The sequence below is a fragment of the Camellia sinensis genome, chromosome 12, assembly GCF_055761805.1.
Source record: "Camellia sinensis isolate YWXY chromosome 12, ASM5576180v1, whole genome shotgun sequence".
NCBI lineage: Eukaryota > Viridiplantae > Streptophyta > Magnoliopsida > Ericales > Theaceae > Camellia > Camellia sinensis.
In genome coordinates this window covers 163,402,735-163,474,823 of record NC_138972.1, presented here as the reverse complement: position 1 = coordinate 163,474,823, position 72,089 = coordinate 163,402,735, and the positions used below count along the sequence as shown (strand labels likewise).

At 40.7% G+C, this 72,089-nt stretch overlaps 1 protein-coding gene, 2 long non-coding RNA genes and 1 pseudogene across 7 annotated transcripts; all 4 read right to left on the bottom strand.

Annotated features, from left to right (window-relative positions):
* Positions 1-24,649: 24,649 nt before the first annotated feature.
* On the bottom strand, positions 24,650-28,832 carry LOC145804319 (calcium-transporting ATPase 1, endoplasmic reticulum-type-like). Of its 3 annotated transcripts, none has more exons than XR_014345958.1 (6): positions 28,745-28,819; positions 28,474-28,546; positions 28,261-28,382; positions 27,186-27,333; positions 26,792-26,878; positions 24,650-24,775 (listed from the first exon to the last, which is right to left on the bottom strand). XR_014345958.1 is itself a non-coding variant. In XM_082898005.1 (6 exons), the coding sequence occupies exons 1-4, from the start codon at positions 28,722-28,724 to the stop codon at positions 27,286-27,288; spliced, it is 300 nt and encodes a 99-aa protein (XP_082754131.1). In that variant the 5' UTR covers positions 28,725-28,832; the 3' UTR covers positions 24,650-24,775; positions 26,792-26,885; positions 27,186-27,285. The 3 variants fall into 3 exon arrangements, 2 of the variants coding, with proteins under 2 accessions (XP_082754131.1, XP_082754130.1); XM_082898005.1 differs by having other exon boundaries at positions 26,792-26,885; positions 28,668-28,832; XM_082898004.1 differs by having other exon boundaries at positions 28,668-28,828.
* A 2,518-nt stretch (positions 28,833-31,350) lies between these two features.
* Positions 31,351-34,542, bottom strand: LOC145804318 (uncharacterized). 3 transcript variants are annotated; one of them, XR_014345955.1, is made up of 5 exons: positions 34,078-34,541; positions 33,732-33,849; positions 33,366-33,505; positions 32,880-32,980; positions 31,351-31,587 (listed from the first exon to the last, which is right to left on the bottom strand). It is a non-coding gene; the product is annotated as an uncharacterized LOC145804318 (long non-coding RNA). The 3 variants fall into 3 exon arrangements; XR_014345956.1 differs by having other exon boundaries at positions 31,351-31,509; positions 34,078-34,540; XR_014345957.1 differs by lacking the exon at positions 31,351-31,587 and adding an exon at positions 32,275-32,323 and having other exon boundaries at positions 34,078-34,542.
* Positions 34,543-39,888: 5,346 nt separating this feature from the next.
* Positions 39,889-41,842, bottom strand: LOC145804317 (uncharacterized). The gene is made up of 3 exons (XR_014345954.1): positions 41,452-41,842; positions 40,871-40,944; positions 39,889-40,000 (listed from the first exon to the last, which is right to left on the bottom strand). It is a non-coding gene; the product is annotated as an uncharacterized LOC145804317 (long non-coding RNA).
* Positions 41,843-42,559: 717 nt separating this feature from the next.
* Positions 42,560-44,072, bottom strand: LOC145804027 (mediator of RNA polymerase II transcription subunit 14 pseudogene; annotated as a pseudogene).
* Positions 44,073-72,089: the final 28,017 nt, after the last annotated feature.

The window sequence follows — 72,089 nt, the reverse complement described above, 5'->3', positions numbered from 1 at the left end:
ATACACTACATTCTGCACTGATACACTGCTCACAGCATTCTGATGTGTTTACCTTTTTATGCTTTTCAGTCTCCCTTCCAGATTCCTCCGGTGGGCGGTGCTCCAGCTGGGCCTTCTATTCCTGCTCGAGGAGGGCGTGGAGACACTGCACGTCCCAGTACCAGGGGAGGGCGTACTCACGTCAGGAGTAGCTCTCGGGCGCCGACCCCTGATGATGACGATGATGATGATGACGAGTCTGAGGTAGAGGTAGAGGGCGGGTCATCTGAGGAGGCTGGAGACGACTCAGACTCAGGCTCAGATGGCGACGCTGATGACGATGCCCCTGGACCTTCGTTTAGGAAGAGGGTGAGGACAGATCCCCGGGCCCGAGACTACTGATGATGATCCAGATTGTTGCTTTTCTTCCTTTTGTACTTTTTTTCTTTCGTTTTCTTTTCTTTTCTTTCTCTTTTTTGGTAGTCAGATTACCTTGTACAGCCGCAGGCAGATTTTTGTTTTCAAAGCTATGTACATAAAAAAAGGTAATGAAATGAACAAACTTTTTGCTTAAAAAGTGTTACATTTACATATCTCATGTATTGCATCGCATCACATCATGTTACACCTCAATGTAAATGGAATTGACCTATTGTTTGAAAAAAATTGAGCATTTGTACTGTAATGATCAGATAACCAAACGACTTCATAGCAAAACAGCCCAAGCAACACACTGCTTGATTCTGGACACACAGCCCTTACTCTGTCGGGGATTAGTCTGCATACAGCTCGTAATACCACACTTGGTCCATTCTGCACACAGCAAATCCTGAACAAATGGCCCAATCTGACAAGACGGAACACAAATATGGAACCAGTTGAAGTCAAGGCACGCTCAGATGCCCCAAATTTTTTTCTTCTTCTTTTGCTTCACACAGTAGTAGAGAATGGCACAGCACTCTAAACATAAACGATTTTTGAAATAAAAAAAGGATTTTCAACCGGGGTATCGAGCCTACAACTGAACACAGTGGGGAGGACTCAAACAAAAGGGTACACGACCTAAACACAACGAGACACGCTCGGAAAAGACCTAAAACAAAAGTTGAGGTAAACAAAACAAAAGACACGACATATAGACGCGTTAACGAAGACGGGGGACCTCGGATCACGAGGAGCTAGTTTCTCTGGGTATCATTTCCCACCCTTTCCGATTTGTGATTCTCACATCACTCGGCCCTCAGGCTCAGTTTTTTTTCTCAAAACCCTTTTCTCACTTTTCTCTCGACTTACACCTTTCTATTCTTTATTCTCTCATTTTTCATCCCTCCCCAGGGTAATTGATGGGTGAATAGGAAGTCGTGGGTTCACGCCCAACACTGTTAGCTCGCGACTATTTCTTCTGGTGACATTCAGTCGAGGTTTTCGGTAGGGAAAGCTTCTCCCGGCGAACAGGGTGCCCTTCTGGCAAGTACGTCGACGACGGGGGAAAGACAGAACACCTGACTCAACTGCACCCCTAGTTTATCGCTTTGACCATTTTTTTGTTTCTACTTTCTACTAAAACAGTCTTGATCAAAATGAGAGTTAGATCAACACACTTGTTCGATTTTGATTTGAAGACCACGCAAGTCAGTCTGTGGGTACTGAAAATTTTCCTTTTTTGGGTCCAAGAAAATGGTCCAGTTTTGGAAAATGGAATAGTTTTCGAGAAAATAGTCAACCTCAGTAAAAATTTTCAAAAACTATTTTGCAAACAGTCAATGCTCAACGAGCATGGAACTTACTCTTTGAGATGTGCAACCTCGGATCGGAGGCAATGGAAAATTACCCCTGGTTTGAAGGGGGGGATGGCAACGGAAAGTTGCCCCTGGTTTGAATGGCGGCTCACGACGACTCGTGGCAACGGAAAGTTGCCCCTTGTTTGGATGGTGCCGCAGCAGTCCGCAAACAGTCTTCATTGGTGGTGGTCGAATTCTTGGACACAGAGATGACGAAGACGGTCATAACAAATATATGGACACAGTCACCTTGGAAGGTGTTGGCGACTGGACTTTGGGATGAAGTCGAAACCACTGTATGGACTGAGACGCTATGAAAGCGTTGGGGGTTGGACTTCATGATGAAGTTGCCTACGTATCCCAAACATGGGAATCAAGCCTTGCGTAGTTCCGGTTAAGGTACACTCGGGTATTTTAACCTTCACTTTTCAGGCTCTAACTTTTGCCAAGGTGCCCAATCTGGGTTTTCGACCTTGCGAGCTTCTTTTAATTTCTTTTTTTTTCATTTCTTTTTCTTTTCTTTTTCGCATTTTTTTGTTCATTTTTTTTTCTTTTTCTTTTTTTTGTACTTTTTGCTTTTTTGTATTTTTCTCTTGCTCTAACTTTTGCCTGGGTCACCCTTCCAGATTTTCGACCCAGCGAGCCTCTCAAAGGGTAAAAGTGTAACAAGTCCATGCCAAATGGTTTTTGAAGTTGAAGCCTCTCTGTATCAAGGAGGATGGCTGTTGTAATGATTTGTAGGAGAATCCATCATGGCTGCTCCACAAGCTTCTTCTGGTGAGATCTAATCTTTTTTATTCGGCTTTGGTGCCTCTTGTTCGAGGGCTGCTTCTGATCTGGCCATACAGACCTTGCATGACGTTTAACCGTTTGAACTTTCTGAACGGGTTCAAGGTTCGAAATGGACGGGTTGAATCTTGAGGCTGAGAGCGATCCTAGGCTGCACAATCTCAAGAGCGGTTCCACACAGGTCTTCACAGGGCCGTGTAAAACATTTGTTTTTGAAAGTTTTTTAGAAAGCAACAAATCGCTCGCGCCGAAGATAGTGTGGAACCAATCTGGATCAAGCCAGGGTCCTTCCCAGTACTCATGCTGACAAGCATGGTTTCATTCATTAAAAGGTTTAGCATGCCTCTCTTTCTCTCAAAATGATCAAAGTTTTGCAAAACCAGAGGAATTCCTTCCTCTTTATTTATTTATCACCGCAGTGTTCAAAAGGGGTTTTGGAAAAACTTAGGTTAATGCAATGAGTTTGGCGCGCAGGAGAGCAGGCGAGATGTACTGTCAGCGCATTCAAATCCTCTGGCACAACTAACTCACACTGAAAGCAAGCATGAAAATGAGGTAGTCACAGCTGTTTCATTCAGATGTGTTGGCATAACTGGCCCCTTGGCAGAAACAGACTCAAAAACAAAAACGGGTAATTACAAGACAAAACGGTATTTCGAGGCAACAACCCCGGAATCACCTGGTATTCTATACAAAGGGGATTGACTCGCTACAACAAGGCAGACCCTTAAGCAAAAAAAGACTGACTTAAGACAAAGAGAAAGACTCAAAACAAAAGGCTGACTCGATACCTGTAGACGCGCCCGCGTGGGCCTCATGCTACAGTTCGAACTCAATTTGTGTCACGGTTCTTAATCTTGAACCAAAGAGTCCAAATCTGGCAAATCGTTTTGAGAAACAGATTTTTCGAAAAGAAGTGCCAAACATGGACTGCTTTGCCAGATACAGAGTCGCAACCTAAAAATTTTAAAATGGGAGAATTTAGGAAACCCTGACTCGGTGCCGAAGGTCACATGTCCGTCATCACCGGAGTTGTCTCGGCTCGGGAGCTAGGGTACGATTGGGGAAGGTCAGCTATGAGCACCCCCTCTCGCCCGATCCAAAGATCGGCCTCAACTAACCGTGATATCCGTTTTTGAAAGCGTCATGTGCTCTTATTCCGGTTATTAGCCTAGAATTACTATGTTATGCGCGCACCAAAGAAGTATAGACTAGATTGCCTAATTTGGAAACAAGCATTGCATATCCGTTTGTCTTTGAAAAATGCTTTAGAATTTGCTACTCGCAGGTAGGCTAAAATACGGATTTCAACGAGTTTTTCCAACTCAGACAATCCAACCTTCACCCACAGGCATTCAAACAGTTTATGACATAAGCATCTAGTCACATGGTAAACATGCTGTTATGATAGCATTCACACGCATGCGAGGATGCTAAAGCATAAAAATACTTACATTGTACTCCGTGCCAAAACAAAGAACTTGTTAGCAATCAGTGCATGATCCAAGTCCATGTTTAAATGTCTAATGCAACGCATACGGGGTGTCACTAGAGTAGGCTCGGCTATTCTATGAATGACATGTGAAAATGCAATCAATTGATGCACGTATTCAATTTGGAATTGAAATACAAATGCAGTTAGCATGATGTACCAAGCCCGATGCATACAAGACAAATGCATGAATGCATGCATGCACAACATAAGGTATGCTAACTTTAAAAAATTCCCTAGTCTACCATCATAAGCAGGTAAATAAAAGGGAAGAAAGAAGTGGGGGTTGGAAGACATGCACACACACGCACCCACACTTATTACAGATTTGCCCTCGCCCGGAGGGACCAAATAAATAATATAAATTAATTAACTACGCAAGCTAATTAAACATTACAAATTGCCTAATCAGCTAAGCAAATTAACTAATCTAGGGAAAATAGATAAACTGCCGCGGGAGAAGAGCTTGATGCAATGCATGCTCGGTCCTGCTCGGAAATGCACCGCCATACATAGTCTGCCTCTGTTTTCCTTTCTCTGCCTCTCTAAAGACTGCCAAAGTCTCAAGGTGCAGTTCAGGGTCCAACCCACCCTTGTTGATGCAGCCCCGATGACCCCGGAGAACGTGGAGAGGTACGCACGCGGCTTCCTCATGTTCTTGTTCGGGACAACCACCTTCGCCGACCAGGCGAACACCGTGCCTCTCTGCCTACTCAGCGCACTGGTGGACGTCAGGGACATCTTGCATTACGACTGGGGTGGCACCGCTCTGGCCACCCTCTATGGATATATGAGCTCAGCTTCCCGCGGCAGCGGACAGTTGCTCGGAGGCTATTGGCGTGTCTGGGAGGTACGTCTTCTTCCCTTTTTACATTTCTGCTTTCGGCTTTCTGTATTCTGTACACTGCACACTCTGTAGTCTACTTCATACTTGCTGTATACTGTACACACGGCACACACATACTCTGCTTTACACTGGCTGCACACTGCTCACACTGCATATTCTGCACAATACACTGCACAACACACGACTCTGCCATTTCTGCTTTATTCGGTATTTTGCTTTATCTGATAAATGCACTGGTATTCACCTTGCAGTTGTGGGTTTATGCCTACTTTCCTAGGCTTGCTCTCGTACCAGTCACGGAGACTCCTCTGGTCGTCCCGTTCTCGCGACGCTTCGACGGGAGATGCACCCGGCGGCCACGAGAGACATTCGGCTTTTTCCGCCGCTATTTCGACACCATCACCCCTGCCAAGGTATGTTTTACTTGCCGTTCATTTAAGCTTCGCCTTTCCACTGCATATTTCAATAACAGTAGATAACAGACCGTATGTCACTTTCAGATCACTTGGCAGCCGTGGGCTCCATTGCCGGTGACGATGTGGGACCGGTTTGCCGGTGCTGAGGAGACCTCGTAGTTCCGGATCTTATTGGAGGGCCCGGTCTGTTGGGCTTGGTACCTGGGTGAGCGTTTCCTATGCCAGACCCTAGGGTTACCGGAGCAGATAGTCCCGGCTCACCCTCCTGAGGATATGAGGGAGTCCGAGGGGCTCACCACCGAGCAGATGGCCGATTACACTATCGGCTGGGAGGCGGCCCGCTTCAGAGGCATCGGCGACTACCGAGAGTACGTGTAGACGTACCTTATGCGGTCTCTGAGTGGTGGCCGTCGAGCGGAGGGAGCCAGGCCTGTGGCGCCAGCAGCTGGGACGGGAGCGAGAGCTGGGGCAGGAGCTTCGAGGAGGGCTCGAGTCCGTGGCCGGGGCGGAGTTCAGGGAGGACGGGGGACCGGTTGTCCTATTCTGCCTGCTTTATTGACTTTCCGAGGGCAGGGTGGGGCGACCTATCAAATCCCCTTCGCCCCTCGGCCGGCTAATCACGAGTTTGTCGGTGTCCGCGACTTACCTCCGGTATGTATTACTGCACTTTTGTTCAGTCATTTCATTTCTGTTTATTTGATATTCCATAGAATATTGATGCATCTGATACTTTTGTGGGCCTCTTCTGAGTATACCCGGCAGTCATTGGAGATGAATGCCTCCATGATGGGGATGCTTCAGTGGACCTTTGATCTCCTGGCTCTCTACAGCATTTCGGTATGTTCTTCTGATCACGGCCTCAAACCATTCATACACTGCTTCACGTAATCTGATGCACGGCACGACACCTGATACACTGATCTCATAGCATCTGATACACCGCATACACTGCATTCTATACTGTACTCTGCGATGATAAACTGCTCACGACGTTCACACATTGTACTCATACACTGCATTCTACATTGATAAACTGTCCACAGCATTCTCACACTGTACTCATACACTACATTCTGCACTGATAAACTGCCCACGGCATTCTCACACTGTAGTCATACACTGCATTCTGCACTGATAAACTGTCCACAGTATACTGATGCATTTCCGTTTTATGTACTTTTTCAGCCTCCTTTCCAGATTCCCATGGCAGGAGGTTGCTCCAGCTGGACCTTCCGTCCCCGCCCGAGGGAGAGATGAGGAGGACAGAGCATTTCCCCGCACCAAGGCGGGGCACACTCATATCGGGAGTAGCTCGCGAGCTCCAGTCCCTGACGATGATGATGACGAGGAGTCAGAGGCGGAGGCAGAGGCGGAGGCGGAGTCATCGGAGGAGGAGACCGGAGGCAGCACTAGCTCGGGCTCTGACGACGATGCTGATGACGCTCCTGGACCTTCGTCCAGGAGGAGGACTAGGACAGACTGATAGCCCTCAGAGCCGCTTGACATGGGCATAGATTTTTGTTTTTTTTTTCTCTTTCTTGTACTTTTCCTTTTTGTTGGTAGTTAGGATACTCTGTACTGCCGCAGGCATATTTTTGTTTTCCAAAACTTGTGTACTTAAAAGATTATGAAATGAACAAACTTTTTATCTTAAAAAGTGTTACATCCGTATATCTTTACATTTCATACTTTGCATCGCATCAGACCATATTACACCTCAATGTAAATGAAATTGATTGGTTGTCTGAAAATTAAACACTTGCACTGTAATAATCAGATAACTAAACAACCAATAGCAAAATAACCCAAGCAACCCACTGCCTGATTCTGGACAAACAGCCCTTACTCTGCCAGGGATTAATCTGCATACAGCCCGTAACACAGCATTTGGTTCATTTTGCACACAGCAAATCCTGAGCAAACAGCCCAATCTGACAAGACGGATTACGGAGGTGAAACCAGCTGGAGTTGAAGTACGCTCAGATGCCCCAATTTTTTGTTCTTTTGCTTTGCGCAGATGTAGAGAATGGCACAGCATTCTAAGCATAAACGATTTTTGAACTTAAATAAGGGTTTTTCAAACCGGGGTATCGAGCCTACAACCGAACACAGTAGAAAAGGACTCAACAAAGGTACACGACCTAAACACAACGACACACGCTCGGGCAAGACTAAAACAAAGGTTGAGGTAAACGAAACAAAAGACACGACATACAGACGCGTCAACGAAGACGGGGGACCTCAGATCACGAGGAGCCAGTTTCTCTGGGTATTATTTCCCACCCTTTTCTCATTTGTGATTCTCACATCACTCTGGCACTCAAGCTCGGTTTTTCTCTCAAAACCCTCTGGCTCGCTTTTTCTCTCAACATACACCTCTCTATTCTTTATTCTCTAATTTTTCGTCCCTCCCTAAGGTGATTAATGAATGAATAGGAAGTGGCGGGTTCATGCTCAACATCGTTAGCTCACGGCTATTTCTTATGGCGGGTAGAGTGCCCTCCTGGCGAGTATGTTGGCGACGGGGGAAAGACAAAACACCTGACTCAACTGTGCCCCTAGTTCATCATTTTGACCATTTTTTGTTTTTGCTTTCCACTAAAACAGTTTTGATCAAGATGAGAGTCGGATTAACGTACTCGTTCGATTTTCGATTTGAAAACCACGCAAGTCAGCCTGTAAGAACTGAAAATTCCCTTTTTTGGGGTCCAAGAAAATGGTCCAGTTTTGGAAAACGAAACAGCTTTCGAGAAAATTGTCAACCTCAATAAAAATTTTCAAAAACTATTTTCGCAAACGGCTGATGCTCAACGAGCATGAAACTTACTCTTTAAAATGCGCAACCTCGGATCGGAGGCAATGGAAAATTGCCCCTGGCTTAAAGGAGGTGGATGGCAACGGAAAGTTGCCCCTGGTTTGAACGGCGGCTCACGACGACTTGTGGCAACGGAAAGTTGCCCCTTGTTTGGATGGTGCCGCAGCAGTCCGCAGACAGTCTTCATTGGTGGTGGTCGAACTCTTGGACACAGAGATGACGAAGACGGTCATAACAGATATATGGACACAATCACCTTAGAAGGTGTTGGCGACTAGACTTTAGGATGAAGTCGAAGCCATTGCGTGGACTGAGCTGCTATGAAAGCGTTGGGGGCTGGACTTCAGGATGAAGTTGCCTACGTATCTCAAACATGGGAATCAAGCCATACGTAGTTCCGGTTAAGGTACACTCGGGTATTTTAACCTTCACTTTTCTGGCTCTAACTTTTGCCAAGGCGCCCGATGCGGGTTTTCGACCTTGCGAGCTTCTTCTCGTTTTCTTTTGTTCATTTCTTTTTCTTTTCTTTTTCGCATTTTTTCTTTTCTTTTCTTTTCTTTTCTTGTATTTTTTTTTTTTTTTTTTTTTGTGTTTTTCTCTTGCTCTAACTTTTGCCTGGGTCGCCCTTCCGGGTTTTCGGCCCAGCGAGCCTCTCAAAGGATAAAAGTGTAACAAGTCCATGCCAAATGGTTTTTGAAGTTGAAGCCTCTCTATGTCTAGGAGAACGGCTGTTGCAATGATTTGTAGGAGACTCCGTCCCGGTTGCTCCACAAGCTCCTTCAGGTGAGATCTACTCTTTTGATTCGACTTCGGCGCCTCTTGTTCGAGGGCTGTTTCTATACTGGCCATACAGACCATACATGACGTTTGGCCGTTGAACTTTCTGAACGGGTTCAAGGTTCGAAACTGACGAGTTGAATCTTGAGGCTGAGAGCGATCCCAGGCTGCACAATCTCAAGAGCGGTTCCACACAGGTCTTCACAGGGCCGTGTAAAACATTTGTTTTTGAAAGTTTTTAAGAAAGCGACGAATCGCTCGTGTCGAAGATAGTGTGGAACCAATCTGGATCAGGCCAGGGTCCTTCCCAGTACTCACGCTGACAAGCATGGTCTCATTCATTAAAAAAAACTTAGCATGCCTCTCTTTCTCTCAAAATGATCAAAGTTTCGCAAAATCAGAGGAATTCCTTCCTCTTCGTTTTTATCACCGCAGTGTTCAAAAGGGGTTTTTGAAAAACTTAGGTTAATGCAATGAGCTTGGCGCGCAGGAGAGCAGGCGAGATGTACTGTCAGCCCATTCAAATTCTCTGGCACAACTAACTCACACTGAAAGCAAGCATGAAAATGAGATAGCCACCACTGTTTCATTCAAATTTGTTGGTATAACTGGCCCCTCGGCAGAAACAGACTAAAAAACAAAAACAGGTAATTACAAAACAAAACGGTGTTCGAGGCAACAACCCCGGAATCACCTGGTATTCTATACAAAGGGGACTGACTCGATGCAACAAGACGGACCCTTAAACAAAAAGACTGACTCAAAGCAAAGAGACAGACTCAAAACAAAAGACTGACTCGATACCCAAGCCAGAATTTACAAAACTCGGTTTCACCGATGCTCAAAAATGCGTGCCAGACGCCACATCCAAAAATATACCGAGTGCCGCCCGCAGGTGATTCACTTTCTGACTACATACTTGCAGTATCTGTGTCCTCAAAATCCAACAACTGGGTGGTAACGGACTTGGCTGAGGTGGGCGGGAGGATAACCTCGTTGTCGATCAAATCTTGCACCTCATGACGGAGGCGGAAACAATTGTCAGTAGGATGGCCTGTCTGCTGGTGGTACGCGCAGTACTGAGTAGCATCATGCGTGGCAGGGAGATTCTTCGGGAGTGGCCGAGGCTCCAAGGGTTTAAGGTGTCCCCTCTCGGCAAGGATCTGAAGTGCCTTTGACAGAGGCATGTAGAGAGCATGAAAGGCCCTGCGCCCTCGGGGCAGGTATTTTGGAGTCTGAGCACTCTTACTAGCCGCACAAGCGAAAGGGTCGGCAGGCGCCACCTTAGCTTTCTGATCTTTCCCAGGTGCAAGGGCGGGAATAGGAGGAACTGTTCTGGCATGACGGGGCCTATCCCGATTTTCTGACTGACTTGAACTCCCCTCAGGTGGAGTGGAGAAAGCATCCTCCACAGTTTTCACCACAACTGCGGATATCTGTTGCTTGTTCATCCCTTCGGCTTTCAAAGCCTCGACTGCCCGCAGCAGTTGTTCGATGGGATCGGCGTCTACCTTTGCTTTGTCTTTTCCTCTAGCCTCAGCCTGATCGAGGGTCTGGGTTGGTGTTGACATGTCATTGCCATAGCTGGAGGCCATCTCCGGTTGGCTAAGTTCAATCACAATGCGTCCCAACAGCGGGGGCTCCTGGGGTACAAAACTCCCGGCATATGGTGCGGCTGGAGGTGAAGCTGACATCCCGTAGGCGAGATCCACCACAGACCTCTGGAGATCACCTATCATCCCCATTAGTTCAAAGGTGGTGGGCTCACGAGCCTGGTACAACTGGGGGGGCCAGACCGGGTGCACAACAGGCGACCTGGGTGGATATGGCATATCAATGTTGGTCTCACTTTGCAAGGTGATCCCTTGATCTAATGCAGTTGTCATAACTACGAACTCTTCTGAATTCTGCGTCGTCATAAGTCCTGCCTCAGCAAGGGGGAACACTGGCTATTCTGTATCAACTCTCTGACCCCCTGAACTGAAAGGAAAAACAAACAGCATTTCAGCCGAAACAGATCAAACACGAGCGTTGCCGAACAACTGCACTCTACTACTGATCACTGTTCCCAGAAATCACTGTCCCAAAAACTGAACCCTGATACCCGCAGATAACTGATTCTCAATAATACTGATACTGGTGCCCTCGGGCTTGATACTCAAACTTGTAAACTGATATGTACATTCCTGTAGAGATACATTCTAAAAGCACATAGCAAGTAAAGAGAGCTAAAACACCCCTATGCTGGGGTAGGGTTTCCCTGTCCCATTTTGTCAGGAGCTAGGGTTTCACTATGCACGCAGTAGTTTCAAACAACCTATAATCGGGTAAGCAGCCTGTCCTAACTTGGAATGGTCACTATAGATCCGAATATGTACTAGGTCGAATGGTCGAAAAGGGTGCCCCGGTAAAACCGGGGTTTGTGTTCCCATACTGTCAGAGCCCATAACCGATCAGCCTTATGGTCATGCCTTGACAAGGCAAGCCTCCGGCAAACCGTTCAGGAATGGCAGATGGCAAACACTGTGTCCTAGGTGCACCGATGCACATGCAATGCAAAGAGACACATAACTGAAATCAAAACAGGATATCACGAGTTCGAGTCAAGCTCTCTAAATCCCCAACAGAGTCTCCAGAAACTGTAGACGCGCCCGCGTGGGCCTCATGCTACAGTTCAGACTCAATTTGTGTCACGGTTCTTAATCTTGAACCAAAGAGTCCAAATCTTGGCAAATCGTTTTGAGAAACAGATTTTTCGAGAAGAAGTGCCAAACATGGACTGCTTTGCCAGATACAGAGTCGCCAACTAAATATTTTAAAATGGGAGAATTTAGGAAACCCTGACTCGGTGCCGAAGGTCACATGTCCGTCATCACCGGAGTTGTCTCGGCTCGGGAGCTAGGGTACGATTGGGGAAGGTCAGCTATGAGCACCCCCTCTCGCCCAATCCAAAGATCGGCCTCTACTAACCGTGATATCCGTTTTTGAAAGCGTTATTTGCTCTTATTCCGGTTATTAGCCTAGAATTACTATGTTATGCACGCAGCAAACAAGTATAGACTAGATTGCCTAATTTGGAAACAAGCATTGCATATCCGTTTGTCTTTGAAAAATACTTTAGAATTTGCTACTCGCAAGTAGGCTAAAATACGGATTTCAACGAGTTTTTTCAACTCAGACAATCCAACCTTCACCCACAGGCATTCAAACAGTTTATCACATAAGCATCTAGTCACATGGTAACACATGCTGTTATGATAGCATTCACACGCATGCGAGGATGCTAAAGCATAAAAATACTTACATCGTACTCCGTGCCAAAACAAAGAACTCGTTAGCAATCAATGCATGATCCAAGTCCATGTTTAAATGTCTAATGCAACGCATACGGGATGTCACTAGAGTAGGCTCGGCTATTCTATGAATGACATGTGAAAATGCAATCAATTGATGCACGTATTCAATTTGGAATTGAAATACAAATGCAGTTAGCATGATGTACCAAGCCCGATGCATGCAAGACAAATGCATGAATGCGCGCATGCACAGCATAAGGTATGCTAACTTCAAAAAATGCCCTAGTCTACCATCATAAGCAGGTAAATAAAAGGGAAGAAAGAAGTGTGGGTTGGAAGACATGCACACACACACACCTACACTTCTTACAGATTTGCCCTCGCCCGGAGAGACCAAATAAATAATACAAATTAATTAACTACGCAAGCTAATTAAACATTACAAATTGCCTAATCAGCTAAGCAAATTAACTAATCTAGGGAAAACAGATAAACTGCCTCGGGAGAAGAGCTTGATGCAATGCATGCTTGGTCCTGCTCGGAAATGCACCGCCATACATAGTCTGCCTCTGTTTTCCTTTCTCTGCTTCTCTGAAGACTGCCAAAGTCTCAAGGATGCCTTTCTGGATACTGGAAATCACCACCGGCTGAGTGGAATTGCCACCGGCAATAGATTGTGGTCGCTGGCCCAAAATGAATCCATCGGCTGGTGATTTACTGCCGGTCGGCAACGTATACTGCCGGTCGGCAAAGAATGCCTGCAGAACCTGCAACTCACAGCAGCAAAGGACAGAACTTGCATGGAAATACAATTCAAGCAATGTATGCACTAATCATGTCCCCTATCATGTTTGTGACTCAAAAGGGCATGTGTCTCGATTCTCGGACCACCAATCACGCATTTCCATGCATGATGGCCCAAAGAATCAAGTGTGCAACTTTCATGTCAAATGAAATGCAAACCAAACAAACAAACCAAGGCCCAATTCCCATCACCAAGTGAAGGAACAAGGCACGCATGCAAGATGCAATGCAACCTAGGCATACAAGCTAAGGATGCAACATGGCATGGCAAAACACTTATGCAAGCATACAAGCAAACATGAGGCAATGCCAACTAATGAAAAGGTGGACTTAGACATGATTTAGGCAACTCTAAAAAGACCCAAAACAGTGGCCAAAGTGACCAAAATAAATGACCAAGCACACATACACGCATGCACATGTTAAAGGGCCAACACTTAGGCACAAATGAAGCAACTCTCAAGCACATTTGAATGAGGCAATCATGGACATATGGCATGCAAGATAAGCATTGAAAATCATGTTAGGATGGTGTCAAACCAAGCAAATAAGATAGACCAAGCATGCAATAATGGCTCAAGTACTTGAAGCAAGTCAAAGGGACTTGAACCATGACTAAGCCAACCAAGCCTCACAAGGCTAAGAGGGCTTAAGATAGGTTCAAGATAGACCTAGACTATGCAAAGGGGCCCCCTAGATGGCATCTAAGTGGCTCAATTCAAAGGCATGTACAATGGCCAAAACATGGAACATGCTATACGAGCTTTCAAAGCATTAAGGAGACATCCAAGGCAAACATATGGGCATGCCAAAGGGACTGAAATGACATGGTGAATGGTTCCAAATCACCAAATCAGTGCAAAAATGTCATGCTATACATTCACATACTTAAGGCCAACAAGCCGGAATGCAAAGGGACTATACCAAGCATGCCAAATCCGACCCAAACAACCTAGGACAGACCTTAAACATGGCACAATAGGCACAAAAGCTTCACAAGACTAAGCCTAAAACATGCTTGAACAAGGGCTAACAACCTAAGGCATATTAAGGCAATAACAAGGCATTACATGGTAGGTATGCTAAGCATGCATGGTGTACCAAAACCAACACACAACAAGGTTATATCATTGCATAATAAGCATGGAAAACAGCCAAGACATGATCAATACACACTCTAACATGATGCTCCCTCAAGAGGCCAAAAAGGGTCCCTTTCAAGGACAACAAAGGGAGGGGGTGGCCCTCCCCTTTTGGAGACTTCAAGGCACGATCTTTGCCACTGAAATCCCTCAAGATTTCAGTGGTGAAGAGGCCCAAAAACCAAAGTCTCGAAACTCACTCAAAATGGCTCAAAATGGGGCCTTTCAAGGCCTAAGAGGGGTCAAACACCCTCAAACCACAAAACACTCTTAATAAACAATCAAGAGGGCTAAAAAATAGAACTTTTTGTATTATACACTAAGCACAAAAAAAGTTCAAAGATGGGTAGAAAAGCAATGCAAAAATGGGGAATAAAAGGGAAGTTTCTCACCCTTGTAGACCACCTTCTCAAATGATGCTCCAATGGCCCTCCTTGGCTTGAAACCAGTACCAAAACACCAAAACCAGCCCCTTAGAACCTCAGTAGCCAAAGGAAGGTGAAACACTAGGTGTTTGTGTGCAATAGTATGGACTAAAACACCTAGAACACAAAGAGAGAAAAAGAGAGATAGGATATGTATGGATCCTAACCCTAAAAACCAGAGCTTCTCTCTGTGTTTTTTGTCTCTAAAATGTCTAAAATCTCTCTCACCTAAACAAAGGAGAGAAGGGCTCCTCTTATAGAGCCCCTTGTCTTGTAAAGCTTACAAGACAAGCTTCTAAAGAGGGAGATCCCTCCATACACGTGTATGGAGGGGAGCCAAATGCAAGACAGCTGTGACAAAATATCTGCAAAAGCAGATGCACAGTAGTCGGCCGGCCAAAGATGCCATTTTGGCAAAATGGAGTGCCGACCGGCACTAAATAGTGTCGACATATTGCCGATGGCAGTAAAAACCAGCCGGTGGCCTCTAGCCATGGCCGGTGGTGTGTGGGGATACCTCACAAGGCATTCCCTGCCCCTCCAAGGCAAAATGCAAGTGTTTGGTGCAAAACCAAACACTAAACGGTCGAGTTCGGAGATCTTGAGGCAAGGCACGTAGCCGAGACCTCCGGGAACTCCAAACAAACACAAACATGGATGATCACCGAGTGTTCCAACGGTGACGTCCAAGTCTTGAGGACGGTCAAAAATGGGGTGTCTACAATACCCGAGCCAGAATTTACAAAGCTAGCATTCGCAGGTGCTCAAAAATGCGTGCCAGACGCCACATCAAAATATACGAAATGCCGCTTGCAGGTGGTCCACTTTCTGATTACATACTTGCAGTATCTGTGTCCTCAAAATCCAATAACTGGGTGGTAACGGACTTGGCTGAGGTGGGCAGGAGGATAACCTCGTTGTCAATCAAATCTTGCACCTCATGACGGAGGCGGAAACAATTGTCGGTACCATGGCCTGTCTGCTGGTGGTACGCGCAGTACTGAGCAGCATCATGCGTAGCAGGGAGATTCTTCGGGAGAGGCCGAGGCTCCAAGGGTTTAAGCTGTCCCCTCTCGGCAAGGATCTGAAGTGCCTTAGACAGAGGCATGTAGAGAGCATGAAAGACCCTGTGCCCTCGGGGCAGGTACTTTATAGTCTGAGCGTTCTTACTAGACGCGCAAGCGAAAGGGTCGGCAGGCGCCACGTTGGCTTTCTGATCTTTCCCAGGTGCAGGGGCGGGAATAGGAGAAACTGTTCTGGCATGACGGGGCCTATCCCGATTTTCCGACTGACTTGAACTCCCCTCAGGTGGAGTGGGGAAAGCATCCTACACAGTTTTTGCCACAACTGCGGATATCTATTGCTTATTCATCCCCCCGGCTTTCAAAGCCTCGACTGCCCGCAGCAGTTGTTCACTAGGATCGGCATCTGCCTTCACTTTGTCTTTTCCTCTGGCCTCAGCCTGGTCGAGGGTTTGGTTTGATGTTGATATGTCATTACCATAGCTGGAGGCCATCTCCAGTTGGCTAAGTTCAATCACAATTCGCCCCAACAATGGGGGCTCCTGGGGTACAAAACTCCCGGTATATGGTGCGGCTGGAGGTGAAGCTGACATTCCGTAGGCGAGATCCGCCACAGACCTCTGGAGATCACCTATTATCCCCATTAGTTCAAATGTAGTAGGCTCGCGAGCCTGGTATAGCTGGGGGGCCCAGACCGGGTGCGCAACAGGCGACCTGCGTGGATGTGGCATATCAATATTGGTCTCACTTTGCTGAGTGATCCCTTGATCTAATGTAGCCGTCATAACAATGATCTCTTCTGAATTCTACGTCATCATAAGTCCTGCCTCAGCAAGGGGGAACACTAGCTATTCTGTACCAATTCTTTGGGCACTCTGAACTGAAAGGAAAAACAAACAGCATTTCAGCCCAAACAGATCGAACACGGGCGTAGCCGAACAACTGCACTCTACTACTGATCACTGTTCCCCAGAAATCACTGTCCCAAAAACTGAACCTAATACCCGTAGATAACTGATTTCTCGACAACTCTGATACGGGTGCCCTCGGGCCTGATACTTGAACTTACAAACTGATACGTACGTTCCCTGTAGAGATACACTCTAAAAGCACATAGCAAGTAAAGAGAGCCAAAACACCCCTATGCTGGGGTAGGGTTTCCCTGTCCTATTTTGTCAGGAGCTAAGATTCCACTATGCACGCAGCAGTTTTCAAACAACCTAACATCGGGTAAGCAACCTGTCCTAACTTGGAATGGTCACTATGGATCCGAATATGCACCAGGCTGAATGGTCGAAAAGGGTGCCCCGGTAAAACCGGGGTTTGTGTTGCCATACTGTCAGAGCCCATAACCGGTCAGCCTTATGGTCATGCCTTGACAAGACAAGCCTCCGGCAAACCGTTCAAGAATGGCAGATGGCAAACACGGTGTCCTAGGCGCACCAATGCACATGCAAATGCAAAGAGACACATAAATGGAATCAAAATAGGATATCACGAGTTCGAGTCAAGCTCTCTAAGTCCCTAGCAGAGTTGCCAGAAACTGTAGACACGCCCGCGTGGGGCCCTCGCTACAGTTCGGACTCGATTTGTGTCACGGTTCTTAATCTGAACCAAAGAGTCCAAATCCGGCAAATCGTTTTGAGAAACAGATTTTTGAAAAGAAGTGCCAAGCATGGACTGCTTTGCCAGATACAGAGTCGCCACCTAAATATTTTTTATAGGGGAATTTAGGAAACCCTGAATCGGTGCCGAAGGCCACATGTCCGTCATCACCAAAGTTGCCTCGGCTCGGGAACTTGGGTACGATTGGGGAAGGTCAGCTATGAGCAGCCCTCTCGCCTGATCCTATGATCGGCCTCTACTAACCATGATATCCGTTTTTGAAAACGTTATGTGTTCTTAAACCAATTATTAGCCTAGAATTACTATGTTATGCGCACAGCAAACAAGTATAGACTAGATTGCCTAATTTGGGAATAAGCATTGCATATCCGTTTGTTTTGGAAAATGTTTTGGAATTTGCTACTCGCAAGTAGGCTAAAAGCATGGATTTCAATGAGCTATTCCAACTCAGGCAACCCAACCTTCACCCACAGGCATTCAAACAGTTTATCACATAAACATCTAGCCGCATGGTAAGCATGCTGTCATGATAGCATTCACACGCATGCGATATGCTAAAGCATGAAAATACTTACATCGTACTCCGTGCCAAAACAATAAACTAGTTAGCCAACATGCATGGTCCTAGTTCATGTCAAATTGACTAATGCAACACATACAGGATGCAATTAGAGTAGGCTCGGCTAACCTAAACATGGCATGTGAAATGCAATCAATTGATGCACGTATTCAATTTGGAATTGGAGTACAAATGCAGTTAGCATGATATACCGAGCCCGGTGCATGCAAGACAAATGTATGGATGCACGCATGCATAGCATAAGGTATGCTAAATTAAACATGACCTATTACTAACCATCAAAGCAGGTAAGTAAAAGGGAGAAAAGAAGCGGGGGTTGGAAGACATGCACACACTCACCCACACTTATTACAGATTCTCCCTCACCCGGAGGGACCAAATAAATATTACAGATAATTAACCTACAAGCTAATTAAATATTACAAGCCATCTGATTGGCTAAGCAAATTAACTAATCTAGGAAAAACGGATAAACCACCTCGAGAAAAGGGCCCAATGCGATGCATGCTCGGTCCTGCTCGGAAGTACACTGCCATACATAAGCTGCCTCTGTTTTCCCTGCTCTACTCCTCTGAAGACTGCCAAAATCTCAGAATTGCTTCCCTGGACATTGGGAGACACCACCGGCTGAGTAGAATATCCACCGGCAGTGGTATGTGATCATCGGCTGTTGATGAAGCTATCGGCCACCAATGAATTGCCGGTCGGTACTGAACACTGCCGGTCGGCAGAGAATACCTGCAGAACCTGCAATCGACTGCAGCAGAGGACAAGACAGAGTATGGCAATGCAATTCAGGCCATGTATGCACCAATCCTATCCCTTATCATCTGTATGACTCAAAGGGACATGGTTCTTGGTTCTCGGACCATCAATCGCGCATTTCCATGCGTGATGGCCCAAAGAATCAAATGTGCATTTTGATATGGAATGCAATGCACATAAACAAACCAGTGGGACTCGACCCCTATCACAAGCATTTCAAGAGGCCAAGCATGCATGCAAATGGAATGCAATCCTAGGCATGTGAGCTAAGGATGCGATATGGCAATGCAATGCATTCACGCAATTATGCAAGCAAATGTGCGAGGCAAACATGCCAACAAGCAAAGGGTGGACTTAAGTATGGTTTAGGCAGCCCTCACTAAGCCCAAAAACAGTGGCCAAAATTCCCAAAATGAAGAACTAAACACACATACACACATGCACATGTTAAATGGCTAACACTCAAGCACAAAAGGGCAACTCTCAAGCACACTTGAAAGAGGCATAACATGGACTAATGGCATGCAAAGTAAGCATTGAAAATCATGCAAGAACATAGTGCCAAACCAAGCAAACAAGATAGGCTAAACATGCAACAAATGGCCCAAGCATTCAAGGCAAGCTAATGAAGTATTGAACTACACTTGATATGACCACACATGGCAAGGTTTGAATGACCAAAAACAGAGTTTTATCACATAAAACAAAGCCCAAAAGACCACTTAGACGGCATCTAAATGGCTTGAATTCAAAGGCATGCACAAATGCACTTTCAAGGAACATACTACATAAGTTCATAAGTCATCAAAGAGGCATCCAAGGCAAGCATACAAGCATGCTAAGGGGACTGAAATGATGCTATAAACGGTGCCAAATCATTAAAACAAAGCAAGTAATGCATGCTACATACTCGCACACTTGAGGCCAACAAGTCGGAATGCAAAGGGGCTATACCAAACACATCATGGCCGACCAAAATGACTAAGGGTAGACCTCAAACATGGAAAAATAAGCACAAAAGCTTCACAAAGCTAAGCCTAAAACATGCTTGAACAATGGTTTACAACCTAAGGCATATTAAGGCCTAAACATGGCATTACAAGGTAGGTATGCTAAGCATGCATGGTGTACCAAAACCAACTAAAAACAGAAGCATATTATGACATAATAAGCATGAAAATCAGCTAAGGCATGGTAAACATGAAGCTTAGCTAGGTGCTCCCTCAAGAGGCCAAAAATGGTCCATTTCAAGGACAACAAGGAGAGGGGGTGGCCCTCTCCTCCCTAGGACCTCAAGGCACCATCCTTACTTCTAAAATCCCTCAAGATTTCAGTGGTGAGGAGGCCCAAACACAAAGGTCCCGGAGCACACTCAAAATAGCACAAAATGGAGCCTCTCAAGGCTTAAGAGGGGTCAAACACCTCCAAACCACAAAACACTCTAAACAAACTATTTAGAGGGCCTAAAAACAGAACTTTTTTATATTATACACTAAGCTAAAAAATAGTTCTAAGATAGGCAAAAATAGTATGCAAAAATGGGGAATAGAGGAGTAAGATTGTTACCCTTGAAGACCCTCTTCACAAATGAAGCTCTAGTAGCTTCTTTGAGCTCAAAACAGCTCCAAAACTTCAAGAACAAACCTCTGGCCCTTCAAGAATCAAGAAAAGGTGAAACACTATGTGTTTGTGTGCAATAGTAAGACACAAACACACTTATATACACACAAAGGCCAAATGGGAGAGAGGTATAGAGATAGAATATATATATGCTCTAACCCTAGAACCAGAGCCTCTAACAATGTTTTTCTCTCTAAAGTGTCTAACCCTAAAGCCAAAAGGAGAGGGCTCCTCTTATAGAGGAGCCAATCTTGTAAAGCTTACAAGGTAAGCTAACAAGAAGGCCATCCCTCCATACACGTGTATGGAGGGGAACAAAATGCCATACAGCTGTATTAAAATATCTGCAAAAGCAGATAAACAGTAGTCGGCTACTCAAAATTGCCATTTTGACAAAATAGACTGCCGACCGGCACCAAAGAATGTCGACCGGCAATATACATTGTCGATGGCAACAAAACACCAGCCAGTGGCCTCTAGCCATGGCCGGTGATGTGTGGGGATGCCTCACAAGGCATTCCCTGCCCCTCCAAGGTGAAACACAAGTGTTTGGTGCAAAAACCAGACACTAAACAGCCGAGTCGAGAGATCCGGAGGCAAGGCGCGCAAGCCGAGGCCTCCGGGAACTCAAGACGAACACAAACATGGATGATCACCGAGTGTTCAAACGGTGACGTCCAAGTCTTGAGGACGGTCAAAAATGGGGTGTCTACAGGGGCGCAGCAGTCAACTGGTTTGACTATGAGGAATCAGCAGAGGCCACTGGGTGGTTAGATGATCAACCAGATATAGTGGAAGAGTTCCAACCAGGACAGAGTCCGACAGGGGCACGAATGTCGGCGATAGTCGAAAGAGTCAGAGATTAGAATACATCGCCGGAGAGCGCCGGTGTTAAGAATTCCGCTAGAGATTGGAGCATTCTGAATGCAGGAATTATTGAGCAGCCAGCAGTGTTGATACGGTCGGAACAAGAAAGAATTGAAGATCCCGCGAGAATCAGAAAGGCAAAGGCCCATGTAGAGGCTGAAATTGCTATGTGCGCAGGAACAGAGAATGCTGCGAGCATAGGGGTGGAAGATACCGCGAGTGCGAGAACAATCATGCCAGAACCAGACAGGTGTCTGCCGGCTACTGATGGAATGTGGTGGGAAGATGAAGATTTATGTCTTGCCCATACGGACGAATATTGGGGTAACAGCCAACCCGATGACACCTGGTACCTTGGAGAAGTCGACCACATGACAAGAAACGGACGGTATTTCAAGCTCGCGCACCTAGACCAGCCGGAGACATCTGGGAAAGATAAGGAAGCTGAGAGACAGAAAGAGAAGCAAGTCAAAGAAGAGGCTATACTAAAGCAGTTAAAAAAGATACAGGCAGACATCTCCATCTCGGGACTGCTTATGGCATCACGAGTACACAGACTGGCTGTCCTATCAGCCATGGACAAGGCAAAGCTTTCGATAGAAACTACGCCAGAACAGCTAGTAGGCTTAGTTTTTCTAGGAGGAGCTACCCCAATGTTGACCTTTTCTGACAAAAAACTGCCACCTGAGGGTGCGAACCACAACAAGCCACTCTACATCTCCGTGGAGTGCAGAAACAAGTGGATACCCATGGAACTTGTCGACACAGGCTCCGCCATCAATGTATGTCCAGCAAGGACTGCCTATGCAATTAGCTTGAAGACCGCGGACTTCGTACCAACAGCCCAGGTGATTTAGGCATACGACAATACAAGCCGAGAAGTCATGGGAACAGTGAAGATCCAGACCAAGGTTGGGCCAAGGCAGCATGAAATTGACTTTCACATCCTAGAGGTTCCCGCCACTTTCAATCTACTCTTGGGGCGGCCGTGGCTGCATCAAGTCAAGGCAGTCTCTTCTACCTTGCATCAAATGGTGAAATACCCCTATGGAAAGGGAATAGCCATTGTTTTTGGGAATTCATCGATCCATCCACCTCCGAAAGTATCTACACCAGTTTTGGAAATTGAGCACGACATGGAGGACGTGTTTATGTCGGGTTTCACCCTTGCTGAGGCTCGGGTTGTACAGGACATCATGGCCGCTAACGAGGGGGTATATGTTAGTGCCCAAGTGGTATACCTCATGAACAAGCTTCAACATATCCCCGGGATGGGATTGGGAAAGAGCGGCCGGAAGGGCACCGCAGCATTGGCCGAGGTGCCACATAACCCACATACCTTTGGCTTGGGTTATCTTCCCACCAAGGAGGATTGGGAAAGGAAAGGAAAGGCAATGGCTGGAAGAGCCAGAGCGAAACAGATGGGGAAACCTTTTGACTTAATGCACTGGCCCATTCAGGGTACCCTAAACGGAAGCTTCGTCCGAGAGGGGAAGGACTTTCCGTTCTGTGGCTTCCCAGAGCCGTGGCTGAACGTGGAGAGGAAGCGCGTGCCGGGGTTTGAGATTTTCTTTGACCTGCAGTTACCTGGGGATGACGTTGCCGAAGAGCAGACAGACCCATTAGTTGAGGCTGAGCAGAGTAAGGAAGTGCATTTTGAGGACGCTGAAAATGAAATGGGGGTAGCGCTGGCATGTCTACTTTCAGATCCTCCGATCGACCAGAAGTGCTTGGGGGATAACTTCTCAGTATGCATGATCGGGAATGAAACGGCTGTGGGCCTACCATTAACTATTTTGGATGCATCCATCGCACCCTCTCTCATTTGGCAATATGAAGAGGGATTTTTGTCCAGCAGCACCGGGTCAGGTAGTGAGCCGGAATCTGATTCCACCGAGTCTTGTGAGTCAGAATCAGGTTCCAGCTCGACTGGGTCTGAGTCCGGTATTCCTGGGGGTGATAACCCAGATGCCGCAGTCCTGTCCAGGTCGTCTTTTTCTTTCTCCTTTGAGTCTGTTATAATAGAGGAATCGGACGGTTTGGAAGTATTTAATGAGAATAATGTGAATGTGGTTTCCGAGTACTTTTCTGTGCCTTTGATATATTGCTTAAATCAGGACTTTCAAAAATTTGACGAAAATGACGAGGAAGAAATTCCTCCGGTTTTGCAACGATTAATTGATCAAGAGCAGGAAAGATTTGTTAAACCTTTAGTTGATGAAATCACTACTATGAATATTGGTACTGAGAAGGACCCACGGCTGGTCCGGATCGGGTCCACGTTGTCTTCAGAGGAACGCGAGCGCTTAGTCGCTTTATTAAAAGATTTCAAAGATGTTTTCGCGTGGTCCTACGAAGACATGCCTGGAATCGATCCTAAGATTGTACAGCACCGGATCCCTCTGGACCCCGAGGCCCGACCTGTCAAACAGAAACTCAGAAGGATTCGTCCAGACTGGGCCATCAAGATTAAGGAAGAGGTCACCAAGCAAATCGATGCAGGCTTCCTGCTGGTATCCGAATACCCGACTTGGTTGGCCAACATTGTTCCAGTACCAAAGAAGGATGGCAAGATCCGAGTATGTGTGGATTTCAGGGATTTGAACAGAGCTAGTCCAAAGGACGACTTCCCCTTGCCACATATTGATGAATTTGTGGATTTTACAGCGGGGCATGCTTTACTTTCGTTTATAGATGGCTTCTCAGGTTACAATCAGATAGTGATGGCACTTGAAGACCGGGAGAAGACTGCTTTCACCACCCCGTGGGGAACATACTGCTACAGAGTGATGCCGTTTGGGTTGAAGAATGCGGGAGCTACATATCAACGGGCCGCGACCACGATATTGCATGACATGATCCACAAAAACAGATAAAGATCACACTTTTTTTGTGTGATGTTTGTTATTTAATCACACCTTTTAAGTTTTATTAAAGTGTGATCTTTGGGAGTGTGATTAAAAGGGGTCATTTTTAATCACACCTTTTAAGTGTGATTAATAACATTTAGATCACACCTTTTAAGTGTGATTAAAAACATTTAGATCATATTTTTTAAGTGTGATTAAAAACTAATAAAACCTGTGATAATAAACTTTAGATCACACCTTTTAAGTGTGATTAAAAACATTTAGATCACATCTTTTAAGTGTGATTAAAAACTAATAAAACCTGTGATAATAAACTTTAGATCAGACCTTTTAAGTGTGATTAATAACATTTAGATCACACCTTTTAAGTGTGATTAAAAACATTTAGATCACATCTTTTAAGTGTGATTAAAAACTAATAAAACCTGTGATAATAAACTTTAGATCACATCTTTTAAGTGTGATTAAAAACTAATAAAACCCGTGATAATAAACTTTAGATCACATCTTTCAAGTGTGATTAATAACATTTAGATTATATCTTTTAAGTGTGATTAATTACTAAAAAGATTTGACATATTTGAAGAATAATCAATATTATTTTTGTACGCGCATTTCAGGAATGTAATACACACTATATACTATACTTTGAATCATAACCACATATTCAACGGAAAGGAATTTAGACTGTGCTTACATATATTAAATGAAAATTAAATATGTTCAAAAGTATATACAAAGGAATTAAATAAAAAATTTTAGACTCTGCTTACATATATTAAAAAATAAAAATAAAAAACTTGAAAAATTAAATCCTTCAATTCTTTGACCATATTTTGCATCTCTCCAAAAAATTTCTAACCTGAAAAATAAAAACACAAATTAATTCAGACACCACTAGAAGCATATGAATAAACTAACTATTTGCAGAGATTGTTCTAGTCTTACAAAAGATAAAGTCCCGACCAATCACAACCCTTCAAATGTCTTAACATTAAATACCTTTGCCAGGACATGAAACATGCAAAAACAAAATGTCACTTTATCCATAGAAGTTGCAAGTTCAATAGAAATTTTACTATAACCAACAACTTAATTTAAGAGGCTATATCCATCTCAAATATTTAATGTTCTAGAAAAGAAATGTAATTCAATGTTGATTGTGCAAATACTTTGACTACATTTCAGATATCTGTGGTGTGTTGAATGTCCATGTCCCATACAAAAACACTTAAGAATTAGGCAACCCTAGCCTACAGCCCTTCATAAATATGCCAAAATTTTGAAAATGCATTCCTTCACTAAAATTTATCATTCAATGAACATGAGTTACCTGCACTGGTAAGAAGAATAAAAAGCAGTACAAGGTTTAGGTTTTCTTCCTAGAACAACACTAAATTCCCTTGTTACAAACAAATATCACCATTAGCCAATTAAATCGACGAATCAAAAACTGAGAACAACACAGACCAAATAAGGGTATAGTTTCAAAATTCAAACAAGTTATTTTGATAAACCAAAGTCATCAATGAGTCTCTTTTTAGGCTTTAGAACAAACAATTGGAGTGCTATAAATTTTCCAACTTTCTTCTACACCCAAGAAAATGGGAAAAAAAATATAAAAATAAAAATTATTAAACAACACACAATAAAATCATCAAAACTGAAGAGCTTGAACTGCTAATCTATAAGAAAGTTACAATTTTCATGCATTTGAATCACATTTTGTGCAGATCAAGCATTCATGAGCAATAAAGATTCTACAAAAATGAAGAAATTACAGAGACAAAGCATCTCTATTGAAAAATCAAAGAAGCTCCATGAAATTTTTATATATTCAACAATCGCAACATTTAGTTCAAAAACAAAAACAAAAGGAAATGAAAAAAATAAAAATAAAACATTTGAAAGCAAACAATCAAACATATGCAACCTGTATAGCTAATATCTCGAAGTTAAAAAGGAAAAGTGAAACTGGGCACTTTCAATATATATACAGTGATGAAGAAGAAGATTGGAGGTTGTGTGGTGAGACTAAGGTCGAACAGAACACTACAGTCATCAATTGCTCTAATAATTTTAACAGAAAACTAAACAACCCAAACACATAATTAAAACTGCCCATAGTTCAACCCAGAAAAGCAAAGTAACATCATCTCTGCTAGTTGTCCACAAGAAATAGCTCTTGAACTACCCAAAAAGCTTCCTAGTATGAAACACTAACACCAACAATCTCCCAATCTCAATTAACAAATCATATCAATTCAACTAGACATGCTGCCAAGAGTGAAAGTATGTTCCATTTCGTAAAAAGAAGGATGACCTATAATTGTCAATTAAATCTATCACATTCTATTTTCTAACTGAGCAATCTATGCCAACCCCTACCGTAACATTGCTGAGTAATATATGTATCTCATGCTCATTCTTTGTATATGTGCTACAGTGATCAAAGCTCAATCTATATTCAATTTGACATGAATTCCGGAAGTTCTGGGATAGACCTACCATTTCATTCATGTATGCTTTTACACTGCTTATATACAGGTACGTATGCTTTTACACTGTTTGTATACACATACGTAGATACCATATATCTGGAAAATTGCTTTGTGGAATGGTAAATGCTTGGACTATAGATTATAATCTGAGGGCAGCCACTTCATGCAAACAATGCCAAAGGTTGGGTTTGTAGCAGCCACTAATCAACCAACCAACAAAAACATCCAAGGGTCTATTTTTTGATTTCATATTAGAGTTTGATGTTGATATTAAAATTTGTAATGGTGACTTACCTGAAACATGAAAATGACATTAAAAAAGAGAAAAATATTGATTTTTCAATTCCATAAAATATATATATAAGTGAAATACTTACCCCGATTAAAAGGTTGCATTTCATGACTTCCAAAAGAGGATCTCTGATGTGTTTGTGGAGAAGCCTGGTGAATGCCACTAGATCCATCTGTCACCTCATTTATACAATAAAATTCACATGAGTATGATAAATTTAGAAATGGATAACATATGATAAATTAATACATCATTTAGATACAAGTATTTGTTTTTTCATGTTATGAACATTCTTAGAATTATCAATACAATAATATAAACATAATTTGTGCATTTCTTTGCCTAATTCTCATATACGTATATGTATATATATGTATAGATGTAATTAATCAAAAGCTAACCTATTAATCAAATTAAATGAGCATTTTTTTTTTTTAAATCAACAAAAGAAAATGATCTTTATTGATGAACAGGCTTACCTGGCATATGGAGTCCCAAGAAGTGACTTGAAGCTCTTTTCTTTGATGCAAACGGTTTGATTTCTGGCATTAAATGCTCCCTTTACTTTGATGCAAAAGCTCATTTTCCTAAAAGTGTGTCAAATCTTGACAGAATATGGTGTAGGGCCTATAGATAAAAATTCTAGTTAGGTTATGCAAATTCTAAAATTAGGAATGAAAGTAAACCTATTATTCCATATTTCTGTTCATTTTCAGAACCTAAAAAGGTCCAAAAGTATTTTTACTGACCCAATTCTTTGGCTCCTACTAATCTAAAATCTGCTAAAAATGTGTTACTAATCTAAAATCTGCTGAATGAATTAATTAAAACTAGATAGTCCCTTCACTGAAATATTTCTCTGCTTTACTCAGTCATTCTTGTGTTCAATAATTGAATATTGATTTAATACATTAATTTATATACTAGACTAAAAGGAAGTAATAACAGTGATCCCACAAGCTAGTGGTGTTTGAGGTATAAGATAGATATCAACAATCTACTACAACTCCCAAAAGAATCAAAATCAATGTTCACTTTAATGCGTTAGATATGAATTTTTCAACCAAAATCATCTACATGTCATACACGTTTACTTTCCCACGCAGGGCCAATATTCACCTTCTTCTAGTTTTCATTTTGTACATTTTACAAATTAGATATGAACTTTTCAACCAAAAAATATTTTCTCTAGATCTAACATAGTGCTTCCAAATCAGTGTTAGAAGTGTAGAAATTGTAGCAAGATCCCATGGTCCATCAACCCTTTTTCTATTTGTTCATTGAGCACCCATTCATCATACTCTTCCCCATTAAAGTTCCAAGTAAATTTGTTCACAATCTATCTCGCACGCAAATTGAAGTTGCAAAAAATACTAGCAAAGAGACAAAAAAAATTGAAACAAAGATTAAAATGGTGGAACCACATTTTATAGTTTTGCAATTCTTATCAGAAAATCAGTTTCTCCTATGTGACAATACATCGAATTAAAAACTATAAAACTCCACATGGCTAAATGAAAAAAGAGTGAGGGAGGGAAAAGGTGGTGTATGCACCTTTACAAGCAATGACTTTCTTCTTGAGCTGGAACTCACTATAACTCCCATCGATTTCCTATCACGGTCAAACTCAAGAGTGGCAATCTGTCTTTCAATCTTACTCCACGTCCGACAACAACCTTCAATTACATAAAATTAAATGGTACACATTAGCAGCCACGTACACATGTTTAGTAAACAACAAAAACATAAGTTATAATTGTAACTTACGTAGAACATCACCATAACCTTTAGATGTACCAGAATCCAATCCATCAGGAAGTCCCATTTTCTCAACCATAACCTAAAAAAACATAAACACTCACGATGAGAAAATTGCTTCAGCTCAATATTTATTGCTTTGCAGCAACTTCAAAGGATTGGAGCTTCATGAGGAGCTTCAATAGGATAAAAATGGAAGTAACCACTTGAAAGGATTGGAGCTTCGTGAGGAGCTTCAGTGTGGGGTATATGCTAATCATATCAATGATTCGAATATGACCTCAGCAACTCTTGTTACTCTCCTGGTTCAACAATGGATACCTTGCAATGAATTAGCTCATCATACATGTATCTGGAGGAAGCAACAATATTAGTAAAGATAAGAATACAACTACTCTGTTTTTTATTCCAAGCATAGGAAAAAAAATGCAAAACAATTTTTGAGCATTGATAGAAATTGAATAAATGAGGTCCAATTGCAAATAAAAATAGATTGAATATCTTCCAATGAAGCAGAAACAATATTGCAAAGATTAAAAAAAAAAACTAAAGAACGAAAGCAACCTCAGATAAACACCACCACAAATTTGAACATAATGGGCATGCTAGGGGACAGAAACAAAAGAAGATATTGCTTCTGTGAACATCCTGCAGAAAACGAGGACACAAAATTCTGTCCATGATTGATTAAAAGCATAGCTTCTAAGAAACATTCCGAATTCTGTCCTTATCACCACGAGAAGTTAAAATTAAATCATACAACTAGCACCAATATTCTCTCTAACTCTTGCTTTATAGTACCTTTAAATTTGAAAGTTTATTGTTTATACTTCTTCCCCTTCTGCGCATTTAAGCATGGTTTCAGTTGATTGTAGTCTTGAAGCCGAGAACTGTCAAATGAAGTGAAGCATTGAAGAAGTTAAGAGTTGAGAAGTTAACAAAATGATCATTTATTTACATTTCAGTTTGAATTTCTGTTGTAGCTATTCTTCATAATGGAAAGTAAAGCTGATTTTATCTTTTTCTTTCCACTATTGAAAATCTTTTTAAAAATAAATTGAAAACTTAAAGTTTGGGAACATAGGGAAATAGAACTCCACCACTGTTAAAAAGGAGAACTATTATTTTAAAGAGAAACAGAACTCCACTACTCTTTAGTTTATAACTAGTACAAAAGCAACATCAAGTGTAGAAAGAACTGGAACATAGACCCTCCTTATAGAAGATGAGCCAACCCTCAATTTTAATTTTTTTAAGTCCAGTGCTTCATGTGGAGAAATTATGGTATTAGGATATTTTATTTTTCTCCTTTTTGACATTGTAATTGTAACTCTAATTGAGACCCTTCAGATTTCAATATAATAATATTCTCCCTTACATACAAGGACACCTAGCTTTATTACCTAAAGAAGAATGTCAGGGTAGTATAACACATGACCCCCGTGGGTAGTATAACGCATGACCCCTGTGAAAGAAGCTCCTATTTTCTACAAAAATAGGGCACATCAATGAACATGGTTAAAAATTATCAATGTGCACTTTAGGTTGAAGATTTGGGAAAAAAATAAGAAAGCAAGATGCAAAAATGTTCTTGGTTGACTTTAAAATAGAGGAAATAAAAATAAAGGTCACTTTTTTTTTATATCGATCAAGATGTATCTGGTAGAAATGTTGCACTTAGAGGAGTCAAAAACAATTAGAAAAAGTAATCCACAAAGAAAAGCTAAGTCGTTATACAGGATCTAGGCCCCCAAAAAAAAAAGAAAAAAGAAAAAGATTCATCATAAAGAAAAAGCAAAAGCCCAGTTGTTCATTTGTTCTGCAAAAGGAAGGCATTCGAGGCTAGAAAGTGGTCCGTTAGCATTCTCAAGAACTCTCTGTCACTAACTCGCACCAAACCTCGCATCAATCATCATGTTTATAGCCTAGACTGTGGATCATGTGCCAAGAATTATGCCCCAAGAATAAATAAAGATAAGATTAGACAACTAACTACTAAGAATATCAACCAAAAATTGGGTTACATTAGATGCTCATTGCAAACAGCCTATAACACTCGTGCTATGAGGGGTTGTGTATTTTTTAATGCTCAGATTTACTGCAGGGATGTTTTACGGAGGCTGGAGGACCAAGGCGTTAGGCAGAATCACGTATTTCTGTGTTCTCTGTGTTTGATTTATTTTATTTATTGTTTTGTGGATTTGGAACATTTAATTATCACATAAGAACTCAAAAGACACACAAATGGCATGATATTTGTAGACAGGCGGCACCACACATGTGAGAAGGTATTCATTTTCAACTTTTTTCTTTTTCATACATTTAATGGATGTATTTTCTATGTTTTTCATCCTTAACAGAAATTTTTGAATACCATGAGTTGCTTGGATTATCAATTGTCACCTTCGAAAAAAAAAAAAAAATCAACATCTTGAGCAGATTAGAATGCCATCTTTATCCCTCAAAAAAATAATTGAACACCTTAGTTGTCGATGTGAGCTCATAACACCAAATATTGAATGCCCTTTTTATTTTTATGTCCAGTTAACCCTACTCAAAGTTTAGAATAAATTAGAATGGGTACTTAAAAAATTGGCAAAGCAATGATGATAGTATCATCTCAAATACAAATCCCATTTAACAAATTGCTCATTTTTAGATTTTGGATCATCTTATTTAAGATTTTTGGAATAAAAGATCCTATAAAATAAAAAATTTGAAGGAAAGTTCAAAAAAAAATGTTTGTAGACAATACAGAGAACGCATTTTGGTTCCATTAACAGAAGATATCACAATTTATATAACTCAAAAATTGGAAAAAAAAAAAACTAGAATAGAGAGAGAGAGAGAGAGAGCCATTTTGGTTCCATTAACAGAAGATATCACAATTTATATAACTCAAAAATTGCAAAAAAAAAAAAATAATAAAATAAAGTAGAGAGAGAGAGAGAGGCTCAGAAGAAAGGAAACTAGTAGAAAGTCTCCACTCCAAGGCATTCAATCAGAGACGACCGCACAGACCCGAAGTAAAGCAATATGGTGAGCCTGCACAAGCTTCACCACTAACATGAAACAAGTAGGCCTTATTGATTGAGCCAAAATCTACAAATGGGGTCCCTGCACCTAGTGAAACATAAGTGACATGAACTACACATTATATCACCAAAGGGCCAAAATAGACCTAAGAAAAGTATTCAAAATAATCTCCATTATAAAACAAACATATGCGAACCCTATGTTGAGATTAAAATGCATTAGAAAGCACCAAAATGTATGGTTGATAGCTAAAACAAAATCAAGTTATTAATGAATGTCAATAAACTAAATTTTATTGATAAAAGGGGCCTTAAAATCATGTGGCGTGATTTATAATAAGAAAAAGGCTCATACTTTCATCAAATTCATGTCAATGCAAACACCTCCATGAGGAGATAATGTATGACCCTCGAGTGATATGGCTCCACCATAGGGACCTGCTCATCAAATTAAACCAAAAAATAAATTATAAAAAAAATAAAAGAAAAGTTCAAATAAATAAGCCAGTTGTCAAAATTATTTATAGTGAATATGTATATGTTAAATAAAAACAACAATTATATTTGGTTCTTTTCTGCATTTCAAATTTGGATTTTCATGCCTAATGAATGGATACAAATAATTATCAATTTGAACAATCCAATAGCCCAAAACTCAAATGCGTAAAGGAAGAGTTACCCATTCACATTATATATTAGCAACTGAAAAACAATAAAAAACAATTAAAAGAAAAAGAGAAAAATCAGACAACCCTCAAAAGCAAGGAGCTCAGACCTTATACATGTTACAAGATTTGACTATCTTGGACGCTTCCTCTGCATTCCTGCACGCACAAACTACAGTTAAGGTGCATTTTGGAGAGAAAACTAGGATACACTACACAATGTACTACTGAGCAGACCACAAAAAAATGGAGAAAAGGACTACTAAAAAATAGCTTGATGAACCATCTTTACAATAGACAGTCTTATCCCGTATTTCATATTTGTGATAACAACCAAACTAGCACCAAGGACTGCATGTGTTAGTTCAATTTAGATGAAAATTCTATGTATATCATGAAATGTTGAAATAATAGCCTATGAATCAATAATGAACAAATTCAAGACACAAGTCAAATCTATGTCCACTATCAATAGCTAAAATAGGAACTGCATCATACATAGATTTTCTCAAGAGTAGATGAAAACAGAAGCGACATATCAATTATGAGCATTTAGTGAACAAATAAAATGTCGCGTTTCTTTTGAATGCACGAGCTCATGGTGTAAACTGGGACCAACACAACAAAAATGGAAAATAACGAAAATAAATACAAGTGCCAAATTATAAAAATTAACAAAATTATAGTTTCCAAGTTAAAAAAAGCCCAATCTCACCTTGGAAAAACTGCCACATCAGGGATATTCACTGCTTTGTGGAAGCTATTTTGTGGTTTCCCATGGAAGTACCTCTCATCAAAATCCATTGTCATGTTATCCTGCACAATGAAATGTGTCCATTCCCAATAGAATATTAAACATCTACTAAAGCACTTTATATTTCAATTCAAAAGTAATAATAATAATAATAATAATAATAATAATAATAATAATAATAATAATAATCAATGCTATTTTGATTGCTGAGGATTGTAGAAAATTACGAGAATAATCATTTGTGAAGTAAATATGGAAAATTCTCAATAGAATATGACAAAGTAAACAGACAATTCATCATTAGATTTACAAATTATCCACGAAAATCAAAACCTTTGTAACTAGCTCCCCTTAACACATAATTCATCATTAGATTACAGATTCTCAGCCACAAAATTGAAAAAGAAAATTCAGAAAAATCAAAACCCTTGTAACTAGCTTTCTTACATTTCATCAATTGAGATGAAGAATGAAGCTGAGAACAAATCACGGTTGTGCAACCAAGTATTTCAACACTAGGAAATTTCCTAACAGGGGCATTCTTCTGAGCCATCTTCCTTAGGAGGACTGGGATCAACTTAACAAATCTGACCAAATTTGTCAAAAGTAATTCATACCACAATGTTACATTAAAAAACAAAACTAGAAAAATAGAGAAAGATAAGTGAAATTCATCAACAACACATGCTTGAACTCAATAATGACAATAATAAATAAATAAATAATGAAAACCGAACTTTGTAGCAGTATTTTCAAATTACAAGAAGAAGAAGAAGAAGAAGAAGAAGAAGAAGAAGACACGTCGAAACTAACCTGTTAGGGCTGCAAGTCGAAGCTATGTTGAAGAAGAAGAAGAATCGAAGCTCTGTTCAAGAATAAAAGTCGCAACTTCTATTTACCCTAAACCGATTGATGTTGAACAACTTTAGGGCTATGAGAGAAAAACATAGATGGATATTAGATAGCTTCAAAGATTCATTTACCCAAAAAAAAAAAAGCTTCAAAGATTCAGAAAATAGTTTCAAAGATTCAGAAAATAGCTTCAAAGTGTTGAGGCATTGGCTTCAATTTCCTTATGCCTCATCACGAATTACCTCAAATTTGGACAAAGAGGACTTAGAAGAGGCATTGTGATACAAAGAATGATGTAATTACATACCTGACAATGGAAAAAAAGGAGGCCGATGGAAGTAATAGTAGCCGACGGAAGCACTGGTCGCTGACGAACTTCAGTCGATGATGGAGAAAATGGTTATGCTATTCTCCATATGTGTCTCTTCATTTTTATTTCTTTTAATTTTGATGGTGCTAGTGTTGTTTTGGATTTTTTTATTTTTTTTGGGGGTTAATTTGCCGCTAAATTTTTCATTTTAGCGCTCGAAATTTTTATTTTGGCATTATGGGCATTGATTTAGACCCCTGTAGAACACTCACCCCACAATCCCTCACACACATGGAGGTTGGGGATTGGGTGAGAAGAAAAAAAAAAGAAAAGGAAAAGTTAACCAATCAAAACTAAAGGGGTCAAGGGGGTTGACCCCCAAAGAGGGTCTCAACCTTTATTCTATTATTATTATGAGCCATGATAGAGACCTCCTCCAATCACCACCTCTATCACTCCATACACACGTGGCGGATGGTGATTGGAGGAGCAGGGAAAAAAAATGTAACCAATGAGAGAGAGAGAGGGGGTCAAAGGGGGTGGGGGAAAATGGGGCCTAAAACATTTTTGTATTATTATTATTATTTTCCTGATCATACCTTTCACGACAGCAATTGCGTGTCGTGGAAAGCATAATATTTTAAACGGCTGGCTTTTGTACGTCGTGGAAAGTGTAATTTTTAACGACAGACTTTTTGTGCGTCGTGAAATGTTCAATATTTTTATAGTTAATTTATTAACGGCATGCCATATGCATGTTATAAAAAGTTTTATTATTTACAACTAACATTGCATGCCTTAAAAAAGTCATTATTATTAGCATTCACGACCTACATAATAGACATGTCGTGGTTGAAAAATTATTTACGACATGCAAAAAAAACAAGCCGTAAAAGTGAGAAACCACGGCTTACATTTACTGTATGTCGTTGATGTGAAGCCGTAAAAACTCAGTTTTGTTGTAGTGGGTTAAAATATATATATATCTATATATAATCACACTTAATTAAAAAGTGACATAAAAAATAAATATTATCGCACTCAATTAAATTAAGTGTGATTAAAATATCAATATAATTTTTTTTATCACACTTCTAACAAAAGTGAGATATTTTCATTTATCAAAGTGTGATCTTTAACTATTTTTGTAATAGTGATATAATCACACTTTAATTAGAAGGTGTGATGAAAAAATATATAAATAATCACACTTTAATTAAAATGTGTGATTAAAAAAAATATATATAATCACACTTACTTAAAAAGTGTGATTAAAAAGTAGTAGTGTATATATAATCACACTTTAATTAAAAAGTGTGATTAAAAAATATATAAATAATCACACTTTAATTAGAATGTGTGATTCAAAAATATATATATAATCACACTTGTTTAAAAAGTTTGATTAAAAAGTAGTAGTGTATATATAATCACACTTTAATTAGAAGGTGTGATTAAAAAATATATATATAATCACACTTAATTGAAAAGTGACGTAAAAAATAAATATTATCACACTCAATCAAATTAAGTGTGATTAAAGTATCAATCTATTTTTTTTTTATCACACTTTCAATAAAAGTGAGATCTTTTTTTTTGTCAAAGTGTGATCTTTAACTATTTTTGTAGTAGTGAGGTGTATGTGGACGACATGATTGTCAAGTCCAAAGAAATAGAAGGCCACTACACCGCCTTGCAAAAGTTCTTTCAAAGGATCAGAGAATTTCGGTTGCGGCTAACTCCTCAGAAGTGTACGTTCGGTGTTACAGCGGGAAAAATGCTGGGATTTCTGATTACACAAAGGGGCATCGAAGTCGACCCTTCCAAAATCAAGGCCATCCTGGAAATGCCACCACCAAGGACTGAAAATGAGGTGTGAGGCTTTCTGGGTAAAGTGCAATTCATAAGACGGTTTATCTCAAAATTAACCTTGACTTGTGACCCACTTTTGGGTCTCCTGAGGAAAGGAAGGAAATTCCAATGGGACGGCCGATGCCAAGCTACTTTTGAATAGATCAAGGAATACTTACAGAACCCGCCTGCGTTGTCAACACCAGAGCCGGGGAGACCGTTGATATTGTATCTTTCGGTAACCCAAACCACAATGGGCTGCATGCTCGCGCAATAATCAGAGGATAAGGTGGAAAGCGCTGTCTACTATCTGAGCAAGAAGATGCTAGAGTATGAGACTCGCTACACACCGTTTGAAAAGGCTTGCTTACCTTGGTATGGGCTACCAGGAAGCTACGGCACTACCTGTTAGCTCACTCCGTAATGTTGGTTTCACGACTCGATCCCATCAAATATCTTCTCGAGAAACCGGCACTTACGGGTAAGCTAGCTCGTTGGTTGCTGTTGCTTTCCAAATTCGATCTAAAATATGTGACGCGCAAGTCAATCAAGGGAAGGGCAGTGGAAGAATTCTTAGGCTATCATCCAGTGGAAGGAGGTGAAGCAGTTGAATACTTATTCCCGGATGAAGCCATTTTGCACGTCGACGACGAGTATTGGATGATGTACTTTGACAGAGCGTCAAATCAGTACGGGTATGGGATAGGAGTGTTGCTGATAGCACCCGACAATTCTTGTATCCCTCTGACCTTCAAACTCTAGTTCAAAGTCTCGAACAACGAAGCAGAATATGAGGCATGCATTGCCGGTCTAGAAGCAGCCCTGGAACTAGGGGCAAGACGGTTGGACGTCATCGGGGACTCGAACCTTGTTGTGTCTCAAGCAAAAGGAGACTGGAAAGTCAAAGAAGAAAAGATGATGATGTATCACCGGACCTTGGACTTGTTAATTCCTCGGTTTGAAAAGCTAAACTTTGCTCATCTACTAAGAGAGAACAACAGGGTCGCAGATTCTTTAGCAACTCTATCTTCCATGATAGACATCCCGTTCGGAGTCCGGATGCGTCCCGTTATCATTGACCAGAAATTTCCGCCAACCTACGAGTCAATTGCTGCTATAGATGAGGTTTAAGACGAAAACCCCCGGTATTACGACATTTGGAATTTCTTGGAGAAGGAAGCATACCCGCCAGGGGTAAATACCAAAGATAAAAGGGCAATTAGAAGAATGGCCGTTTAGTTCATCATCTGTGGGGGTAAATTGTACAAGAGAGGTCATCTGGGAATGCATAAGCTGTGTGTTGAAGCCGAGGAATCGAAGCGACTGATGGAGGCCATCCATGGAGGAGAATGCGGTGCGCATATGAATGGAGTGATGCTAGCACGAAAAATCCTCAGACAAGGTTACTACTGGTCCACCATGGAGGAGGATTGTATCGGTTTTGTTCGGCGATGCCACAAATGCCAGATCGATGCAAATCGCATGAATATTCCGCCGTCGAAGCTGTACAATATGACTTCGCCATGGCCATTTTCAGTTTGGGGAATTGATGTGATCGGGGCTGTCACTCCGAAGGGATCGAATGGACATGAGTTCATCCTGGTCGCGATAGATTACTTTACAAAGTGGGTCGAGGCCTAATCATATGTGGTGTTGAATGCGTCGTACGTTGCAAAATTTATCAGAAACAACATCATCTGCCGCTACGGGGTCCCAAACGAGATTATTTCGGATAACGGTTCCCACTTCAAGAAGGAGGTGATTGACTTGTTAGAGAAATACAACGTGGCCTTTCATAAGTCATCCACATACCGGCCGCAAACCAACGGAGCGGTCGAGTTCGCCAATAAGAATATCAAACACATACTGCAGAAGATGGTGGAAACCTACCGGGATTGGCCAAATAAGCTGCCGTTTGCTCTGTGGGGCTACAGGACTTCAATTAGAACTTCTACCAGAGCGACTCTGTATTCATTGGTTTATGGAATGGAGGCCGTTCTACCTATCGAAATTAAGGTTCCGTCATTGCGAGTATTGGCTGAGTGTCAAACAGCCGAAGCAGATTGGCAGCCGAGTAGGTTTGAGGAACTCATGCTCTTTGATGAAAGAAGACTGAAAGCATTGTACTATGTTCAAAGTTATCAGCGTAGAATTGCCCGAGCTTTCAACAAGAAAGTCAAGTCCAGGGATCTAAAGGAATGAGATTTGGTGCTCAAGGACAACCAAGCTCCCATCCACGACCTAAGGGGCAAGTTCAGACCCAATTGGACTGGTCCCTACATCATCAAAGCTATCTGGTCAGGTGGAGCTGTGGTTCTAATGGATCTAGATGGCCTAGAGTTCTCCCAACCGATCAACATGGACAAGTTGAAGAAATATTATCCCTGAGAGGCTCGCTAGGCCGAAAACCCGAAAGGGCGACCTAGGCAAAAGTTAGAGCATTGAAAAAATTAGAAAATATAAAAAAACTGAACTGAGTTCGCAAGGTTGAAAACCCACAAAAGGGCGGCCTTGGCAAAAATTAGAGCGTAAAAGGAGAGTGAAAATACTTGAGTGAACCTAAGCCTGAACTACGTAAGGCTTGATTCCCATCTTTGGGATACGTAGGCAGCTTCATCCTGAAGTTCAGCCATAAACTTTTCCCCAATCAGCTTTGTCCATTTGATCATCTCGGTCATCTTTGTCTATTCAACATTCAAGAGTCCGGTTATGATGTCCGGTACAGTGTTATTCAGACTAGGGGCAACTTTGCGTTGCCATGCAGTGCTGCGGTACTATTTAGACTAGGGGCAACTTTCCAGTTGCTGGGATCCGGGGTTTGTGCATCTCAGTGACAGATCTCAGGCGTGTCCAGTTCTGATCCATATCGAAAATAGTTTTGAAAAGTTTTGATAAAAGTTGACTTTGTTCAAATTAATCGACCAAAACGGGAAATTTTCAGTACCATGACCTTCAAAGTTCATTGATTTCAATACAGAGTCCTCCTACTCTTGCATACAAATTGAAGTTGTTTTTTATTACATTCATTAAGAAAACTTGAAAGTACTAATAAAGCAATAAATCTGGGGCATAGATAAGTCAGGTGTTCCTGCGCCCCCTCCCAGAGCTGGTCGAAGCCTCTGATGCCAAGCTAGGCCCTTCACTACAACAAGTTGGGTCTTGAATGACGATTTTTTTTTGTCTCCAAAGAGCTAATTTCGTCACTATAGATATTTGTGATGAAATATTTTCCTCACTAGTTTCGTCATTGAATGTTTGTCACTAAAAACCACCGTGACGAAAACTAATTTCGTCACCAATGAAATTTCTTTAGTGACGAATTTTTTTGTCACCAATAAAACAACATTTTGTCGCCAAAAATTCTCATTTTCGTCACCAAATAGTTATTCAATACTATATTTATAATTTTAGTTGACAAATAAATTCGTCACGCATGTTAATCATTAATGAGAAAATAATTTCGTCACAATAAGATGTAAAATTGACCAAATTTTTCGTCTCCAAAAGTCAAATGGGTGACGAAATATATTTCGTGGCAAATATTTATATACGTGATGAAATTTTTAGTCACCAAACAACAAAATCAATGAAAACTTTCATATATAATCTGTAATAAATTTTGTCACAAAAAATATTTATTTGCGACGAATAATCACTGTCATAATAACAAGTACAAATGACGAAACAAATTCGTCACTAAATTTGTTCCATATTTTATATTTCAATTTAAATTATTATTTTACAAATATCCCTGCTTATATCCCAATATCCTTTTAAATGTATTAAGAATTCCACTAACTATTATACACCACTCCCCAAAAAAATTCACTAAACAATTTATATTATAAATCAAAATATATCCATCAAACAACTTTAATAATAATCCATTGAGTATAACAAAAAAACCATCAAAGTAAATCCCAAAATAAACTAACGTGGAGTCCACAAAAAAAAAATCAACACTCAATCTTGATTTGCAACTACAACTAAGTATCAATTCCATAAATAAATAAATTCAACACTTGATCTTGATTTGCAAGTATGCTTCCAAACGTCATCAAAAACCAATCTGCAAAGAAAATTAACAAGAAAAACATTAACATATTATCAGTTACACTGTATAGACCACTCTATCCATGTCAATACAAATTGTGTACACAATGAGTCTAGCTTGACAACCAGAAGTTCCTTTGTACATGGCAAGCTCCTATTAATCATATTACTAACTTAGAGCAACTCCAACACTACCTAGAAAAAATACCCAAAAAAATAATGTTGCTAGTACAGTCAAGGTTCTAAGAAGGAATTTTCAAGACTTAAGTAAAGGCAGTCACAAAATGCTGGCAGATTTTAAATGTCACCAAAAAAACTTATGTCACATATTATTGTTCATATTTTCTAATCATTCTCCGTAGCTAAGTATATTACTTCTATTTTCAGTTTCAGATTTGTGATTCATTGAAAATCAGAAAATGATACGTATAACATTTAAGGTTTATTGAAAAAAGTTCATTTCCATGCTGTAACTATATCCTATGTATTAGTGATAATCAATTTTCTCGTCTTACTAAATATAACAATAAAAATAATAATAGTAATCAATAAAGTATTTGTCAAAAAGTGTTAATAGTCCAATTGCTTATAGTTAGTAGCCAAGCAGAACTTTATTTTCCTATATGTGATAGACTATTACAAAATGAAGAAAAGTCCACTCATGATTGCTTAAAAACATTTTTCAAACTTGAGTTTTCAGCCAAAAAAGATTCTCCATCCAGAAAATAAAAGATTATAATGGTCTCCGGTAAACATGCAACATCTACTAAATATATCTAAATCATGTATAGAGAGAAAGATCAACAATTAATGCAACTATAGAAGTGACCAAAAGTATTTTGAAATGGAATTCCAATTGAGGCAACTATGACTTTCATAAACGAACCAGAATTCCAGAGAATATGAAGCCCTTAACTTCTTGGCTGAGATCTTCAGTGTGAGGATCTTCAAGAGTTACACCTGCATCTCCAACATCATATTGTTTAAGAATCTATTCCTAACTCAAATCAAAGAACTGAAACATTGTACCTATAGGAATAAGATAAGGACAATATAGATAAGTTAACAAATAACAAATCAAATTCACACATTCTGAAGTAAAATATCACAATTTAGAAACGCATAACTTTGCTGGAAAGGCATCAGAAGAAGAGTTGACTAGCACGGATCATTTTAAAGAGAAAAAGCAAAAGAAACACATTATCAGAGAAACAACAATAGGATATTAGGATAACTTTTTGGAATACGCATACTATCCATAATTCAGCGTCATAGAACTGATTAATAAAAACTACGAGGTATAGTGCATAATTTCAGCTTACAATTCATATTTCTATAAATGAAGTGGAAGACAGGTTTCAATGACACCATCTATGGAGTTTCATAACCAGAAGAGAATGAAACTTTGCATAGCTTTTAAAGTCAGTCAATTAACTTAGCAAAATAGCATGAGTTAAGCATGCTAACCTTTTTTTATTGCACTGTCATCCATAGCCTTGTATTCCACATTCTTCGGAGCAAGTTCTCACTACAACAAAATTGAATTTTTACGGCTTGCAATGCATGTCGTAAAAACTCTTTCACGACATGCACACAAATGCCGTTATATAAAAAGCAAATTAAAAGGAAAAACAAATTCAAAGTTCATTACATGAGTAAACTCAATATATGAACACATGATATCGCTAAAATGCCCACTTTAGTACTTGAAAAGCAAATTACAAGATCAGATAGCTAATTATATGTACAAATGAAAGCAAAAAGATTATGCACAACACAAGCTAGTCAAGTCTAATTCATTATTAGGGGCAGTAGAGAGAGCTAAAGAATCAATTAACTTGGCCAATACAGAAAGACCCTGTCCTAAAACCAATTGTAGCGATTCGAAGAGCAGATGTTGCAGCAGCAGTAGCAACAGGTGCAAGCACACATTTCAGAACAACTAAAAAGCACCCAGCTTTCTGCAAAGCCAGGGCAAACTCAACAACCTGCAGAAAAATAAATCCATCTTAAAAGGAAATCCCTTCTTCAAAGCTTGCAAACTTACGAATTTTTTTGAAAAATATATAAAAGTGGTAGGGTCATAACAGTTTTATGCACTCTGCATCACACAGCAAATTCAAAATTGACAAAAGCTACCCAAAATTGGGTGGTAACCACATGAAACTGTGATAATTGATCTTATATAGTGGCAAAAGCTACCCAAAAACAATCTGATAAGGCCGGTTAGATTTGGTTTGAACTTACTTGGTGAACCCAAATGGGTAAGAATATCTGAATAAAATGGCATTACTACATAAGGTTCATTGGCATAACTTTATCCAAAGTGATGTTCAGATCATTCACACCTATTGGAGTATAATCTGCCACAAATGACAACATCCAAGGGGTCATTTGGGAAATGGAGAGGTAAAGAAGTAGGCTCCTTGGAGGAGAGCTGCATTGCTTAGGTAGCTCAGCTAATTGATTAGGAAACTACAACTTACCTTGATCCTCATTTTTGTTATATTATTTTCACAGTAGCTACTTTATTTAAAAGGAAATACCTCTATGAATGAAAAAAAAAATACCTCAATGATTTTTATATTTGAAAAAAAAAATGCTTTTACATATTATATATATATATATATATATTTGGTGCCAAAGTACACACTGATGCTATTATATAATATTAATATGTGAATAGTCATCCCATATACACTGTAAAAATACTACTGAAATATAGGAAAACCAAAAGAATTTTGGAAAAATTTAGGGACCATGTCATTTACATTATAGAAATACTCCATAATAGAGGGTTATTGGATGAATTTTGGAGACCTTAGGCCATAAGTAGTTTCCTCACTGACTCTGACTGCAATTGTCTTAACCTGTAGCTAACATGTGGCTACTGTGAAGAATATCACAAGTTTAACACTACCTTATAACAACTTTGTAGTGTATATATACAATAATACCTCTGTAACATTTCAAAAACAAAAAAGGAAAATAATTGAAGTAGGTTGATTTCCATTATTTAGGGAGGAAAAACAGAACAGAAAGTCAAAAACAAACAAAAAACTAACCTTGGTATGAGGCCAAAGCTGGTCGGGAGAAACATGTATCGTGTATCCCTCTTTACCAGACTCCCACTCGACAACAAAGCAAACAAGTACCCCTGAACCAAAACTAAACTACAAACTCATGAGACCAACTGCCTCAATGCGAAAAGCCCTCCTCATCTATTCTGAAAAGTTGTCAAACGCCTCGAGAGCACTTTTTGCTCCAACTGCTGCTTTACTATTGGAGTTTGCATTGTCTTTTTCTAGTTTCTCATCTGGTCTTACTCCAAGCAGTTTTCGCATTCCAAGTGCAAACATTCTAGCATTGGAGAGCCTTTGGATATCTGCCACTAACTTCTTGATGCTATCTGCCTCCACAAAATGATAACTCAAAACAACACCTTCCGGATCATAACAGATATGAGAATCTACATCAGACGTATTGGCAATACGAACACCAGAACCCTATGGAGTACTATTGCTTCCATTCTAAATTTCCCATAAGTCCCTGAAGTGCTGGTCATTTATTTTGACATCTCAATACATGCATCCAGGTAGACCAAGTCGCAGGCATATGTGTTGCCATGTATTGCCTTTTGTAAATGGGAGTCGGAACCATAAATTTGAGGATGCATTTCTTAGACCCACTTCTTCAACATATGAAATGTCAAGTGCATCCATCTGGCTAGAGTGTCGAGCATGCTTGATACAAAGTGAGCAATACCTGACCACATGAAGAAGAGCTGAAACATATATGCTAGAGGGTGCATTTCCTTTATTTGCTTCAGCAAATAGACTTGCATAACTATAACCTTCAGTTTTGCCAATCATCTTCAATGAAATGAGTGCCTGTGGTGAAATCTGACAACTGAATCCTGAATCCATGATTTTTTTTCTCTTACTAAATCCTGACTGGAGCTCTAAACATTAAAGTGATGGAATCAAATTCAACATATCTGAAATTGTACACTTTCTTGATCTTCTATCATGTCTAGTAACAGCATCAAGATTTGAGCTAGGACCAACAGCAAAATCTAGTGCTTCGGTTGAAAGGAACACATTTATCACAAATACAATTAACTACAAAAATACTATTTAATGGAAATTTATAAGTCGCAGCTAATACAGATAAAATCAAAGTAACTTACATATGATAGTTGTAGCCTAAGGGCTAGATCCAGAAACTTTAAAAGATCCAATTGCTGAGGTTCTAGGCCTGTTAGGTTTTACAATTGGTGCAGAAACTCGGGGGCTAGTCAGTCTTGGTGGGGAAGACAAATTCATTGTGGCACAAGAATCAGCAGAATGTGGAGATATAAAAGAAGCCAAATCCTAGTTAGATTTTGAAGCAAACAGTTTTTCAAAGTTGTGCACCTTTCTAAGCCAGAAGGTGGTGAACTTACAGAGCTAGACTGCATGATGCCCTTCAAATTGCTTGTTGAATAAATAGAGCCACTATTATAATGGGGAGATCTACCAGAAACTTTATGAGCATTATTGATCTGTGCTATTTGTGTTCCTCCCTCCCGCTTAGGCAAGGAGGTTCTAACTTTCATACTCTGAAAATTCATTAGAACAAAGCCACAATGCGCTACAGCAGATGCATTAAATGATGAAGAGTGACTCTGACTAGAGAAAGAAGGTGCAGATGACCCTCTCTCAAGCTCAAACACTTCATCAACAATAGAAGAGAAACTTGATAGCAGATTTCCAGAACTAAGCATAGAACCATCGACGTTGAGCTCAGAGAGAAGACCATGTTCAGATGTTTTATTAGCACCCACAGCATTGGGTGAAAGTTAAAGTAGTTTTCCATAGTCAAGAAGGCTCAAATTAAGTACATCTTCAATCATCTGAATCTGATCAATGTCAACATTTTTTACACAGGTGACACGGGGGAAAAAAAGAATAGAAAGTCAAAAATGAACAAAAAATTTAGTTAATAATACAAAAAAAAAAAAGAAGCCACAAACAGGGCATAACAAGGCACAAACATAACACATGTAAATCTAACTATTTCTACACAAATATTCAACTTCATGCAATCAATTTCTACCCAAAAATAGATAATAAAAATAGTAACAAAGAGGCTTATCTAGGCACTGCAAATCTGAATTTTATTCACCAAAATAGTAGCTTTACAAAACTTTCTCTTACAAACGCCCCCCATTTGGTCTTCAAGTTGTCTGCTACTACAATAAGAGATCAACTTGAAGAAGCCATCTTAAAAGATGTTTTGCACTATTGTCTACTTTGCAATTATGCTCTACTACAGCACTCTAGTCTATCCTAGAAAGACTCTACCACTCTGTCTGAGACATGGACTTGTGTGTTGGAGTATCCAATGAGTTTTTGATAACCAGGATGCATGTGGGAAAAAATACAACTCAATTATGTGATAAGTGGGAATCAATCACTAAAGAAGCCTTATGCTAATCTATTTTGACAAATGTTTACTCTATGGAAAAATCTATATTTACTGATGATGCACCAGTAGTAGCACAACCATATAGAATAGCTCACCAGTAGGTACATAAAAAAATGTAGTAACAAGTAAAAATAATATAGCTTAGCATCAAGTAGTAGACCTCTTTGGCTGTTGCCACCAATGCGACATGAAATTCTCTAAAGCAATCTGTCCCAAGAGCACCATACAATATTGCAACTGGACTTCCAATACTTGAATCAAAATGGATGTGATCAAATTCATAACGTTCTGGTTGCTGAAATGAATTGGGAATAAAACATGTATTGTCAAGGGTGCAAAGTGAGAAGTAAATGACTTACATCTGATTTAGATTTTTTTATAAATAATAAAAAAAATACTTCTACTTTGAAAAATGTGGAACAGGACTTAGCAAATTAGCAATTCTGGCATGAAAAATGTGAAAACAGGACATAGCAAATTAGCAATTCTGGCATGAAAAATGTGGAACAGGACTTAGCAAATTAGCAATTCTGGCATGAAAAATAACAGGACATCTAACAAAAGAAAGGGAATTTCTATTACTTAGCAAATTAGCAATTCTGGCATGAATTTAGACCATGTCTAGCAGGGACATCATTATCATTTATCATTCATTACAAGAACCAAGGATGCGAAATGCAAAACAAGGACATCATTGTCATTACAATAACTTTGTGATTGGAGGGAATGAAAGATGAATAAGATTTTATAATTATCCAATCCTGTTGCTCCTTTAAAAAAAAAACAAAAACAAAAAAAAAAAAACAAAAAAAACAAAACAATAAAGAAAAAACTAACCATTATGGCATTTTATCAAACACCGAGCAGACCCATAATCAGAAGCATGAGACTTTATTGAGTGTAGAATCACCAACAATTCATTCACTTCAATGATTATATTGGGTAGAATATGAATATCATAATCAGAATACATAACATGTTAATCCTTCTATTTTCTATATTTTTTCCCCAAATTAAAATCATTCAAGTTGTTCATGGAACCCTTTAAAGTAGAGAAGTTTTGGAGATGTTAGAAGTAATGAATGAAATGACTTTAATCTCATCTTAACAATGAATTCCATTCACGCAAACAAGTCCGAATACAGAGTGAGGGTAGAGAATGAGAAACCCAAGGACCTGAAGAGATAGAGAGAGGGGTAGAAAAAGAGAAACAGAGACAACTAACTGACCTGGAACTCACGGTGGTGCTGTAGCTTAATGTCGGTACAGGACGAACTCATGGTGTGGAGGATGAACCGTCCTCATGGTGGGTGGTGGATGAACCGTCCTCACAGTGGTTCTCTGTTACAGTTTTGTGAAAGAACTGTAGATGGATTAGGGCACAATGTTCTAATCAAGGAGTTGAAAATTTTTTTGGGACTAATTTAGGTGCCAAATCAGAATTTTTTTGGTGCTTCAATTTTGGGTGTATGTAAATATAACAAAAAATATGAAAAAAAAAATAAAAATAAATCATAATTCATAAATTGGGCAGTAATATGAAAGTATTCCTACCAAAAAATAAATCTATGTGTTTTATGAAATTTTTTAGTCACTAAATTTGCAATTTGTTGTAGTGAGAGAGATATGAGAGGAAAATTGATTTAAAAAAACAAAGAGAGGAAAAAATTAGTAGTCTATTTTTTTTCATTACCTCCCAATTTGTCAAAATTTTCCCTCTAAAATTACTGACAAAATAATTTCCTCACTAAAAGGTCTCAAAATATTAAAAATTATTAATAACGAAAATATATTTCACACCAAATAATCTTAAAATATTTAAAATCAAGTTTTTCAAAAAAAAGGAAAAAGGTAAAATTATTGGTGACGAAAATATATTCCTCAGTAATAATTTTATAATTAGTGACAAATTTTTTTCTCACCAAAAGTCTCAGAATTTTGGCGCCACCAAAAAAAATTTAGCGGGAAAACCTTCGATGACGAAACTTAATTTTTCCTCACCTAAAAAGAAGTATTTATTGACAAAATTAAATTTCGTCACCTATTATTTTTATTTTTTTATTATATGTGACAAAATTTTATAATTTGTCACGAATTGTTCTTATTTAGTGAGAAAATTTATTTTCTTCACTACTTTTCGTCACCATAGATTACTTTTGTTGTAGTGCTTCTTGTGCCTCTTCATTGAGCCAATCCAAGCACTCATCAGACAAAGTGCAACTGAAAGTAGGAGCGGGGACCAGGAGTTCTCTTGTCCCCCACGCTATGGCCTACCGAACGAGCTGTGCACCTTGGGCTGGGAATGCAGCTGGATACTCTATCCCCTCTACCGGACCGGTCTGATCGTGGCCAAACTGACGCTGGAATCGGAACGGGAAATAGAATACGCAGTGGGTCAAGCCAATCAACTGAATCCCGATCTGTCGGGACATGCTGTTGCCCATTGCCGGTAGATTGAGCCAAGGGCACCGCCAAGCAATGCGGTCTGCGGACAGGCTTCACATCCAATCAAACCACCATCCCTCGTCAAGGGCGTTGACTAGACGTTGCCTGAAGAAGTAGTTGCGAGCTGAGTATGCTGGGCAAGAGTCCACAACCTGTAACTTATCCATCAACCACACTTAGGAAGAGATGAAAAATGAGAGAATAAAGAATAGAGAGAAGTACGATGAGAGAAAAGTGAGAAAAGGGATTTTGTGAGAAAAATCGAGCTTGAGGGTCGAGCGATGTGAGCAATACATATGTCAGATTGGATGGGAAACATTACCTGCAGCAGTAGTGGACTCCCCGCAAATTTGGTCGTCTCTCGGCGATAAAAGGCATCCAAGCCCATCAACGTCTCGGCCAGAGTCATGGCAATGCAGCCCTTGCCCTCCTTCAAGCCTTGGGTAACCTCAATCAACCGGACGCTGGATCCCCCAGAGCTAGAGGAAAATAGAAAATGAGATAGTATGCACAAACATAGGGCATGTCGGCGGAAGCCTTGCCAATGATGGTCGCCGCGGTCACCGGTATCCGAAAATCGAGGAATCAAACTCGGAATATCTAGCATTCCGTCACAAATCAGTGATCGAGCATCATACATAGTGAGTCCACACATTCACCTTAAGGTCTAAACATAACCAAAGTTAAGCTGGGGTAAGATCTCCTCGTCACACTCGGATTCCATTAAAACTTGAAAATCTTCGAAGGTAGGGCATACCTCTTGCCTGCTAAAGCTAAAGACGTGAGTCACCGGATTCCAAAACCTCGCTGCGGCATGAAGAAACGGAAAGTGCAGCGGGGTGCGACTTAGAGTGAATAGTGCATTTATACCGAAACCCCGGAAATTCAGCTTTTCCGACCCATCCAAGTTGTTAATCCAGGACGAGAGATTCTGGGCATGAAATCCCTCCATTTCGAGCAAATCAGTGTTGAATTGAGTAGAACTACGAAGCTGAGGCCTTTTGTAGGGGATAAGATTGAGTGGGGGACAGGTGTCAACATTCTGGTGATTCTTTCATTCATGGCCGGCCGGCCAAATATAGTGCTGACCGACCACCACTTTTGGCCGATCGATCAAAGATTCTGGCCGATGGCCGTTTCTTGAGGCCTGTGGCTTTCTCCCGCGGCTGGTGGTCTTCCTCTTTGCTCCCTAAGCTGTTTATATGTTGAAACATACTGAGAATTTGGAGAATGCCACCACTTCCAAGGCCCTCCGACGATGGATTTTGCGGCGTCACGCCCATTTGCTTATCGAGTGGATGTAAATTTGCTTATCGAGTTGTATTTCACTCTTTTCAAGTCTTTTTTTGCTTATCGAGTTGTAAGTCAGCTCACTACCTGATTATTACGAAGCGAATGCTCAAATTTCAAACCGAGTTTAATTTCATTCACATTGTTATGTGATACCATGTGATGCGATTCTTAGGAAAGCACAAATGTAACACCATTTTGATTAAAATGGTTGTTTTCTTTCCCTCATGTGTTTTGCAAAATACACTTTTTTTTGAAAAGGTAAAACCTACTTAAGGCAGTGCAATGTGTTCAAACCACTAGTAAAAAGGAAAGTAAAGCAAAAAGAAGAGCAGGGCGGCAAAGTATCAGAATTGATGCCAGTAACCTCCCCTTGTGAGCCATGCATCTCCCGCGCCCTTGTTCGGGTGAACTATGTGATTTGGCAGCTTCATTACTCGGGACAGTGCAAGGAAGTACACTTTCGGAACATTAGTAGGCCTTCGAGTTAACCTCAAGCCGTGTCTTCTATGAGCAATGCTCGGCACGCGCAAGGAACGTCCCTTCCCGTATCCTTTTTGTATCTTATGAATTCCACAAATCACTTCAATTATACCATGTTACAGTGCTTGGCATTTCAACATCATGAGTAACTGGTCCTTACATGTGTTCAATTTCAAGTTTCTATACACATTGCTTGCGTAGACCGCATACTTTACTTACATGTGTTCAATTTCAAGTTTCTATACACATTGCTTGCGTAGACCGCATGCTTTACTTACATGTGTTCAAGTCCCTTTTATACACATTGCTTGCGTAGACCGCATGCTTTACTTACATGTGTTCAAGTTCCTTTTATACACATTGCTTGCGTAGACTGCATGCTTTACTTACATGTGTTCAATTTCAAGTTTCTATACACATTGCTTGCGTAGACCGCATGCTTTACTTACATGTGTCCAAGTTTCTTCATACGCATTGTGCGCGTTGTCACATGTTCTTTACTTATATGTGTTTGTGCCTTCACGGCATTGTTATGCGTCCCACTCAACTTGCGTTGTCACGCACTTCCAATTGCATGTTATGTATGTTGCTAACAATATTGTACCTGTTAAGTTTGCTTTCTTTTCAGGCACGATATTGTATGTACAGTTCATTCGAGGCTGGTGCAACCAGACGAACCGGACAGGTATTGTATCCTCTGCGTGAGACATATTGAGAATTGCATAATTCTCTTACATCCTTTCTGCATTGTAGTGTAGTTCGGTGTATGCTAGCTTAAAATTGTTGCATGTTCTGCTTCGTTACAGCTTTCTTTGCATGATCATAAGTTATGTTCGGCTTTGTGCATTGTCTTGCATTTTGCCCCTGCCTTTGGGCGCATATCTTGCTTGCCTTGCATGTTTGTCTAAGTCTTCGGCCTGGTCAAAAATGGGTCGTCTCTGGGCTTTGACAATCACTCCCGTCATTGTTACGACTTTCGAGTTCTGTCAAAGCGGGGCAACTGTAGACAACCCATTTTTGACCGTCCTCAAGACTTGGACGTCACCGGCGGGGACACTCGGTGATCATCCATGTTCGTGTTCATTTTGAGTTCCCGAAGGCCTTGGTTGTGTGCCTTGCCTCAGGATCTCTCAACTTGTTCGTCTTGCGTTTGGTTTCGCACCAAATTCTTGTGTTTTTGCTTTGAGGGGTAGGGAATGGCTTGTTGACCATCCCCACACCCCATCGGCCTTCCCTTTGCATCACCGGCCATTAATTGCTGACACCAGCCATGGTTTCTTAATACCAATGGCCGGTCGGCACTCCATATGGCCCGCCGGCTATCTGTTTGGCAGGCGACCTCCTTTTTTGGCCGGTAACACCTTTTTGCCTTCTTCAGGCATGGTGCATGCCAGCTGTGCCAGCTGGAATACACCAAACCTACCCCGGGCCTAACATGTGGCTGTTTTGCCCCTTTTACCCCGTTTTGGTCAAAGCTTCTTGAGGAAGCTTGACCCTTTGTCAAAGCTTCCTCAAGAAGCTTGGCCAGCTGTCTTAGCTTCCTCAAGAAGCCTTGACCTCCTTGCCCCCTTTACCCCCTTTTACTTAGCTTCCTTGAGAAGCTTAGAACCATTTCTTTTGCCTATATAAGCACCTCTCTTCTTCCATTGTAGAGGGTTAGAGATTTTGAACAAAAAACCAGAGATTATACATATATACATCTGTCATATACTCTCTCTCTCTATATTTTCCTCTCTCTCATCCTTAGTGTGTGTTTGGAGGCCTAGAAAGTGTGTTTTGACCTTAGTTTTGCACTAAGACACACACCATTACACCTTGCTTCAACCTTGAGGGCTTTGAGGGTTTGTTTTTGAAGTTTTGGACTGATTTTGGTCAAAAGAGAGTGGCTGGACCAGCTGTTCTTGAAGTATTCTTCAAGGGTAAGACTTTTGCTTTATTTTCCCCAATCTTGCATTAGTTTTTGACCTGCCTTGCATGCTGATTTAAGCTTTGTGTATAACATGAAAAAGTCTTATATTTACATGCTTGAGATCTTTCATTAAGGTCGTTTTGTGGTTCGGGGTCGACCTCCCCCTCTTAGGCCTTGTTCGGCCCTTTTGGTGCTTTCTTTCTTAAGCTTTGCTTACTCTTGAGTCTTGGCCTTCTCACCACTGAAATCCAGTGGATTTTCAGTGGTGAAGAAGGGGTTTTGAGGTCTTATAAAGGGGAGGGACACCACTCTCCCTTGGTCTCTCATTTTGCTCATGTTTTGGCTCATAAGGGTAGCATGTATGCTTGGTTGTATTTGGCCCTATTTCAGAGATTTTTGGGTGTTATTTGGGCATATCTTACCTCTGTTTTTGGTCGGATTTGTGGTCCCTTACATGCTTAATACACTTGCTTTGTATTCCCCCATTTTGTCTAGAAATGCATCTAGCCATTAGACCATCGTGCTTGCATATTCTTGCCTAGCTTTGTGAAGCTTTTGGTCATGATTTGTCATGATTGAGGTCTGTTGGGTGCTGGTTTGTTCGTATTTGCCATGTTTGGTATAGCCCCTTTGTATTTTGGCTTGTGAGCCTTGGGTGTGTGAGTCACTAGCATGCTTTAGTTAGGTTGTTTCAATGATTTGGAGTCATTTCATACGCCATTTCAGTCCCTAATCCATGCTTGTATGCCCACATTCATCATCACTTTCTTGCCTTGAAAGGTTGTTCTTTTGTGCCTTGGAAAATGGTCATTGTGCATGCCTATGTGTTTAGACATTAGGCTGCCATATCAGTGGATTTTGAGAGCCCTTTTTGCATGCTAAAACTCCGTTTTGTATTGAAAAATTCATGTCGTGTTTGCTTGGGTGGTGGTGTTGAGCAATGCTCCCATTTTTGGCCTTGAATGCCCATGTTTTGGACTCATTCCTAAGCATGTTTTGACCATGATCTATGTATGCTTTAGTCTTGTTTTGGGGTCCCTTGGGACTGGTTTAGGTCATTTTGGTCCTTTAAGGTTTGGTTGACATAGCTTTGGTTTGACCCCCTTTATTGGCTTCAAGTGTTGGTGATTGTGGTATGTCTTGCTTGCATGTTTTTTGTTTGATTTGGCATCATTCTCTATTCATTTTCCGAGCTTAGCATGTTGGTTTAATGCCCATATATATCGCCTTTAAGTATGCTTAGAGTTGTCCCCTTTTATGCTTAGGTGATGGACCTCGAAGTGTGCATGCTTGCATGTATCATTTGTGCTCTTTTGTATCCTCTTAGGCCACTGTTTTGGGGGTGGGCTGATGTCCTCTCATTTCAGTATAAGTCCGTCTTTGCATATTTTGCATGCCTGCATGTTGTATTTCATTGGTTGCATGCTTACATTGTATCATTTTCGCATGTTTGCATGTTGTTTAGTTAATGGCATTACATAGTCTTGTTGTATGCTTGATATGTCCATATTGCATTAGTCTAGCATGCAGGATTAGACAGTGTCATGTTGCATTAGCTTAGCATGTTCATGTTATCTTGCATGAGTTGCATCACTTTGCATTGTATATTGCATCCATGCATAACGTTTGGCTTGGTTTGGGGTGTCAAACCAAGTATGAGGATTGAGGAGTGTTCATACTCCAAGTGATGTAACACGTCTCAACCCTCGGTCGTCAATCCCCTTGACCACAACATGATAGGGTGTTGGCATTCATTTTTTTTGCATGCATTTACATCAAAGCTGCTAACTTGGCCTCTTAGGCCATCATGCATCAAAAGTGCACAATTGATGGCCCGAGGGTCGAGGGTCATGCTCCCTTGAGTCCCTTGCATGATAGGGAGTATGCCCATGCTCACATTTGCTCAAAAATTCCATGCCATACACTGCTTGCCCTCTGCTGCTGTCAACTGCAGGTTTCAATAGGAAGATTTGGCCGGCCGGCAATGAAGAGTGCCGACCGGCAAAGAATTTTGGCCGAGAGCAAAATCTTTAGCCGATAACCTCATTCCCATGGCCGGTGGCCTTTTGATTCGGCCGGTGGAACTCCACTACCCTCAGAATGAAGTTTAGAACAGTTCAGGAGACTTTCATAAATTTCAGAGGGGCAGGACAGTGTAAACAGAGGCAGCAATGCTATGGCAGCGAATTTCCCGGCAGACAGAGGCAGCAATGCTATGGCAGCGAATTTCCCGGCAGTCCAAATCGAGCACGCATCATTCGCGTATCCCGAGGCGGGGGTTGTGGCCACCTTCCATTTGCATTTAATTTATTAATGAAATTAGAAGTTTTGTAATAATTAATTTAGTATTATTTATTCGGACTATAATATTTATTTGAACCCTCCGAGGGAGGGCAATTGTGTAATAAGTGCACGTGAGTGTGTGTATGTCTTCCAACCCCACGTCTTTCTTCCCTTTTATTTACCCGCTTATAATGGTAGACTAGGGCATATTTAGATTAGCATACCTTATGTTATGCATACATGCATTCAAACATTTGTCTTGCACGCACCGGGCTCGGCGCATCATTCTAACTGCATTTGTATTTCAATTCCAAATTGAATACGTGTTAGTTGTAGCATTTCACATGTCATTGTAGATTAGCCGAGCCTATCTTAGTTGCATTTTGCATGTGTTGCATTAGCCACTTTAACATACACTAGGATCATGCATATGATTACTAACTAGTTTCTGTTTTGGCTTGGAGTACTCGGTAAGCATTTATGCTTTAGCATATACCGCATGCGTGTGAGTGTTGCCATAACAGCATGATTACCATGAGGCTAGCTACTTATGTGATATAACTGCTTGAATGCCTGTGGATGGAGGTTGAATTACCTAAATTGGAATAATGCATTAAAACTGTGAGTTTTAAGCCCACTAGATAGTGGCAAAACCATCTTTTCTAAAAGTCCACTTAAGGGTGGCAAAACCTACATTTCAGCCTACCCGCGAGTAGCAAACCATTTTCAAAACAAGCATGAAATTTTTTGTTCCAATTTAGGCAATTTGGTCTATACTTGTTTGCTGTGCGCATAACATAATAATTCTAGGCTAATAACCGGAATAAGAACACATAACGTTTTCAAAAACGGATATCACGGTTAGTAGAGGCCGATCTTCAGATCGGGCGAGAGGGGGTGCTCATAGCTGACCTTCCCCAATGGTACGCTAGCTCCCGAGCCGAGGAAACTTTAGTGATGACGGACATGTGGCCTTTGGCACCGAGTCAGGGTTTCCTAAATTCCCCCTTAAAAAAAAAATCTTTAGGTGGCGACTCCGTATCTGGCAAAGCAGTCCATGTTTGGCACTTCTTTTCTAAAAATCTGTTTTCTCAAAACGATTTGCCAGATTTGGACTCTTGGGTTCAGATTAAGAATCGTGACACAAATTGAGTCCGAACTGTAGCACGAAGGCCTCACACGGGCGCGTCTACACATATCTGCCACAATGCAAGATGGTCTGATTAGGTGCTGGGTGTCTAAACCCTAATGCATGAGAAATGGCAAGTAAACACCAAAATTACATATCTGTCATCGTGCAAGAGTGTCCGAATAAGTGACCGAGTGTTCGAACCCAAATGGATGAGAAATGGCAAGTAAACACCACAATTAGATATATGCCATCATGCAAGAGGGTCTGAATAAGTGTCCGAGCGTTCGAATCCTAATGCATGGGAAATTGCAAGTAAACACCATAAATACATATCTGCCGTAATGCAAGAGGGTCCGAATAAGTGTCCGAGTGTTCGAACCCTAATGCATGAGAAATGGCAAGTAAACACCACAATTACATACCTGCCATCATGTAAGAGGGTCTGAATAAGTGTCCGAGTATTTAAACCCTAATGCATGAGAAATGGCAAGTAACACCATAATTACATATCTGCCATCATGCAAGGGTTCTGAATAAGTGTCCGGGTGTTTAAACCCTCATGCAGGAGAAATGGCAAGTAGACACCATAATTACATAACTGCCATCATGCAAGAGGGTCTAAATTAGTGTCCGAGTGTTTAAACCCTAATGCATGAGAAATGGCATGTAAACACCGTAATTACATATCTGCAATCATGCAAGAGGATCCGAATAAGTGTCCGAGTATTCAAACCCTAATGCATGAGAAATGGCAAGTAAACACCATAATTACATATCTGCCATCATGCAAGAGGGTCTGAATTAGTGTTCGAGTGTTTAAACCCTAAACATGAGAAATGGCAAGTAAACACCGTAATTACATATCTGCCATCATACAAGAGGGTCCGAATAAGTGTCCGAGTGTTCGAAGCCTAGTGCATGAGAAATGGCAAGTAAACACCATAATTACATATCTGCCATCATGCAAGAGGGTCCGAATAAGTGTCCGATTGTTTAAATCCTAATGCATGAGAAATGGCAAGTAAACACCATAATTACATATCTGCCATCATGCAAGAGGGTCCAAATAAGTGTCTGAGTGTTCGAATCCAAATACTCGAGAAGTGGCAAGTAAACACCATAATTACGTATCTGCAATCATGCAAGAGGGTCCGAATAAGTGCCCGAGTGTTTAAACCCTAATGCATGAGAAAAGGCAAGTAAACACCATAATTACATATCTACCATCATGCATGAGGGTCTGAATAAGTGTCTGAGTGTTCAAACCTTAGTGCATGAGAAATGGTCAGTAAACACCATAAATACATATCTGCCATCATGGAAGAGTGTGCGAATAAGTGCCCCAGTGCTTCAACCCTAATGCATGGGAAATGGCAAGTAAACAACATAATTACAAATCCGTCACCATGAAAGAGGGTCCGTATCAGTGTCCGAGTGTTTAAACCGTAATGCATGAGAAATGGAAAGTAAACACCCTAATTACATATCTGCCATCATCCAAGAGGTTCCGAATAAGTGTCCGAGTGTTTAAAACCCAGTGGATGAGAAATGGCAAGTAAACACCGTAATTACATATCTGCCATCATGCAAAAGGGTCTGAATAGGTGTCCGATTGGTTAAATCCTAACGCACGAGAAATGGCAAGTAATCACCATAAATACATATCTGCCATCCTGCAAGAGGGTCCGAATTGGTGTTCGAGTGTTTAAACACTAATGATTGAGAAATGGCAAGTAAACACCATAATTACATAGCTGCCATCATGCAAGAGGGTCCAAAAAAGTGTCCGAGTGTTCGAATCGTAATGCACGAGAAATGGCAAGTAAACACCATAATTATATCTCAGCCATCATCCAAAAGGGTCCGAATAAGTGTCCGAGTGGTTAAACCCCTATGCATGAGAAATGGCAAATAAAAACAATAATTAGATATCTGCCATAATGCAAGAGGGTCCAAATAAGTGTCTGAATTTCAAACCCTAATGCAAGAGAAATGATAAGTAAACACCATAATTATATATCTTCCATCATGGAAGAGCGTCCGAATAAGTTTCCGAGTGTTCAAACCGTAATGCGTGACAAATGGCAAGTAAACACCACTATTACATATTTTCCATCATGCAAGAGGGTCCGAATAACTATCCGAGTGTTTAAACCCAAATGCGAGTGTTTAAACCCGAATGCAAGGGAAATAGCAGGTAAACAACATAGTTACATATTTGCCATAATGCAAGAGGGACCAAATAAGTGTCCGAAATATTTAAACCCGAATGCATGAGAATTGGGAAATAAACACAATAAATACATATCTGCCATGATGCAAGAGCTTCCGAATAAGTGTCCGAGTGTTCGAAACTTAATGCATGAGAAATAGTAAGTAAACACCGTAATTACATATCTACCATCATGCTAGAGGGTCCGAATAAGTGTCCGACTGTTTAAACCCTAATGGATGCGAAATGGAAAGTAAACACCATAATTATATATCTGCAATCATGCAAGAGGGTTCGAATAAGTGTCCAAGTGTTTAAACCCTAATGCATGAGAAATGGCAAGTAAACACCATAATTACATATCTGCCATCACGTAAGAGGGTCCGAATAAGGGTTCGAGTGTTTAAACCCTAATGTAAGAGAAATGGCAAGTAAACACCATAATTACATATCTGCCATCATGCAAGAGGGTTCGAATAAGTGTCCGAGTGTTCGAATCCAAATACTCAAGAAGTGGCAAGTAAACACCATAATTACATATCTGCAATCATACAAGAGGGTCCGAATAATTGCCTGAGTGTTTAAACCGTGATACATGAGAAAAGGCAAATAAACAGCATAATTACATATCTGCCACCCTGCAAGAGGGTCTGAATAAGCGTCTGAGTGTTCAAACCTTAGTGCCTGAGAAATAGTCAGTAAACACCATAAATACATATATGCCATCATGCAAGAGTGTGCGAATAAGTGCCCTAGTGTTTAAACCCTAATGCATGGGAAATGGAAAGTAAACACCATAATTACATATCCGTCATCATGAAAGAGGATCCGAATCAGTGTCCGAGTGTTTAAACCCTAATGCATGAGAAATGGCAACTAAACACCATAATTACATATCTGCCATCATGCAAGAGGGTTCGAATAAGTGTCTGAGTGTTCGAATCCAAATACTCGAGAAGTGGCAAGTAAACACCATAATTACATATCTGCAATCATGCAAGAGGGTCCGAATAAGTGCCCGAGTGTTCAAACCCTAGTGCATGAGAAATGGTCAGTAAACACCATAAATACATATCTGCCACCATGCAAGAGTGTGCGAGTAAGTGCGCCAGTGTTTAAACCCTAATGCATGAGAAATGGCAAGTAAACACCATAATTACATATTCGTCACCATGATAGAGGGTCCGAATCAATGTCCGAGTGTTTAAGCCGTAATGCATGAGAAATGGAAAATAAACACCCTAATTACATATTTGCCATCATACAAGATGTTCCGAATAAGTGTTCGAGTGTTTAAAACCTAATGGATGACAAATGGCAAATAAACACCACAATTACATATTTGCCAACATGCAAGAGGGTCCGAATAACTGTTCAAATGTTTAAACCCTAATGCGAGTGTTTAAACCCTAATGCAAGAGAAACAGCAGGTAAACAACATATTTACATATTTGCCATAATGCAAGAGGGATCGAATAACTGTCCGAATGTTTAAACCCGAATGCATGAGAATTGCGAAATACACACCATAAATACATATCTGCCCTCTTGCAAGAGGTTTCGAATAAGTGTCCGAGTGTTTAAACCCTAATGCATGAGAAATGGCAAGTAAACACGATAATTACATATATACCATCATGCATGAGGGTCTGAATAAGTGTCCGAGTGTTCGAAACATAATGCATGAGAAATGGTAAGTAAACACCGTAATTACATATCTGCCATCATGCTAGAGGGTCCGAATAAGTGTCCGAGTGTTTAAATCCTAATGGATGAGAAATGGAAAGTAAACACCATAATTATATATCTGCAATCATGCAAGAGCCTTCGAATAAGTGTCCGAGTGTTTAAACCGTAATGCATGAGAAATGCCAGTAAACACCATAATTACATATCTGTCATCACGCAAGACGGTCCGAATAAGGGTCCGAGTGTTTAAACCCTAATGCAAGAGAAATGGCAATTAAACACCATAATTACATATCTGCCATCATGCAAGAGGGTCTAAATAAGTGTCTAAGTGTTCAAACCTTAGTGCATGAGAAATGGTCAGTAAACACCATAAATACATATCTGCCATCATGCAAGAGTGTGCGATTAAGTGCCCCGGTGTTTAAACCCTAATGCATGAGAAATGGCAAGTAAACACCATAATTACATATCTGTCACCATGAAAGAGGGTCCGAATCAGTGTCCGAGTGTTTAAATCGTAATGCATGAGAAATGGAAAGTAAACACCCTAAATACATATCTGCCATCATGCAAGAGGTTCCGAATAAGTGTCCAAGTGTTTAAGACCTAATGGATGAGAAATGGAAAGTAAACACCATAATTACATATCTGCCATCATGCAAGAGGGTTCGAATAAGTGTCCGAGTGTTCGAAGCCAAATACTCGAGAAGTGGCAAGTAAACACCATAATTACATATCTGCAATCATGCAAGAGGGTCCGAATAAGTGTCAGAGTGTTTAAACCCTAATACATGAGAAAAGGCAAGTAAACCCCATAATTACATATCTGCCATCAAGCAATAGGGTCTGAATAAGTGTCTGAGTGTTCAAACCTTAGTGCATGAGAAATGTTCAGTAAACACCATAAATACATATCTGCCACCATGCAAGAGTGTGCGAATAAGTGCCCCAGTGTTTAAACCCTAATGCATGAGAAATAGCAAGTAAACACCATAATTACATATCCGTCACCATGATAGAGGGTCCGAATCAGTGTCCGAGTGTTTAAACTGTAATGCGTGAGAAATGGAAAGTAAACACCCTAATTACATATCTGCCAGCATACAACAGGTTCCGAATAAGTGTTCGATAGTTTAAAACCCATTGGATGACAAATGGCAAGTAAACACCACAATTACATATTTGCCAACATGCAAGAGGGTCTGAATAACTGTCCGAATGTTTAAACCCCAATGCGAGTGTTTAAACACTAATGCAAGAGAAACAGCTGGTAAACAACATAATTACATATTTGCCATAATGCAAGAGGGACCGAATAAGTGTCCGAATGATTAAACCCGATTGCATGAGAATTGGGAAATAAACACCATAAATACATATCTGCCATCATGCAAGAGGTTCCAAATAAGTGTCCGAGTGTTTAAACCCTAATGCATTAGAAATGGCAAGTAAACACGATAATTACATATCTACCATCATGCAAGAGGGTCTGAATAAGTGTCCGAGTGTTCGAAACATAATGCATGAGAAATGGTAAGTAAACACCGTAATTACATATCTGCCATCATGCTAGAGGGTCCGAATAAGTGTCCGAGTGTTTAAACCCTAATGGATGAGAAATGGAAAGTAAACACCATAATTATATATCTGCAATTATGCAAGAGCCGTCGAATAAGTGTCCGAGTGTTTAAACCCTAATGCAAGAGAAATGGCAAGTAAACACCATAATTACATATCTGCCATCATGCAAGAGGGTCTGAATAAGTGTCCGAGTGTTCAAACCTTAGTGCATGAGAAATGGTCAGTAAACACCATAAATACATATATGCCATCATGCAAGAGTGTGCGAATAAGTGCCCCAGTGTTTAAACCCTAATGCATGAGAAATGGCAAGTAAACACTATAATTACATATATGTCACCATGAAAGAGAGTCCGAATTAGTGTCTGAGTGTTTAAACCGTAATGCAAGAGAAATGGAAAGTAAACACCGTAATTACATATCTGTCATCATGCAAGAGGTTCCGAATAAGTGTCCGAGTGTTTAAAACCCAGTGGATGACAAATGGCAAGTAAACACCATAATTACATATCTGCCATCATGCAAAAGGATCTTAATAGGTGTCCGATTGGTTAAATCCTAACGCATGAGAAATGGCAAGTAATCACCCTAAATACATATCTGCCATCCTGCAAGAGGGTCCGAATAAGTGTCCGAGTGTTTAAACACTAATGCTTGAGAAATGGCAAGCAAACACCATAATTACATATCTACCATCGTGCAAGAGGGTCCAAAAAAGTGTCTGAGTGTTCGAATCATAATGCACGAGAAATGGCAAGTAAACACCGTAATTATATCTCAGCCATCATCCAAAAGGGTCCGAATACGTGTCCGAGTGGTTAAACCCTAATGCATGAGAAATGGCAAATAAAACCGATAATTAGATATCTGCCATAATGCAAGAGGGTCCCAAATAAGTGTCTGAATTTCAAACCCTAATGCAAGAGAAATGGTAAGTAAATACCATAATTGTATATCTTCCATCATGGAAGAGCGTCCGAATAAGTGTCCGAGTGTTTAAACCCTAATGCATGACAAATGGCAAGTAAACAACACAATTACATATTTGCCATCATGCAAGAGGGTCCGAATAACTATCCAACTGTTTAAACCCTAATGCGAGTGTTTAAACCCTAATGCAAGAGAAACAGCCGGTAAACAACATAGTTACATATTTGCCATAACGCAAGAGGGACAAAATAAGTGTCCGAATGTTTAAACCCAAATCCATGAGAGTTGGGAAATAAACACCATAAATACATATCTGCCATCATGCAAGAGCTTCGGAATAAGTGTCCGAGTGTTTAAACCCTAATGCTTGAGAAATGGCAAGTAAACACGATAATTACATATCTGCCATCACGCAAGAGGGTCCGAATAAATGTCCGAGTGTTTAAACCCAAATGCGTGAGAAATGGCAAGCAAACACGATAATTACATATCTGCCATCATGCAAGAGGGTCCGAATAAGTGTCCGAGTGTTCGAAACTTAATGCTTGAGAAACGGTAAGTAAACACCGTAATTACATATCTGCCATCATGCTAGAGGGTCCGAATAAGTGTCCGAGTGTTTAAACCCTAATGGATGCGAAATGGAAAGTAAACACCATAATTATATATCTGCAATCATGCAAGAGCCTTCGAATAAGTGTCCGAGTGTTTAAACCGTAATGCAAGAGAAATGGCAAGCAAACACCATAATTATAAGTGTCCGAGTGTTTAAACCCTAATGCATGAGAACTGGCAAGTAAACACCATAATTACATATCTGCCATCACGCAAAAGGGTTTGAATAGGTGTCCGAGTGCTTAAAACCTATCGCACAGAAAGTGGCATATAAAAACGATAATTAGATATCTGCCATAATGCAAGAGGGTCCGAATAACTGTCTGAATTTGAAACCTAACGCAAGAGAAATGGAAAGTAAAGACCATTATTATATATCTTCCACCATGGAAGAGGGTCCGAATAAGTGTCCGAGTGTTTAAACCCTAATGCATGACAAATGGCAAGTAAACACCACAATTACAGATTTGCCATCATGCAAGAGGGTCCGAATAACTGTCCGAGTGTTTAAACCCTAATGCGAGTGTTTAAGCCCTAATCCAAGAGAAATAGCAGGTAAACAACATAATTACAAATTTGCCATAATTGAAGAGGGACCGAATAAGTGTCTGAATGTTTAAACCCGAATGCATGATAATTCGGAAATAAACACCATAAATACATATCTGCCATCATGCAAGAGCTTCCGAATAAGTGTTCGAGTGTTTAAACCCTAATGCATGAGAAATGGCAAGTAAACACGCTAATTACATATCTACCATCGTGCAAGAGGGTCCGAATAAGTGTCCAAGTGTTCGAAACTTAATGCATGAGAAATGGTAAGTAAACACCGTAATTACATATCTTCCATCATCCTAGACGGTCCGAATAAGTGTCAGCGTGTTTAAACCCTAACGGATGCGAAATGGAAAGTAAACACCATAATTATATATCTGCAATCTTGCAAGAGGGTTCGAATGAGTGTCCAAGTGTTTAAACCCTATTGCATGAGAAATGGCAAGTAGACACCATAATTACATATCTGCCATCACGCAAGGGGGTCCGAATAAGGGTCTGATTGTTTAAACCCTAATACACGGGAAATGGCAAGAAAACACCATAATTACATATCTGCCATCACGCAAGAGGGTCCGAACAAGGGTCCGAGTGTTTAAACCCTAATGCAAGAGAAATGGCAAGTAAACACCATAATTACATATCTACCATCATGCAAGAGGGTTCGAATAAGTGTCCGAGTGTTCGAATCCAAATACTCGAGAAGTGCCAAGTAAACATCATAATTACATATCTGCCATCATGCAAAAGGGTCCGAATAAGTGCCCGAGTGTTTAATCCCTAATGCATGAGAAAAGGCAAGTGAACACCATAATTACTTATCTGCCATCATGCAAGAAGGTCTGAATAAGTGTCTGAGTGTTCGAACCTTAGTGCATGAGAAATGGTCAGTAAACACCGTAAATACATATCTGCCATCATGCAAGAGTGTGTGAATAAGTGCCCCTGTGTTTAAACACTAATGCATGAGAAATGGCAAGTAAACACCATAATTACATATCTGTCATCATGAAAGAGGGTCCGAATTAGTGTCCGAGTGTTTAAACCGTAATGCATGAGAAATGGAAAGTAAACACCCTAATTACATATCTGCCATCATGCAAGAGGTTCCGAATAAATGTCCGAGTGTTTAAAATCTAATGGATTTGAAATGGCAAGTAAACACCATAATTACATATCTGCCATCATGCAAAAGGGTCTGAATAGGTGTCCGAGTGGTTAAATCCTAACGCATGAGAAATGGCAAGTAATCGTCATAAATACATATCTGCCATCATGCAAGAGGGTCCGAATAAGTGTCCGAGTGTTTAAACATTAATGCTTGAGAAATGGCAAGTAAACACCATAATAACATATCTGCCATCATGCAAGAGGGTCCAAAAAAGTGTCCAAGTGTTCGAATCGTAATGCCCGAGAAATGGCAAGTGAACACCATAATTATATCACAGCCATCTTCCAAAAGGGTCCGAATAAGTGTCCGAGTGGTTAAACCCTAATGCATGAGAAATGGCAAATTAGAACAATAATTAGATATCTGGCATAATGCAAGAGGGTCTGAATGGTGTCCCAGTGTTTCAACCCTAATGCATGAGAAATGGCAACTAACACCATAATTACATATCGGCCATTATGCAAGAGGGTCCGAAAAGTGTCCGACTGTTCGAATCCTAATTGATGAGAAATGGCAAGTAAACACTGTAATTACATCTCGGCCATCACGCAAGAGGGTCCGAATAAGTGTCCGAGTGTTTAAACCCTAATGCACGGGAATTGGCAAGTAAACACCATATTTAGATATCTACCATCATGCAAGAGGGTTAGAAAAAGTGTCCGATTGTTCGAATCCAAATGCACGAGAAACGGCAAGTAAACACAAAAATTACATATCTGCCATCATGCAAGAGGGTCTGTATAAGTGTTCGAATTTTGAACCCTAGTGCATGAGAAATGGTAAGTAAATATCATAGTTACATATCTACCATCATGCAGGAGGATCCGAATAAGTGTCCGAGTGTTTAAACCCTAATGCATGTGAAATGAGAAGTAAACACTATAATTACATATCTGCCATCCGTAGACGCGCCCTTGTGGCTTCCACGCTACAGTTCGGACTCAAATGTCGCGGTTCTGAATCTAGTCCCACAAAGTGCAATGCGAGACTGATAAATCGCCAAAGACTCTAAATCTGGCAAATCGTTTGGAAAACTGATTTTTGTAAAGAAGTGTCAAACATGGACTGCTTTTCCAGATACAGAGTCGCCATCTAAGTGTTTTATTTTTGGGAAATCTAGGAAACCCTCACTCGTGCCTAAGGGCACGTGTCCGTCATCACCAAAGTTGCCTCAGCTTGGGAACTTGGGTACGATTGGGGAAGGTCATCCAATGAGCAGCCCCGCTGGCCCGATCAAAGATCGGCCTGTACTAAGCGTGATATCTTGTTTTTGAAAACACATGTGTTCTTATTTCGATTATTAGCCTAAAATTTACTACGCGATGCGCACAACATACAAGTATAGACTAGATCGCCTAAATTGGGATGAAACATCTCATGTTTGTTTGAAAATGGTTTGAAGGTGCTACTCGCAAGTCGGCTAAGACGTGGATTTGCCACCCTTAGGTGGGCTGAGAAAAACATGATTTTGCCACTCGCAAGTGGGATTAAAATTCGCATTTCATGAATTGTTCCAGTTCAAATAATCCAACCTTCACCCACAGGGATTCAGGCAGTTATATCACATAAGCAGTTAGCCTCATGGAAAACATGCTATCATGGCAGTCACTCACACACATGCAAGGATGCTAAACATAAACACTCACCGAGTACTCCAAGCCAAAACAGAGAAGTAGTTAGAAATCAATGCATGATCCTAGTTCATGTTAAGATGGCTAATGCAACACATGCGAAAATGCAACTAAGATAGGCTCGGCTATTCTAAGATGGCATGTGAGATGCAACAGTCGATACATGTATTCAACTTGAAATTGAAATATGATGTAATTAGGATGATGTGCCGAGCCCAGTGCGTGCAAGACAAATGAATGAATGCAAACATGCGAGTATAAGTATGCTAATCGAAACATGCCCTAAATCTAACCATCAAAAGCCGGTGTAGACGTCCCCAAACGTCCCAGGAAAAATCCCGTTTTTTTCATTGGGCTTACTACAGTCTAGACTCAAATGTCACGGTTCTGAATCTAATCCAGCAAAGTGCAATGCAAGACCGATAAATCACCAAAGAGTCCAAATCTGGCAAATCGTTTTTAAAAATAGATTTTTAGAAAGAAGTGCCAACCATGGACTGCTTTGCCAAATACAGAGTCGCCACCTAAATTTTTTTTTTGGGGGAATTTAGGAAACCCTGACTCGTTGGCTAAGGCCACGTGTCTGTCATCACCAAAGTTGCCTCGCCTTGGGAACTTAGGTACGATTTGGGAAGGTCATCTATGAGCACCCCCGCTCACCTGATTCGAAGATCGGCCTGTACTAAGCATGATATTTTTTTTTGAAAACATATGTGTTCTTATTCTTGTTAATTAGCAAGAATTACTATGTGATGCGCACAACACACAAGTATAGACTAGATCGCCTAATTTGGAAAAGAGCATTGCATATTCGTTTGTTTGGAAATGGTTTGAAGTTTGCTACTTGCAAGTAGGCTAAAACACGGATTTCAATGAATTTGATCCAATTCAAGCAACCCAACCTTCACCCACAGGCATTCAGGCAATTATATGACATAAGCAATTAGCCTCATGGCAAGCATGCTGTCATCTTAACGCTCACATACATGCAAGGTGCTAAAGCATAAACACATAGTGTACTCCGAGCCAAAACAAGGAACTAGTTAGAAATTATGCATGATCCTAGTTCATTTTAAGATGGCTAACGCAACGCATGCAGAATGCAACCATAATAGGCTCGGCTAATCTATGAATGACATATGAAATGCGACAACTCGATACACGTATTCAAGTTGGAATTGAGATACTATGCAATTAGTATGATGCGCCGAGCCCGGTGCACGCAATACAGATGAATGATGCAAACATGCGAGCATAAGGATGCTAATTAAAACGTGCCCTAAAACTAACCATCATAAGCTGGAAAGTAAAAGGGAAAAAGAAGTGGGGTTGGAAGACATGCATCACTCACACGCACGCTTATTACACGTTTGGCCCTCTCTCGGAGGGGCTGAAAGATTAATACAAATTAACTAACTAATAAAGCTTATCAATTATTACAAAACCACTTAACTAGTTAAACAAATTAACTAAGCTAATAAAGCGGTAAAGCAGCCTCGGGAAGAGGGACAAATGCATGCATGCTCTGCTCCGCTCGGAAATCCATCGCCATACTCATGCTGCCTCTCAACACTGCGCAAGTCTCAAAGTTACTTTTGAACTACTCCTTGAGGGTTGTGGGAGGCCATCGACCAAGAGGTGACGCAATCGGCCATGGGGAACTGGTCATCGACCAATTGTGTTAATCTCGACCAACAATTCACGGCCGGCCGACACTTAAGATGGCCGACCGGCCATCTCTTCCTGCAAGATCCTGTTTTGCTACAGAAGAGGACATACAGGACATGGCAATGCATTTTCAAAGCAACGTGTGCTCCACCACCCTCCTCATCATGTTTGAGACTCAAAGGAGTATGGTTCTCGACCCTCAGGCCATCAATCACGCATTTCAATGCGTGATGGCCCAAGGTGCCAAGTGTGCATTTCAATGTCAAATGAAATGCACACAAAATACATAAAGGGTCCCCGGACCTCTATCATGATTTATCGAGAGGCAAGGGATGCAAACATGCACAATGCTATGCAACCTAAACATGCAAGCAAGCTAATGCAACATGAGCATGTGAACAAGCATGCAAACATGTAACGACATATCAAACACATGGCAAAATGCAAGCTAACAAGGATGCAAAATGCAACTTAAGTATGCAATAACATGCAATGAGCCGAGTATGCAACAACATACAAGGCGAGCATGCAACAACATGCAAAGGATGGGCTTACACCAAGATGGACAACTCTCTAATAGGTCCAAAACAGTGGCCAAAGTTAAGAATTGGAGGTATGAAAATGCAAAACAATCATGAACATGTGAGTGTTCCAACACTTAGGCAACCATGCACAATCCTCAAGCATGAGCATGATGTGATAAATATGAGAAAATGACAATGCATTAAGCTCTGAAAATATGTAAGGAATGATGCCAAATCAACCAAATAAAGCAAGCAAACCATGCAAGAAGGTCCAAGGCCTAAAGCTAACCAAAGGGGTCAAACCATGGCCATATAAGGCAAGTCCCAAAGGGTCAAAGGGACTCAAAACAGTCCCAACGCAGGTCAAGACAAGGCCAAAAACATATTTAGATGGCATCCAAATGGCCTAAGCATGGAAGCATACGCAATGATCCGTTCAAGAAGCATAAAACACAAGCTCTTTAAGACATTAAAGGAGTGATAAGCATAAGTTTATAAGCATGAAATATGGACTGAAATGACATTATAAGTGATGCCAAACCACTGAAATGATCCAAATAGAGCGTGCTAGCAACTTGGACACTCAAAGCTAACAAGGTAGATTGAACGGTGGCTATACAAAACAATGCAAGCATAACCAAAACAATGAAAAACAGAGCTTAAGCATGCCACAACAAGGCTAAAAGCTTCATGGAGTTCAGCCAAAATCATGCTAAAAACACATGTTACAACATGATGCATGTTAAGGCCAAATCGTGGGATCACAAGACAAGTGTATAAAGCATATGTGGCACATCTAAACCAACTCAAAACAGAGGTGTATCATGGCAAAATAAAGCCTAATACATACTGAAATGGAGCTAAAACAAACTAAACACACATGCTACCACGTAAGCCATTTATGCAAGCATTAAAGACAACAAGGAGGGGGGATGAGCCCCTCCTACTTAGGACCTCAAAACCACCTCTCCACCACTGAAAATCCTCTGGATTTCAGTGGTACAGAGGTCATGCAAAGACCAAAACAATGGCCAAAAGGTATGGCCTAAAACAAGGCCTAACAAGGCCGTGGAGGGGGGAGACAACCTCAAACCCCAATGTGACCTTAAACAAAGTTCTAAAGCACACAAAATCAGAACTTTTATTAGTTTTAGTCGAAGCTTAAAACAATAAGAAAGAATTGCTACAAGCCTAAGCAAGAAAGAGGTAACTAAAGTAAGGATGCTCACCCTTGTCGACCTTCTTTACGAACAAAGCTCCAGCACCTTTCTTTGGTCAAAACCAGTCCAAGAACCCTAAGAAAAACCTTCTAAGGCCTCAACAACCTAAGGACGATGTTATGCTAGGTGTTCTAATGCAAAAGTAAGACAACACTCACTTTAGGTCACAAAACAAGACGAAACCGAGAAAAATAGATACAGCAATATATCTATCCTCCCAAGAACAAATTTTCAGAACCTTGGAGGATGGAGGAGGGGCTCCCTCTTTATAGAGGTTCAAATCCTCAAGTTTCCAAGAGAAGCTAAACAAAAGGCAAATCCCTCCATACACGTGTATGGAGGGGGGTAATTGTGGATGCCAGCAACACCAGCTGGCATAAAATATCTGCATAAAGCAGATGAACATGGTTCTGCCGGCAAAAATGGCCGATTGACCAAGAAAAGCGCCGACTGACAAAATATAGTGCCGACCAGCCAACACTCTTGGCCGGTTGCAAGAAAGAGGGGCCGATGGCCTCATGCCATGGCTGGTGGGTTGAGGGGATGGCAAACATTCCACCCTCTGCCCTTAGAAGCAAAAACACAAGTGTTTGGTCCATGACCAAGCACAAAATAGATAAGTTGAGAGATGTTGAGGCAAGGCGCGTAGCTGAGACCTCCGAGAACTCAAAATGAACAGGAGTACGGATGATCATCGAGTGTTCAAACGAGGACGTCCAAGTCTTGAGGACGGTCAAAAATGGGATGTCTACAATTGCCCCTCTTTGACAGAACTCGAAAGTTATAACAATGACGGGAGTGAATGTCAAAGCCCGGAGACAACCTATTTTTGACAAGGCCGAAGACTTAGACAAGCATGCAAGATAGCAAGATATGTGCCTGAAGGCAGGGGCAAGATGCAAGAACAATGCACAAAGCCGAGCATAACTTATGATCATGCAAGGAAAGCTGTAACGAAGTATAACATGCAACAGTTTTAAGCAAGCCAAAAACCATACTACATTACAATGCAGAAATGATGTAAAAGAATTATGTAATTCTCGCTACGTCTCACGCGGAGAATACAATACCTGTCTGGTTCGTCTGGTCGCGCCAGCTTCAAATGAACCGTACATACAATATCGTGCCTGCAAAAGAAGGAAACTTAACAGGTGTAGTATCGTTAGAAACATGCATAGCAGCGCAACTGAAAAGTGCGTAACAACGCAAGTGAGGGGGTGCATGACAATGCGGGTGGAAGGGGTGCATAACAACGCAACCCGAGTTTGTGCATAACAATGCGATTTGAAACAAGCATAACAATGCGAGGCGGGCACGCGCGACAACGCAAGCCGAGTGGTGCATAACAATGCAAACCGAGTAGTGTATAAACACATGTAAGTAAAGCATGCGCGACAACGCATACAATGTGTGTAAGAAGAGAGGCATAAACACATGCAAGTAAAGCATACGCAAAAATGTATGCAATGTGTGTAACAATGCGAAAAGGGTGCATAAACACATGTAAGTAAAGCATACGTGAAAATGTATGCAATGTGTGTACCAATGCGAGAAGGGTGCATAAACGCATGTAAGTAAAGCATATGTGTGTAACAATGCGAGAAGGGTGCATAAACACATGTAAGTAAAGCATACGTAAAAATGTATGCAATGTGTGTAACAATGCGAAAAGGGTGCATAAACACATGTAAGTAAAGCATACGCCATAACGCATCCAATGTGTGTAACAATGCGAGAAGGGGGCATAAACACATGTAAGTAAAGCATACGTGAAAACATATGCAATGTGCGCAACAATGCGAAAAGGGTGCATAAACACATGTAAGTAAAGCATACGTGAAAACGTATGCAATGTGTGTAACAATACGAAAAGGGGAGAAAGGGGTTAGCAAAGGTTAGTAAGGGTTAGTTACGTCCACATGCGGCACGCGAGTGGAGCAAAGTTAGATACGTCCATACGCGACACGCAAGTGGAGAAAAGTTAGAGTTAGGAAAAGGTTAGTAAGGGTTAGTTACATCCACATGCGGCACGCGAGTGGAGAAAAGTTAGAGTTACGTCCACACGCGGCACGCGAGTGGAGAAAAGTTAGATACGTCCACACGCGGCACACGAGTGGAGAAAAGTTAGATACGTCCACACGCGGCATGCGAGTGGAGAAACGTTTGGGCATCGGAACATGTTCCGAATGCTCTTAACCAAAGAAAGGGAAACATAGGACATATCCCGGTGTTCCAAAAATAAGAAAGGGAGGGGGGAACATAGGGACGTATCCCGGTGTTTCGGAGAAGGAACGTGCAGAACAATGCAAGTTAAAGGGGTGCAGGACAGTGCACATGAAATACGCAATCAACGCAAGATATTGACATGCATGATAATGCAAATGGAAGATGCATGACAATGCGAGTTTTTCAAAATGCAAGACAATGCAAACAAAAGATGCATGACAATGCGAATTATTGATATGCATAACAATGCACATGAGACACGCATGACAATGCATGAACTGAAATGTAGATGAAAGATGCATGACAATGCGTGTAATTGAAATGCATGATAATGCATGATTTATTGAAATGCATGACAATGCAAACTATTGGGATGCACGACAATGCAAATGAGACACGCATGACAATGCATGAACTGAAATGTAGATGAAAGATGCATGACAATGCGTGTAATTGAAATGCATGACAATGCAAAAGAACTCAAATGCGTGACAACGCACGTTTTTTGAAATGCATGACAATGCGAATGATCTCAAATGCGCGTCAACGCACGTTTCTTGAAATGCATGATAATGTAAATGAACTCAAATGTGCGACAACGCACGTAGACGTGCATAACGATGCAAACTATGTATGTTTATTGTAAACAAGGCAAGATATTGTAATGCAGCGCACTTAAAGCAGTTATCGAATTTCACAAGATACCAAGAGATACGAAAAGAATACACCTTGCAAGTACTGAGCATCGCATACAGAAATCCTGGTTCGAGGTCAACACGGAAGCCGGTTAAACTTCAAAAGTCCATTTCCTTGCACTGTTTTCAGTAATGAAGGTTCCAAATCACATAACTGACCCAACTAAGGATGTGGGACACTCACAGACCCGAAGGGGAGGCCACCGGCCACCCATCGGGTACAAAATGAGTTCATCGGCACACTATTTAGCCGATTGGCTAACAATTTGGCCGACCGGCCAAAAATGACCGAGTCGGGGCAGTTTCGATTTTTAGCCACGGGTCTTTAAATATAGGGCCTCAAACCCTATATTTTGACTTCCTCCAAGCTCGAA

Bases quoted from the DNA above. Each gene is read 5' to 3' on its own strand.
- LOC145804319 (XM_082898005.1), bottom strand. From the start codon at position 28,724: ATGATTAGCATATACCCCACACTGAAGCTCCTCACGAAGCTCCAATCC. The intron at 28,547-28,667 runs GTTACTTCCATT...ATGTTTTTTTAG, and splicing joins AGCTCCAATCCTTTCAAGTG to GTTATGGTTGAGAAAATGGG. The intron at 27,334-28,260 runs GTGCATACACCA...TTTTATCTATAG, and splicing joins GAAAGTCATTGCTTGTAAAG to GCCCTACACCATATTCTGTC.